This window comes from Giraffa tippelskirchi, chromosome 6 (genome assembly GCF_054371585.1).
Source record: "Giraffa tippelskirchi isolate mGirTip1 chromosome 6, T2T-mGirTip1v1.2.pri, whole genome shotgun sequence".
NCBI classification, from domain to species: domain Eukaryota; kingdom Metazoa; phylum Chordata; class Mammalia; order Artiodactyla; family Giraffidae; genus Giraffa; species Giraffa tippelskirchi.
Window position 1 is genome coordinate 88157940 of NC_137280.1, and position 69598 is coordinate 88227537.

Genomic DNA, 69598 nt, shown 5'->3' on the forward strand with positions numbered 1-69598 from the left:
GGCACACGAGCCGGTCACAACCTCGACCACGTGACGGTACGGTCGCAGACGCCCGCCTCGGTCAGCCCACTCCGGCGCCTACTTTTAGATTGACCAATGAATCGGAGGTATGAGGCACGCCCTTTCCCCCTCTCCACCAATAGCCTCCAGACGCCTCCGCGGAATCCAATCATCGCTTCCGCTTCTCTTGAATGAAAAGCGAGCGGCCCAGTGAGCTGAGCCGCAGTCGGACGCAGGAGACAGGAAGCGCAACAGCTCGTGTCAGGGCGCGAGAACGGTAACCGGAGTCGGGTAACTCTCTTCGCAGCACGCGGAGGCGAACGAGGAATCAGGTGAGCGGCTGGCCCGGGCGCGGGGCCGAGGTGCGGAGACGTCGGATCTGCGGGCGAGCGGGAGATAGGAGACGCCAGGGGTTGGGGGAAAGAGACCGGGCGCGAGACAAGGGGAGGCGGGGCGGTTGGGGTGGCCGGAGCGCGAGTTGGCGGCCGTTGGGCGTTAGGGCGCATGCGCGAGGGGCGGACCGGCCGTTGGCGCGCGGGTACGGGCCTGCTTCCGGGAGGGGCTGTCATGGCGGCCTGCAGGCTGAACCCCCACCTTGGGGTAGAGTCTGCCTGTTCTTGGAAGCTTGAGGCGATTTGGGGAGGGGTCAGGAGGCGACGCGGGGGTCTGGGGCCGCGGTGCATGAAGCCGGAGCTTGTAGACGTGATGATCTTCAAGATCGAAAGACTTCCTCCGTTCTTGCTTTGCGTTTCGGGGGAGTGGATTCGTAGTTCCAGAGATTTAGGGCAAAAAATAATGTTCCAGTAAGGAACAAAGTCTTAGATGAAAATTCTCTTTGGGGGCACTTCAGGGTGAGAAGGGTACGCGAAAGGATCTGAGTTGTTACTTAGTCGTCTATCAGCTTTCAAGTTGATCAGCTCTTGGTGCCTCCCTCTGCCACTTTCTCTGGGTGGAGCAAGCAGCTGCCAAATCCTTTCCTGATCTAATTTGTTTTGATTTTTAGGTTCTGTCTAGCCAGTCCCTAGAAATTTTTATGTCTCAAGCTTTGTCTAAATGTGTCTCCGCATTAAAACAAAAAGAGTTTCTTCGAACTCTTCTCTTATTTTTTGGAATGCACATCTCTTTCCGGATTTGAAGCCCAGAGTAGACGATGCTGGCTCTTTTATGTCCAAGGCTCCCCCAGGGGTTGGTCCCTCCCTGTAAAGTGATCCACCCTCTCTTCCCTCTTTAACAATGCTCCACCGTGGTTAACCCTCTTTCATTTGGTGTCTAGTTTTCCCTGCTGCTGGTCCCTTACCTTACACCATCTTCTCTGGAGTAACTTCGTCTTGAGCAAATCCTGATTGAGTCACAACTAAAAACCTAATCAGCGATTTCTTATTGTTCAGCGAATTAAGTATGAATGCTCTGGGCCTAACCAGCTTGGTTTTCTGCCTCTTGCTTCAAGCAGCCAGTTCTTTCCAACCCCTGAAAGGGTCTAGTGGTTTCTGGACTGCCCTTTGCTGGCGCCTTTTCTTCTCTTTGATGCTTGAAGTGAGCCTTCCTGTTTTCACCAGTAGAAATCCTCAGTACTTGCATCGGATTGCCTCTTTCAAGAATCCAATAAGGATACTTGCTTAGCCCCTAAACTCTGCCTTGAGGCCCCGATTCTAATTCCATTCATTCAGCCATTTGCTCTTGAGTGCTTACCTGTTATGTACCAGGTCCTGTTCTGGGTGCTAGGCTGGCATGACTGGAGGGGGTGTTTTTTTAGTTGGACTCAATTTTGGAATATGCCTTTTTGGAACAACAGAACAGCTTCCCTGATGTTCAGTGGGTAAAGAATCTGCCTGCAATGCAAGAGACACAGAGATGGGGGTTTGATCCATGGGTCAGGAACATCCCCTGGAGGAGAAAATGACAACCCACACTAGTATTTTTGCCTGAAAAATCCCATGGACAGAGGAGCCTGGTGGGCTACACTCCATGGTGTCAATAAGAGTTGGAAACGACAGAGTGACTAAACACAATGGAAAATGCCTTTTTTTTTTTTTTTTTGAAAATGCCTTTTTGAAACAACAGAGATCTGAAAAAAATGGGAAAAGCAAGTTGAAAGGTGCTGAGGCATGTTTGAGGCTCAGCAGCAAGGCCTGTGTGTGAGGGTGAAAGGGGTGACAAACTCTGAGTATAGAGGGAGTCAGGTTGTACCGGGCTTGATAGGCTGTGGTGAGGCCTCTGTTTTATTCTGAACACAGTGGGATCCTGTTGAGGGTGTTGAGTAGAGGAGTGGCTTTCTCTGACTTAGCTTTTTTAGGCTCCCTCCAGCAACTATGGGGCATTGAGGGGGGAGTGGGAGATGGAAAGCAAGGAGCCCAACAAGGCGGCTTTTGGCATAATCCAGGCAAGAGATGATGGTGCCCAAATGCCTATCAGCTGACAATGGATAAAACGAACTGTAGTATTCCAGTGAAAAGGAATATTCATCAGCCATGAAAAGGAATGGTGTACTGATACGTGGCCACAATGTAGAGGAACCTTGAAAAATTATGTGAGTGAAAGAAGTCAGACTGTCACATGTTGTATGATCCCATTATATGAAATGTTCTAAATAGGCAGATTCATAAAAAGAAAGTAGATTAGTGGTTGCCAAAGGGAGTTGGGGGGCACAGGATGGTAGCCTAAGGATGCAGTCTTTTTGACATGAGGAAATGTGTACTAAAGATGATTGTGGCAGCAGTTGAAAGTATTTGTGACTGCACAAGAAACGAATAAATTGTGCCTTTTAAACAGTGCCTTGTGTGGCATGTGACTGTCTCCATAAAGCTGCTCTAATCTAAAAAGAAAGGTGATGACAGCCTGAGAACAGTGACATAGCAGGGGCAAGAAGTGGCCTGATTGACCTGCTTGGATTTGTTGGCTGGTGGGACAGGAAAAGAGAAAAGACAGAACAGTTTAAAGAATGAAGTTGCCTTTTCTGAGATGCAGGTTGAGGGGAGAGGTTGTCCATAGAGAGGCCGCACGGAGGTGGTTAAGGCCCTGGGGCTGCATAGTCACAGAGGATGAGTGGCAAAAGGGACACATGTTGGGCCTGGGAAAATCCATCTCAGGAAAAGGGACTATTTTAGCACTTCCACCCCCTACACTGGGCTTCCCTGGTGGCTGAATGGTAAAGAACCCGCCTCCCAATGTGGGAGACATGGGTTCAATCCCTGGGTCGGGAAGATCCCCTGGAGGAGGGCATGGCAACCCTAGTATTCTTGCCTGGGAAATCCCATGGACAGAGGAACCTGGCCAGCTACAGTTCTGCTGCTGCTGCTAAGTCGCTTCAGTCGTGTCCGACTCTGTGTGACCCCATAGAGGGCAGCCCACCAGGCTCCGCCATCCCTGGGATTCCCTAGGCAAGAACACTGGAGTGGGTTGCCATTTCCTTCTCCAGTGCATGAATGGGAAAAGTGAAAGTGAAGTCGCTCAGTCGTGTCCGACTCTTAGTGACCCCATGGACTGCAGCCTACCAGGCTCCTCTGTCCATGGGATTTTCCAGGCAAGAGTACTGGAGTCGGGTGCCGTTGCCTTCTACAGTTCATGTGGTTACAAAGAGACACGACTTAGCAACTAAATGACAGCAACAACCACCCCTTGCTGGAGGCTGGGGTGCAACAGGGAGGACAAAAGACAGTATTCTCATGTTTGGGTCCCTTGTAGCTTGCACCCACTAGGTGCTCCATGTGTCTGAATTAAATGAAGCCAGGAAGTGATTGCACTTTGTATTAATTCTTTTTACCATCTTGGCTGTATTCTTACTGGCTCCAGGCCCAATGGGAGGTCTTTTCATAAGAGCACTTAATTATTCCCTTGTGCAAACCACAAATAGTAGGAGCAGCTGGGGCTGGATAGACACTGGTGAGCTCACAAGCTCCCATCTCTCCAGCATCCTGGCAGTTGCATCTCCAGGCTCAGGGTGGGGTCCTTGGGGAGTGAAGGGGGAGGGGAGTCCTTGAGACTAGGTGGTCTGAGGCTATTCAGTAGAGCTGAGACCTTGATGCTGAGGAGGCATTTATTTGTTCAGAGACCAGAAGCAATGCAGCAGAGTCATGCCCGTGGGGCTGGGCGACCTGAGCTGAGGTAGAGGCTCAATGAGTATCAGCAGCCAAATGAGGCTGGGTGTGGCATGGAATGGGGTGGGCAGGGGCCAGTGAGGGAGGTTGCAAGTGGAAAGGAATTGGGGTTTCACTTGGTGCACCTGTGGTTGTGGCCTGATGGTCCCGGGAGAGTGAGGCAGCTCGGTGGAGGGTGGTGGAGATGTGGGCACAACAGGCAGAAGCTGGGAAGTGCTACACAGGTGGAGTAGTGGGACCTGCTGTGGGAGTCAGTGTCGGAGGTGAGTTAGAGAGATCAGAGAATGACGTCCAGTTTTGGCTTCAGTGGCTGGGTGGCCAGACCTGACCCCAGGACCTCACCCACCTCTGACTTGTGTCAGCAGCTTGCAGCTTCTGTGCAGCTGGCTCCCTCTTCCCCCTTGCTCTGGGAATTTTCCTGCCTGTGTCAGTCACCGTCATTGCTTCTCTGAGCCCTGTCCTCCCTCCTCTGTTCTCAGCAGCATGGCGGAACAGGATGTGGAAAACGAGCTTCTGGATTATGAGGAAGATGAAGAGCCCCAGGCACCTCCAGAGAGCGCTCCACCTCCCCCCAAGAAAGACGTTAAGGGTTCCTATGTTTCCATCCACAGCTCTGGCTTCCGGGACTTTCTGCTGAAGCCGGAGCTCCTGAGGGCCATAGTGGACTGTGGCTTTGAGCATCCATCAGAGGGTACGCATCCCTGGGTCCTCCCTTCTTCGTCTCTCTTTTGACTGCCTCAGCGCAGTCCCCTCAGTCACCTGGTGAGGGGCCTCCACAGAGGGAACGTCCATCCGGTTTCTGATAGCTCATGTGCTCTCTTCCCTCAGTCCAGCACGAGTGTATTCCACAAGCCATCCTGGGCATGGACGTCCTGTGCCAGGCCAAGTCAGGGATGGGCAAGACAGCGGTTTTTGTCTTGGCCACTCTGCAGCAGATTGAGCCCGTCAACGGACAGGTGGGTGGACACCCTCCCTGTTGGCCCCAGCTTCCTGATGCAGCAGGAATCATGGGTCCTTTTGTTAAAAATCCTTTTCCCGCATCCTCTTTGTGGACTTTTAAAATTAAGTATGGTACTTAGTTCTATTGGAGTAGGAGATGGCAACCCACTTCAGTATCCTTGCTTGGAAAATCTCACGGACAGAGGAGCCTTACAGGCTATAGTCCATGGCGTCACAAAGAGTCGGACACAAGTGAGCAATTTAGCATGCACACACTTAGTTGTTAACAATATCGCCTCCAAAATGATAAGCCAAGAGGAAAAACTGAAAAGTGCCCAGTCTGACCACCCAGCAAGATGACTGTTATTTCCACATGTGCTTTTCTAGATCATGCACATATATGAAGGTGGTCTTACACTGAACATGGTTTTGTTACTGCTTTTATTGCCAACAGGACACAATTGTCTTCTCATGTCTTGAATGTTGTAGTTCACTATTTTAAGGGGATAATTGAGGCGCGTGCAGGTGTTTTGTTCTTGACATGCTGGGGCACACCTCCCTGGGTGGGGTGTGGCTGCATGAGCCCTTGTTGCTGACCTTAGGGTGGGTGGTCTAGGAGGGAAGGGTTTTGTGGGAGGTCGTGGTGTGGTCTCAGTCCTTGGCACTGTGGGCCAGGAAGGTGGGGCAGCCTTCCCCCGGTGGCCATAGGCCAGCCAGAGTGCAGGCTCGGGAAGCTGTTGGCATGGAGTGTGTCCCCAGCTAGGGTCTCCTTGGCCTAGGGGGACACACCTGAGTAGCTATAGGAGACGTAGGGAGGGCTTTCCCGGTGGCTCAGCGGTAAAGAATCCACCTGCCAGCACAGGAGATGCAGGTTCAGTCCCTGGGTTAGGAAGATCCCTTAGAGGAGGAAATGGCAACCATGGACAGAGGAGCCTGATGGGCTACAGTCCATTGGGTTGAAGAGTCAGACATGACTGAGGGACTAAACAAAAACAACAAACAGTTTTATCACCTGCTAGGGAAAAAAATAAGATATAGGGAGCAAGCAGCAGCTGATAGACTGGGAGAAGATGGGGCCATGTGGACTGGACCTTCCAGTGGCCCAAACGGGTGGGGGCTGCCAGGGGACCTGCACCAATGTGGGCTCTGGCCAGGGGAGGACTTCAGACATTGCCTTTGAGGGTCTCTCCCCCACTTGCCCCACAGGTGACGGTCCTAGTGATGTGCCACACTCGAGAGCTGGCCTTCCAGATCAGTAAGGAGTACGAGCGGTTCTCCAAGTACATGCCCAGCGTCAAGGTGAGTCCCCCAGGCTGGGTGGGGTGTCATGTGGTCCTCTGTAGCCTTGCTGGCCTCGGCTCTGGCCCAGCCAGCATTAATCAAGCTTGGCTGCAGCGGCTGCCTTTGAGGTTTGTGGTGGTTTATGCTCCTTAAAAGCCTGATGAATTATGAATGGCCCCAGAGGCCTGTGCCAGTCTCAGTCCTGGGGCTGCTTTTCAGTGGAGCTGGGGCCAGGCTCTGAGGCCTCTTCTGTCCCCAGGCACCAGGTCAGGGGTGTCAGTGGGGGCTCTGCAGGGTCGTGAACTGAGTGGCCATAGTCACAAGAGTTGGGTGTGATCTTTTGGCCACCAGATGGTTGACAGCAGCTTTTCACCCGCATAGGTGTCTGTGTTCTTTGGGGGCCTCTCCATCAAGAAGGATGAGGAGGTGTTGAAGAGGAACTGTCCCCACGTGGTGGTGGGGACGCCGGGCCGGATCCTGGCACTCGTGCGCAATAGGAGCCTCAACCTGAAGAATGTGAAGCACTTCGTGTTGGATGAGTGCGACAAGATGCTGGAGCAGCTGGGTGAGTGTCTGCCGGGTCTGTGGGCTGTGGAGGCCCCTCGCAGCATCCCCCAGACTTCAAGCCAGGCCCTGACAGGGCAGGCCAGAGGTTTCCCCAGAGTGGGGTCGTGTGGGTGGCCGGCACTTAGGTCTCCTGGAAACAGATTTGCAGACAAGTCCTGGCATTTGGCAGAGTGAACTGCGGCTTCTGAGCTAGATCTTAGAGTAGGACCACATGGCCCAAGATGAGCCGTGTCTGGGCACATGTCCATGTTAGCTGAGGACCGTGGCCTTGCTGCCCACTGGTTTATCTCTAGGCCCCTGCCTGTGCTCAGGGAGCCCTGACAGGGCTGGTGGGAGCTGGGGCTTGTGCCTGGGAGGCGGCTGCAGCTCTCACTCCAGCGGCTGTCTCTGCCTCAGGCTCCCCACCCTGAAGCGTGGCTGGAGGCGCGCTGGCACGGCTGCTCCGCTCTGGCAGCGTGTAAGTGGATTGCCGCTCCTCCCGCGCCTGTGCTTATTACCCTAAGTCTGGGCCCTCAGGCACCTGGGACTCCCCTCTTCCAGCCAGTCTGTGCTCACACCGCCCTTGTCACGGGGCCAGTGGCTCCCTGGCACAGGTTGGGAGGGACTGAATCTGGTCTTGGGTGAGGGTCGTGGTCTGGCAGGTGCTCACGCCCCATTTCTTGCCCTCCCTTCCCTGCCAGATATGCGGCGGGATGTGCAGGAAATCTTCCGCCTGACCCCCCATGAGAAGCAGTGCATGATGTTCAGCGCCACCTTGAGCAAGGAGATCCGGCCCGTGTGCAGGAAGTTCATGCAAGATGTGAGTAATGGCGGAGAGCACAGTGTGGTAGCTTCGGCCTCCGAGGGTGCAGGCTCTTGCCGCTCCCCATCATCCACGCTACCCTCATGGCACAAGCATGCTGGAAGGCCGGCGGAGCCTCTTCCTCTCTTGTCAAACTGGGAGCTGAGAGCTTGGTCTACACCTGAACTGGGCTGGACCTTAGATTCAGCTGTTGGGAGACAAGTATTTACGGGGGTACAGAGGCCTCTTGGAAGTATTGCAGCCACGGAGAAGCTTTTGGAAGGTTCTGGGCAGGCAGAAGGCCCAGAAGTAAACCCCGCCTGGCTCTTCCTGCTCTCCTCCCCGCACAGCCCATGGAGGTGTTCGTGGATGACGAGACCAAGCTCACGCTGCACGGGCTACAGCAGTACTACGTGAAACTCAAGGACAGTGAGAAGAACCGCAAGCTGTTCGACCTCCTGGATGTGTTGGAGTTTAACCAGGTGATGGCTTCTGCACTCCGTGGCCTGTGCTGGGGTTCCCGGCCTTGGGGAGGGATTCTGGCCCTGACCACAGGTCTGTCCCTCCCTCCCTCACAGGTGGTGATCTTCGTGAAGTCAGTGCAGCGCTGCATGGCCTTGGCCCAGCTCCTGGTGGAACAGAATTTCCCAGCCATTGCCATCCACAGGGGCATGGCCCAGGAGGAGCGGTGAGTGTGTGTGGGCTGCCCTCAAAGCCCCTGGCAGGCCCCATGGAGGGGATGCCACCCAGGGTCCCCATATCTGATGGCCACCCTTTGTTCCTCTCGCACCTAGCCTCTCACGCTATCAGCAGTTCAAGGACTTCCAGCGGCGGATCCTGGTGGCCACCAATCTGTTCGGCCGAGGGATGGACATTGAGCGCGTCAACATTGTCTTCAATTACGACATGCCTGAGGACTCGGACACCTACCTCCACCGTGTGAGTGGCCCACAGGGGTGTCCCTTCCCTCCTGCCCCTTTCTCGGGGTTGGTGTTGGATGGGGACCTCTGTCTGTTCTCAGCCTGACCCTTGCTCCTGTCTCCCTGCAGGTGGCGCGTGCGGGTCGCTTCGGTACCAAAGGCCTGGCCATTACTTTCGTGTCTGACGAGAACGATGCCAAAATCCTCAATGATGTCCAGGACCGGTTTGAAGTGAATGTGGCAGAGCTTCCAGAAGAAATTGACATCTCCACATACAGTAAGTGGCTCAGACAGGGCTAGGGTGCCCAGGGAGGTGGGGGACAGTGGTGGGGCCTTCCCTGCCCACTGCCCCCTCCTCACTGGCCCTCCCCTGTGTGTGTCTTACAGTTGAGCAGAGCCGGTAACCACATGCCCTGATGACCCAGAGCCATTCTACTTCCCACGTGCTGCTTCAAGTCCTCTTCCTAGGCAACACTGGGCCTTTCATTTTACTGTTTAAAAGCTGTAGATTTGTGCAAGAATAAGTTTTTATTATGGAAGTCTGGCTCCCACAGTGTCTGTTTCTGTCAGCTCACTGCGTTTCGTGGACACCAGGGGCCCATGACCTGGTCAGTCAGCCTCTGGCCAGCAAGACATGCCACCTTCTGTGTCAACATGAGATTTAATTTTTAAAGTGTCAACACTGAAAGGTTTATACAGATTAAAAAAAAAACATACAACATCCACAGCCTTCACATCAGTTTGAACCCTCTGCCCTGGGGGCAGATGGGCCTTAGTACCATGAGCCTTCTTTGGCAAGGGGCTGAGAAGGGCCCTGCCCCTCTCCTACCCAACCTCAGTCTTAGCTTAACCTAGAAGCAAAGTCTTAGCACCTTGGCCTCTTGTTCTGTAGCAAAGACAGATGACGGGAAAGGGCCAGGCTGGGCATGAGTCCTCATTCTGTCTGGGCCTGGTGTACTTGAAGGGGCTGCCCCTACCCTGGGTCCTGACCAGGGTGGAGCTGAGAGGCAGCAGGAAGTAGGTGCGACCCTACACCCTTGCTGGGTGTTCAGGGGTTCGGTACCAAACAGTGGCTGTCACCCTCCCCTCCATGGTGCGTGTGGGGCCCGAGGCAGGAGGGAGCAGAGCAGCAAGGGAGGAGAGGAGGTCATCTGTGCAAAAGCTGCTGAGGCCACAGGAGCTGCTGGTTTGGCCAGAACTGCGCCTTCACATGCCAGACTCTGAGGGCCTGAGAGCCTGGAAAGAAAGGAGTGCCACGTAAGAACTGAGCCCAGAGACCCGGGGGCCTTCTGTCCTGCACCCCCCACCCCAGGCTCAGCCCTTACCTGAGTCTGATTGTGGCTAGGGCCAGACCCAGAGGTGGTTGTGGCGAACTCGGAGTACTTGTTCCCAGCAACCATGCAGGCCCACTTGCGGTACTCCTCTCTCACCTGTGGGGCACGGGCCAGGTCAGGGGAGGACGGGCCCCAGGACAGGAGGAGGGGCCCAGCCCTGCCCACAGCCTGGCCTGCGGCCCACCTTCTTGTTAAGCAGGCAGTACAGCACGAAGAGGAAGAAGCCCTGCAGGCAGTTGAGGATGCTGAAGATGTAGGACAGCACCCAGCTCTCCGGGTCGAAGAGGAGCAGGCCGAAGACCCAGGTGCAGCCCAGCACGAAGAGCTGGGCGATGGCCGTGATAGTCAGCACCCTGCGGGGAGGCGGCCAGTTGCAGCAGGGGGGCCCCGCCTCACACACCCACCCCTTCTGTCAGCCCCCCTCCCTGCCTTTGTCTTCTCACCTGGCTTTCTTTAATTTCTTTATGTCAGGGTTGATTTCAGAAAACTTCTGAGTGAGTTTCCAAACAGTAATCACAAAGATGATAGCATTGCCCTGGGCAGGGAGCACAGAATTCAGATTAGGGGGTATCCTTGGAACTTGCAGGGAGAAAGCTGGTACAGGGGCTCAGTGTGGAGCCGAGTGTTTCAGATTTTCACAGGTGTGGGGTGGGGGGAGGTGAGACAGTTACCAAAACGATGAAGGTCACAGGTCCCACAAAGCTCCAGAGGAAGCCACCATCCAAATTCAACCAGCAGCTGGGCAAGAAGGGAGGGTCTGGTCAGCATCCAGTAAGCCCAGAGGGGAGCAAGGGCTCCGTGCAATCCCCAAGCCCTGGCCCTCCCACCACCTCGCGCTCACAATTTCTCGCGGCCATAGCCCTTGCTGTAGGCGCCTGCCGAGACGCCCACGATGATCAGGGGCACGCCGTAACCGATCAGGCAGAGCCAGAGCTTTCTCGGGCCTTGGCCCTGGAACACGCGCACCACGAGGAAGTAGAGCTCCACGCCCTCGAGGCTCATCCAGCAGAAGGCGGCCAGGAAGCAGTAATGCAGCAGCACGGCCACCAGGCGGCAGCGCGTCCCTACCTGCGGGGGCGAGGGCGGAGGGACGGGGCGGTGACGTCAGCGGTGGGCGGGTCCGGGAGTGGATGGCGGAAGCAGTGAATGGGCGGGACCATATGCTTCCGCTGGGGGGAGGCCGAGCACCCTACCCAGCTGGGAGTAGGCGGAGCTATTCCACTCCAGCCCCTCGCAGGATAGTGCCCAGGTGAGAGTGGGGCCACCCACGGGGCGGGGCCTCACCTCGCCGCCTTCGTTCTCGATGCCCGCCAGGAAGATGGCGGAGCCCACGAAGAGGCAGATGCAGAGGTGCAGGTGCACCGTGGTGCGCGAGCCCTGGATGGGCCGCACCAGCAGGAAGGTGAGGATGCACAGCAGCAGGCAGACCAGAGACAGCGCCAGTCCCACCTTGGTGATCAGGGCCAGCTTCGGGTCCTAGATGCAGGATGGGGCGGGCGGGACTCCATCAGCACCCTGAGGCCTTCCTGCCCTCCTTGTGGGCCCCACCACCTACACCCACCTGGGACCTAGCCCGCAGGACTCTGATCAGGTCTCTCTCCACCTCCTCTACCATCAACATCGGAATAAACCTACTATGTCTCTCTCACCTTAAGTACCACCACCCCTACACCCATGGGTGCAGCAGGTATCCCCAGTTCCTCTGGATGAGTTCCCCACTACACACCCAGACTGTTCCCCTTAGAAGGTCCCTCGTGTATCCTCAATGGCTGCAACCCTCTTTCCCTATACTGATGAGCCCACCTCTCTGACCCTCATTTCCATTTCATCTCTTGCCCCTCCAACACCTCGCCACAACTATAAGCTCATCAAAACCCATATTTGTGTCCTTCCTGGGCCTTAGGCCTGGACCACCAGCCTCCCCTACTCTGCCTGACCCATTCCAGGTATTCACATGCCCCAGTGTATCTGTGGATCCCTCAGGAGCTTTTAGCAATATTTAACAACTTGATGGGGCTTCCCCAGTGGCTCAGTGGTAAAGAATCCACCTGCCAGTCCACCAGAAGATGCTGATTTGATCTCTGGGTCAGGAAGACCCCCTAGAAGAGGAAATGGCAACCCACTCTAGTATTCTTGCCTGGAGAATCTCATGGATAGAGGAGCCTGGTGGTCTACAGTCTGTGGGGTCATGAAAGAGTTGGACACGACTTAACGACTAAACAACAACTTTTTGGGGGTGGGCCGTCAGAGGGGCACTGGCTGAAGTAAGGCCTGCAGTGCCAGGCCACTCTGTTTAGTTGCTGAGTCATGTGGAGGTTTAGGGGTCCCAAGCAAGGGGCTGCGAGGGGCGGTGTAGGGTCATCATGAGGAACCTCTTGGACCATTCCACTGAGAACCAGCTGCCTGTCTCACCTGAGCCAACCATGCCACCAGTGGATTTTTGAGGATGGCCCCCAGTCTGCTCACCTCCACGTCGTAGTGGGCCATGAGGATGGCAAAGCTGCTTAGGTGACTACACTGGCAGGTGATGCTTTCGTTCCTGCTGCCCATCTTCCAGCAGCCCGAGGTGGCCCAGGACCCGTTCCCATTGCTGTCCTTCTTCCAGAAGGCACAGATCAGCTCCTGCCGTCGCTTGAGCTTAGGCTGTTTCTAGGGACAGGCGGTCATAGAAGTTAGCCTGGAACCCTCTCGTGGGTACTGGGCTTGGGTGGACCCAAAGAGGGCTGCTTCTCCTTTGACAGTTGTCTACTGAGCACCGACTGTGTGTGCCAGGCCAGGGGACCCGGGAGTGAATTGGGGAGGCACAAGTCCCTGTCCTTCTGGGGCTGACATTCTAGTGGGGGAGACAGACAGAAAATAATACACCTAATAAATAAGTAAACTAGATAGTGAGTGTGTTAGCAGGTGCTGAATGCGAAAGAAAAGAGCAAAGGGGAAAGGTGGGGTGTGATTACAGATTGTAATTTAGATAAGCAGGTCCAGGAAGGCCTAGAAGAGTAGGCGACATGTGAACAAGTTGACAGATAAAGGACTGAATTGTGGAGGAAAGGTGTCCCAGGCAGAGGGCGCAATAAGTGTAAAGGCCCTGAGGCACGTGTAAGGAAGGAGCAGAGTGGGTGGGGGTGGGGGAACAAAGGCTGCTAAGGGCCCATGGGGACCTTGGCTATGGGGTGAGCAGTGTGGCTGATTCCCCTCCCCAACCCAGGACTCACATAGAGGGTGAAGGCAAAGGAGACATTGGAGTCGAGTTTCTCAGTGTTCGTGTCGCTCAGAAAGACAGAGCTGACCGCTGAGAGAAGCGTGACCTTGGCACCTCGGACAGGACTCTTGTAGGTCTCTTTCAGCTTCTCCAAGTCCAGTTGCAAAGAGGCATTGGCCAGCAATTTTTCCATGTTCCGACTGGAGAGGATCCCCACCACAGAGGGACCTGGGGGACAGACATGCTGGCTACCTCCTGCTCTGCTTGCTTCTGTGCTCCATCCTTCCTCTTAAGATGTCTAATTCAAGCTCGCCAGTCTGCCATGATGCCCAGAGTCCCGCTGCAAGGCTCAGTTTCCTATGGCTGCATATTCTGAAGCTGTGTTGTTGTTGTTCAGTCCCTCAGTCCTGTCCGACTCTTTGCGACCCTATGGACTGCAGCATGCCAGGCTTTCCTGTCCTTCACCATCTCCCGGAGCTTGCTCAAACTCACGTCCATTGAGTCAGTGATGCTATCCAACCATCTCATCCTCTGTCACCCCCTTTTCCTCTTTCCTTCAATCTTTCCCATATCCTAGCCATATCCAAGCTTCTTCCTCCCTTCCCCCGGAGTGCCCGCTCTGGGTGCCTGCCATTACCCGACTCTCTGGCTTCAGCTGCCACAGCCCAGTCCAGCAGCATCCGTGTGTGGCTCTGGCCCACGGTGACATTTCCTTTCCCCTCCTCCTGGACCACCAGGGACAGCTCTGAGGAGAGAGAGAGGGCGGTGATCGGGGGCTCCAGGTGTGGGAGGGGGCCCCGGGGGGCTGGGGTGGGGCAAGATGAGGCCGCACCTGTGTCGTCAGGCGAACGGTAGGTGAAGGAGCCTTTAGGTATGGCTTTGGCCAGGGTCCTCAGGATCCGTTCAAGACCTGAGAGCAGGTGGGTGACTGTGACGTGCTTGGAAGACTGATCCAGTGACTCCAGGTCTCCTGAGTTTTTCAACAGGTCATCCACTGACCCGACGAGGTCCTGTGGGTGATGAGTGATAGCTCCTGGGTTATTGCACCATAAGGGCTGCCCGAAGGACCCTGGTATCTCACCTCCCCTCACCCCACCCCCACAACTGGGGTACACACTGGAGAACCACCTGGGTTGCCTGGGAGACAGAACCAGGGGAATCATCAAGACACGGCAGTAGCCGGAAGATGAGTAACGGGATTGAGCATATGCCTGTGTGCACGTATTATAACAGCAACAGTGTTTAACATTTATCAGGCACTGGCTTTATGTCAAGCCCTGTTCTAAAGTCTGTGGCTTTTCTGGTGGCTCAGTGGTAAAGAACCCACCTGCCAATGCAGGAGACTCGGGTTCAATCCCTGGGTCAGGAAGATCCCCCAGAGAAGGCAATGGCTACCCACTCCAGTATTCTTGCCTGGAGAATCCCACAGACAGAGGAGCCTGGCAGGCTACAGTCCATGGGGTCCCAAAGAGTTGGACGTGACTGAGCGATTAAACAATAGCAATCTGTGAATTTTGTATACAGATGTATGCGTTTGACCAGAGGCCTCTGCTTGGGCATCTCCACTCACACTGAAACATCCTCCAGCCACCCCCACTGTCTCGCCCTTACCTTCATGGATTTCTTGGCCATGGCTGGTTTGAATTCTCTGCTCATTTTCTGGACTTTTTCGAAGAAGGCAGAGAGACTCTGGAGAAAGGGGAGAGGTGGGGAAGTCAGAGAGTTTCATCCTGGGTGGGGGAGCTTCGGGGAAAATGAGTGATCAGGGTGAGTTGGCTGGAGGGATTTTTTGCCTCTGGTCCCCACTGGGGCCACTCACCTGGCTCTTGATTTCAGGGGGAGCGGTCCAGGCGGGGAAGGAGATTTCTGCAGGGGACAGGACAGCAGTTCATTAGCTGTGACAGTGTCTGTGTTTGTTGTGGGTGGGGCCTGAGGTCAGGGCAGGACAGGTACCTTCACAGATGGTGGTCTTTTGCTTATCCCGGAATCCGGCTTTAGGCACCCAACCTTCGCGGCAGTGGCACGTGTATGAACCCATAGTGTTGACGCAGACAGTGGAGTTGTGACAGTGATGCTGCCTGGAGCTGCACTCGTCCACATCTGGGGACAAGAAGGAGGAGGTCAGGCTCTGCCTCAGCCCTGTGAGGCCCCTGTCCTCCTTGTGCCCCCTCTTTTTTCCCATATTAGTCTCCCAGGAGGTGACGCCACCCGGTGTCCGCACATCCTCGAGTGGTAGACACTAAGGTTATTTATGGGAAGTGTATAGAGTTCTGACACACAGCAGATGAGCCCCGCACAGACAGGCAAGTTGTGAAAATACTGAAGTACCTTTTCTAGTGATTAGAAAAGACCCTGATACTGGCAAGAGGAGAAGGGGACGACAGAGGATGACATCACCGACTCAATGGACATGAGTTTGAGCAAACTCTGGGTGATAATGAAGGACAGGGAAGCCTCGCGTGCTGCAGTCCATGAGCTGGCAAAGAGTCCGACAGGACTTAGCAACTGAGCAACAACAGTTAGCTGCTGCCTGGAGTCCCTGGGAGCCTTCCCCTTGGTACCCCAGCTCCTTCTCCAAGACCCCCCAGATCTCACATTTAGCCTCAAAAGAATTAATGCCTGGCATAGCAGGACACCTCCAGTATTCATTCTGTTTGGTTTGTGTGGGTGCCACTAATTGTGATCGCATGTTTTTTGTGGGTCTCCAAGAGTGTGGGCTTCCCAAGTGGCTCAGTGGTAAAGGCTCTGTCTGCCAATGCAGGAGCCCCAGGAGATTTCGGTTTAATCCCTGGGTCAGGAAGATCCCCTGGAAGAGCAAATGGTAACCCAACTCCAGTATTCTTGCTGGGATAATACCATGGACTATAGTCCATGGGGTCGCAAAGAGTCGGACAAGACGACTTGATCATGCACGCACACTCCAAGAGTGTAGCATCTGAGCTCCGAACCTTCACAGACAGTGTTGTTTGGGCCGTTGGGGGACCCAGCAATAGGCTTCCAGCCGGGGCGGCAGCGGCACTCATAGCTGCCCACGACGTTGAGGCAGTGGGTGGAGCTGTGGCATGGGTTTTTCCCAGAGGTGCATTCATTCACATCTGAGGACAAAGCCAGAGGGTCAGCGCCACCCCCACTTCCACTTCTCACTGTACCCACTTTTCCCTGCCCAGTACCAAGGACCCCTCTGTGATTGCACGTTCCATCACCTGGTGACCTTCAACTTGACTCTTAAAACACCTGTAAGATGGGAGTGGTAGGGGCCATGGTCCTCAATTTATAGGCAGGAAAACTAGGAGTGAAACTGAGTCACAGGGGCTGGACTTCCAGACCAAGGATTCTTGCCTGCTCCCTCCGGGGCCCTGGACCAAGGTTCCCCTCCTAGGAACCAGAAGTGAGAGGTTCCTCTGCTCGAATGTGGCAGATGAGGAAGGGGTGAGGTCTGGGAGATGTTCACAGAGCCAAGTTTGGGGCCTGAAGTCTCTGCTGTCTCCCTGATTTGTGGTGGGACCATTCGGGGAGGAGATCCTTAGGCAGGGCCCTGGCAGACCCTTGTCATCACAAGAACCTGAGTCTCTTCTCTCTCCTGCTCGGGCTCCGGGAACTGCCTCGGCTCCTTCCCCAGCTCCAGGCCCGCCTCACCCTTTCTTCCTGGGGTCTCTACCTGTGCAATTCCTTGGGTCCTCTGGGTTGAACTTCAAGCCGGGTGGGCACTGGCAGGTGTAGCTGCCCTCGATGTTGATGCAGATGCTGCGGCCTTTACAGACTCTGGGTGTGTGCTGACATTCGTTCACGTCTGCAAGGGGAAGGAGAGCGTGATGGATACCTGCTGCTGTGGACAGCCTTCGGGCCTGGAGTTTGGCCACTTTTCCTGGTATAGAAGCATCCAGAAGGGCCCGCTCTCTCTTCCTCGGTGAGTGGGGGCCTTTCCTCATTCACGTGGAGGCTTCCTATGGTGAGTATGGTGGCCCAGATGTTCTGTTGTCCAGAAGTGGCCAGAAGTGGCCCAAGTCCTCCCCGTCTGCCAGCTCTGGCTCCCTCAGCCTCCCTGGGAAGCTCCCAGCTGGGATGGGGAACATCACAGCTGTCTGTGTCCAGTCTGAGGATTTGGACGAAGGACTGGGTGGGCCTTCACGGAAGCTGAGCGCAGCTGTGTTCCCTGAGCAGGGCCCATCTTGGCTCTCAGTGATGGACTTTGTCCTGACTCCCTCAGGGCAAGCGTTGCCATCTGAGTACTCCTTGGATCCTGCTGACCCCGGGAGGACAGTGCTCTCCTGTCCATGCTAACTCTGAGGCTCCAGCTCCATGAAGATGGACCAAGATCCACCCCTGAGTCAGGCAACTCAAGGACAGTGTTTTTTTGGGCAGCGGCATGGAAAATGAGAATGACAGAAAAAGGTCAGGGCCACTCAGGCAGTGGGCACCAGGCTGTGCTGGACAGTGGGGCTGATGTCTGGCCAGGCAGCCTTGGGGCTATGAAGGTGCCTTTTTCTGATTCCCATGAAGGCTTCCCCTAGACTGGCAGGAAGTGGTGAGAATCCATATCTGAGCAAAGTTCACAATGAGCAAAGGCTGGGTGGCTGGAGCAGGGAGCAGGTGCTCACGGGCGAAAGGTGGCAGGTGTTTCTCCCATCTTGGCACTTGGCCTCCCGCTAGAGACGTAGACCTGTGCACCCTACTGGGTGGGGCTCAGCCTCCACCTTCTGTCCCCACGTGGTCTGGGTCACTGTGGGGCCTGGATTGGTCTCCTTAGTAAAGGGTCAGGCCAGGGGCAGTTGTATTCGACGTCGCGTCATCTGGTCCAGATGGAAGCCTCTTTGTTCAACTGACTCTTGCGGTGGGTTGGGGGTTGATATCACCCTGGGACACCCCTGACACAACATCCTCCCAGGCCTCAGTCATCAGAGCTGCCTCAGGTCTGTGAACTGGAATTACTGGGGAGGGTCAGGGTGGAGCCTTGGGTGGGGTGGCGAAATAGATGGAGGCTGAGAAGCTGAGATGTGGGGTCAGGGTGACAGAAGGCGTCTTCTCCAGGCAGGTTGCTGGACCAGGGGCATGGCCAGCCGGGGACAGTGAACTGTTCCTTGAATCTCCCTCCTCCAGCATTTCTAGACAGGTCCCAAGTCCACCATGACCCAGGGTGTCAGAGGGCCCCAGTGGGGGCAGGTCTCCTCCCAGCAGTCATTAACAATGGCAAAGAGGACAGATATTGTTCTGGGACACACAGCGCTATGACCACACTGAATATCTTGAATGTCACCCCTCCTCTGTTTTATGCAAATAAGATGCCACATGACAGTGGGATGTTCTGAACATTCAAAAGAGATCCTCCGCAGAGGTTAAGCCTTGGGGTTCAGAGAGGGTTGGAAGACTAGGTAGATGCACAGGATGGCCCTCTGATGCATGGAGAAAGTGGGATGAGGAACCCAGGGGGCAGCCTAGGTCTTCTGCCCATAGCAGACCCCACGGCCTGGACGTGGATGGACACGTGCTCAGGTGTAGCAAAGGCTGGAATGCTGAAATGGGGGTGCACAGACAGTCCACCTGAGCCCGTCAGAGAGCTAGGTCTTCAAGCGGCAGGCTTTAGTCCCAATCAGTAGGCTGCTCTCTGCCTGGCACCCTCCATGAGGCCCTTGGAGGTCTCTCTCCCAACTCACTCTTGTTCATGCATGTCTCTAGAGGAACTCACAACAGTGGGTGGGCGGCATACTCAATCCAGGCATACTGAGTGGGATCCATGACCACCATGTACTGTTGTGCAGGTTGATCACTGCATAAGGGTATCCAGCCAAGGAGGCAAGTGAAAACCAGCTCACACTCCATTCCCCAAACACACGGTTCAATGAGATGACAGGGAACTTTTCCCTATTCCACATGAAGGCTCTGGCCAGGCCACATGTTTCAAGCACAACATCCACCCACAGAGGACCCTGTGGACCAGCAGAGACACCACAGATGCAGGTCCCCTCTTCCCTCCCACTAGGGAGGCTCTGCCGCCCTCTATCTGCAGGGCAGGAGGGGAGGGGCTGGGACCAAGGTTGCAGGCTCTTCTCTGTGCAGCAGTATAGGTCAAAGGACCCCCCTCAGAGTCCTCTGGATCCTGGGCTTAGCCCCCTTCTCACATCCCACCTTCCCTCTCCTCCCCTTCCCATCCTCTGTATTCAGGTCTAACCATCTCCATGGAGCCCTCTCTGGAGTCCTGTCTGCCCACTGCTGGTCGCCTCTGCCCCTTCCCCTGCCTATCTTCTCCCACTGGAAAGGGGGCAAAGCCTGGTGATGTGTGGAGGCCAGGCTCCTCCTGGGTCCCTGGTGAGGGAGTGGACAGGACAGCTGCTCCTGAGCACCCAGCCTGGGGCAGAGCCCCCAGGGATGGCCATCCTGGAGAGGGTGCGTTAAATCATGATGACCATAATTTAAAATGCCAATAGCCATCACTGTTTTGTGCTTTGTTACCTCACATACCTTCCCAGTAATTCTATGAGGTAAGCACCATTGTCAGCCCCTTTTTACAGATGGGTAAACTGAGGGACAGAGCAGTGAAGTAACTTGTCCAGGATCACACAGTTAATAAAAGGCAAAGCTACTTTTGTTTTTATCTGTAAAAGACACTCTTTTTTGTTTGTTTGTCTAACGCATAAACTCACAATTATCACAAATCTCACGTTTTATGATTTCCTTTTTTTTTTTTGGCTGAGCTGCGCAGCATGTGGGATCTTAGTTCCCTGGCCAAGGATTGAACCCATGTCCCATGTATTGCAAGGTGGATTCTTAACCACTGGACCACCAGGGAAGTCCCAAACAGTGATTTCTGAATCAGTGTCCTGCCTAGTGTCACACACAGAGCTCTCAGGTGGCAAAGCCTGGACTCGGATCCCTGGTTCATCATGCCACCCTGCCTTTCTGTGCGAGTGGCACAGGCCTAGGGACACCTGTCCCAACTCAGACCTGGGTGCGACCCCTGTAACCAGGATGCTGCAGGAAGGACTCAGCATTTGGGTGGCCCCAAACCTCAAGAATAGAGAGGTGGGAGATGCAGGGTTATTCTTACCTCGACATGTGTTCTCACTCTCATTCCTGAAGGTTGGCGCCCCCGAAATAAGCTCATATCCTGGGCTGCATGTGCAGTGGTAGCTCCCTTCTGTGTTCTGGCAGTCTGCTGACCTTCCACACTCCACTAGTGGGGGTGGTCCACACTCATTGATGTCTGGAACACAACAGGGCAAAGGGTCACCTCCCAAAGGCATGAGATCCCCAACCCCTACCTGACTCCCCAGCTTTGGGCCTGAAGTTTAATCAGTATCTTTTTAGAAAGAATTAGACTTTCAGGCCATACTGCTGAGACTGGGCTGTGGCTGGAGCAAGCCATTCCTGAAGCTTGTACAATCAGCTCTGTTCTTGGCCCTCTTGCTGTCACCTCAGATTTAGACACAGTGGGAAGTGCTGAACTGGGGTGTGGGTAGAAGCCCTGTGTCCCCCTCCTCAGTCCTGAAAGGACAAACTGAGACACAGACTCCAGACTCCTGGAGATGCAGCTGCCCTCTCTCCAGGAAGCCATGTTTATTCATGTCTCATCTCTCCATCTTCATATCTTTTCCTTTCTCTTTTATTCTGTCCTTGATGACGGACCTGAAGACAAAGGCTGAGGCCCCCAACCAACACCCATGTCCCCCAGAAACACTGGACTGTACCCCACAATCTCTGCATGTCACACCATCACCCCCAAGCCGCTGTACCGTCACAATTCTCCAAGGGGTCGGTGAAGATCTCCCCAGAAAAAGAAGTGAATCCTGAAGCGCAGCGGCAGGCGGTGCCATTGACACATGAGGAGTTTGGAGGGCACCACAGAGCACAGGCTGTGGGGATGGAGACCTTGGTCAGAACATGAGGGCTGAGCCAGGGGCTGGGGAGGAGGACAGGATCAAGTCCAGGAGACGGGGTGCTGGGGAGGTGTGACCCTGGCCTTCCCCCTGTAACCGGTTTGTCTCCTGCTTGGGCTGAGGGGTGCGGGCGGAAGTCCAGGGCCCCTTCCCCAGGCTCCAGCTGTGGACCAAGTTGCTCCCAGCAGACTCACCCTTGCTGTTCTGGGATCCAACTTCCGACAGAGTCAGCAAGTAGCACAACACTGGAACAGAGAGGGCGGGGCGTCAGAGGGGTCACCGAGCAGGGAAGGGCAGATGCGGTCCTCAGAGTAATGCAAACGAGGAAGAGGGGGCTCCTGGCCCCTCCAAGGCTTGGGCTCTGCCTCTTTCTGTTGCTCAAGGAGAAAGTGGGTACGTGGCATCCGCCTGCAAATGAACACCCACAGCCGGGGGATCTGCCACCTGTCACCTGGAGGTGGGTTTCAGAAACTGAGGGATGGCAGGCTTCCCTGGTGGCTCAGTGATAAAGAATCCACCTGCCAATGCCAGAGACATGGGTTCAATCCCTGGTCTGGGAAGAACCCATATGCCACGGAGCAACTGAGCCCATGTGCCACAACTACGGAAGCCCGAGAACCCTAGAGCCTGTGCTCCGCAACAAAAGAAGCCACTGCAATGAGAACGCCACAAACCACAGCTAGAGAGGAGTTCCCGTGAGCCACCACTAGAGAAAGGCTGTGCACAGCAACACAGACTAAGCACAGCCAAAAAGAAAGAAAGAAACTGCGGGATGAGGAAGCGTTCCAATCACTGAGGGGGTCCTAGCTCCCATGGACCTGTGTGGGCAGCAGCTCAGTAAACAGACTGGAGCCAGGCGGCCCCAGGTCTAATCCTGGACTGTGGTCAGGCGACCTCATCTCTCAGAGCCTCAGCTTCCCCTTCTGTGGAGTGGGGATGATGACAGGACCCATTTCCTAGAGTACTGTGAGAATTAAGCCTGCAAATATCGCCTGGGGCATCAAAGTGTACTGTCATCAACGTTCCTTTTCTTTTTTTTTAAGTTATATTGGAGTATAGTTGATTTATAGTGTTGTGTTAATTTCAGGTGAACAGCAAAGTGATTCAGTTATATGTACACATATATTCATTCTTTTTCAAATTTTTTTCCCATAGAGGTTTTCACAGAATTTTGAGTAGAGTTCCCTGTGTAATGTTTCTTTATGTAAGGAGGAGGTTGGATCAGGTAGTTTTCTCAGATTCCACCCCCAACCCTGAATCTAAGGTCCTCCAGCTCCCATACCCTTCCTCAGGGACACAGGTTCACGCACCCACACCCATAACTGTCAGTCCTGACAGCTGTCTTGGGACCCAGTGGTGACATTTCACCTTGGGCTCCCCCTGCCCCCACCCCAGTGCACAGGAAGATGCTGTGGGTTCACATTGGGGGTGTTGCTGGACGGGGGTCCTCTCTGGCTGTACTTATCACCCAGGGCACCCCACTTGCAGAGCCTCTTCAAGTCATCAGGGCCTTTAGAGATGGGGATCTCCTTATGATTCACCAAAGAGCGACAGACCAGACGACAGAGATGGAGAGAAAATAGAGATGAGAGAGAGGGAGAAAGAGAGAGATGGAGATAGAGAGACGAGGAGAGACAGATGGAGAGAAACAGAAAGGCAGAAGTTAAGGCAGTGATAGAGAGAGATGGTCAATCCTAAAGGAAGTCAACCTTGCATACTCATTGGAAGGACTGAAGTTGAAGCTCCAGTACTTTGGCCACTTGAGGGGAAGAGCCGACTCATCGGAAAAGACCCTGATGCTGGGAAAGACTGAGTGCAGGAGAAGGGGGTGACAGGGGATACGATGGTTAGATAGCATCACCAACTCAATGAACATAAATTTGAGCAAATTCTGGGAGATTGTGGAGGACAGAGGAGCCTGGCGTGCTACAGTCCATGGGGTCGCAAAGCATGGGACACGACTTAGTGACTGTGCAAGAGAGAGATGGACAGAGAAATAGGCAACTCAGCAAGAGAGAAACAGATGTGGCAGAGATTGGACAAAGAAACACAGAGATGTGGAGATTGAGAGGGAGACAGGAAAACAATTAGGAGGCGGGGGATGGAAACAAAAGGAAAAGGAGGGAGGGAGGAGGACAGTTCAGCCGCAGGGGGAAGCATGGGGAGGGCTTGGGGGAGGCACCCAGTCCCTCCCCACCTGGGAATGCTGTGGAGGCAGCACAGACCCCAACAATCCAAGGAGACCCAAAAGGGGGCAGTGGGTGGAGGGATGGGGGCAGGAGGAACGGCAGGCGTGAGTCACTTCCCGGGCCAAGGGAAAGGATGACTCACAGCTCGTTGCCCCTGGAGAGAGCTTCCAGGGGAATTCTGGGGTCTGTGATTGTGAGCACGGCTTGAAGGGCTGTGAGGGGTCAGCAGACGGGAGGGTCCCCTGGCCAGTCAGTCCCTAGGTCCAAATTTGATACCCCTCAGGTTGGCAGTGGGCATAGAGTCCCTCCCAGAAGCCCTCTAAGCAAGGGTAACCTGAGGTTGGAATGCCCTTCCCCTTTCTCGTTTGAGGATTTCTCCCGTCCTCTGTGGTCACAGGGCTTGGCTAGCTCCCCCCTCGGCTGGGACTCAGTTCCTCTTTGCAGGACAAACCCAAAATTACTGCCGCACTCCCACACCCCACCGCAGCAGGATGCAGCCTGGGCTGATTTGTCCCCATTTCCCAGCGTCCCCCAATAGCAACTTCCTGCTCACAACTGCCCTGTTTGTGTCCATTCTGCAGATGGACAGATTGAGGCCTGGAGCCCAGAAAAGGCTCAGGAAGAATCTGGTGAACAGAGGAGCTTGGGAAAGGTGGAATTGGGGCTTCCCTGGTGGTTCAGTGATAAAGAATACACCTGCCAGTGCAGGAGACATGGTTTTGATCCCCGATCTGGGAAGACCTCACATGACGAGGAGCAACTAAGTGCGCCACAACTACTGAGCTTGTGCTCTAGAGCCTGGGAGGTACAATTACTGAGCCCGCGTGCCTCTAAGAGCAGCCACTGCAATGAGAAGCCCGTGCACCGCAACGAGAGACTAGCCCCGGCTAATAGCAACTAGAGAAAAGTCCTCGCAGCAATGAGGACCCAGCAGAGCAGAAAAAAAATAAAAAACAAAAAGTGACAACTCTTAAAAAAAAAGAAAAGGTGGAATGGGGTCAAGTTTCCCAGACCCTGTGGGGGTTGGGACGGCTCTTCGGAGCCCCATGCCCTCCGCCTGGGTGGGGTTGGGCTCTGCTCCCCCACCACAGAGGCTCCCAGGCCAGGATTTCTCCATCTGGGTCCTTGGAAGTCACCCAAACAGGAGCTGGGAGAGGAGGTGCTGGTCGTCTGCACCCAGTCTCATCTGGTTTGCGTTCCCCCTGCCGAGCCCAGAGCAGTTAGATTCCTGGGATGGGGGCAGGGCAGGCATCCTCTCTTTGCTACTCCTCCTCAGACCCTCCAGTCTCCCCCCAGACCCGTCAGTGAAATAATAATAACGTGTGTGTGCTCATTCGCTTCAGTTTTGTCTGACTCTTTTCAACCCCATGGACTGTAGCCCACCGGGCTCCTCTGTCCATGGAATTCTCCAGGCAAGAGTACTGGAGTGGGTTGCCATGCCCTCCTGCAGGGAATCTTCCTGACCCAGGGATGCAACCCACGTCTCCTCATCGCAGGTGAATTCTTTACCGCTGAGCCAATAAAAGTATTGTTTACTTAATTCCTCCTGTGAACCAGGAATAGTTTGCTTTGGAACTCACTTAACACAGCCCAATAAGGTGAAGACGGGTCTTACCCCATTTTACACATGTGCAAAGTGAGGCTCAGAGGCAGTGAGATTCAGCTCCGGTGACACACCGCTCCCCCCTCCATCAGGTGTGTCCCACACAGACTCCTCTTTCTAGCTTCCCCGCCCGGGAGCCACTGAGCTCACGCCTGCCAACCTGGGCCAGCACGGGGAATCCCGTCCCAGGGCGACCTGGGAAAGCCCTGGTTGGTACCCCAAGCGCCATTTCTTCATTCTCTTTGTTGCTTGGTTGCTTAGGCAACCAGCTGCCCAGATAACCGTTAGAAGCCACCCTGGGTGGGGCGGGAAGGGAGGTCCTGGGGAAGTCACAGCAAAAGTTCAAACCTGCCACCAGCGCCGGTAAAATCTTTTCCACCCACCCGCAGCTGAATCCCAGTTGGGTCCGGGGGAGAAAGAATGAGAGTCTCTGGGGCTGATTTTGCCACTGAGACAGTGCGGGACATGTTGGGGGTACCCCCACCTGGCAGTGAAGAGGTCCCGCCCCCCCTGTCCTCCAGCCCCCCAGCATCTCCCTACAACCTGTGTTAAGAGCCGCCACCTGTGTGTGTGTGTGTGTGAGAGAGACAGAGAGGGTCTCAGCATTCCCTTTTTGCCCCTCCTCCCTCCCAAACCTGTCTTCCACTTTGGGAGCAGTTCAGAAAGCTCAGAGATTTCTCTGGGAGACAGGGGACAGGCTCTAGAAAATGCCGGGGGATCCTGCCACGGCGTAGGGCGGGGAGTGCCTGGCCCCAGGCCCCCTGCACCCGCCCCCACTCCTGGGCATGTGGCTCCCTTCAAGGCTGGCCCCAGAGCTGCCAGCTGCACCTCGCATTTCTCCAGGGAAAAGAGGGCGCCAGGGCACCACATGGTGCTGCCGGGGGCTCCCTGGCCGCTTGCCCCCACCCCTCAGGGCCCCAGAGTTCTCACCGTGAAGGAGAAGAAAGGGGCCACCGTGGGGGCCTCCCATGGTCCGAGCTGCCGCAGGGGAAGCAGAAGATGGGGCAGGGCTGCTTCTGTCGCCGAGCTGGGCAGCTGTGCAAGCTTTCCCAAAGCCCGCCTGGCCTTTATAAAGGGGGGCGGGGGGGAGCAGCCGCGGGCCCAGGGCCCTCCCCGGAACTGGCGGGGCAGCTGGAAGCCAACAGGAAAGTGGAGCGAAAACACAGACCCAGGGGCGCCGCACGCGCGCGCGCGCACACACACCTTAAGGGACAACCTGCCCTTTGAGTGTCTGCACTCTCTGGCCCCTGTGTAAAACGGCTGGCGGATCCCAGGGGCTGGGGAGGGCGGGGGGGAGGAGTCTTGTCAGGACCTGCTTGCCTTGTCTGGCCGGAGGCATGTAGGCTGGGGAGGGGCCGCGTTCAGAAATAACTCGGGGCTCCCTCGTTGCGGGGACCACCCTGTGTTGGCTGCCTTGTCTTGCTGAATCTCCAACCCCAGTTTCCGCCCTAACAGGAACTTCCTCCTTTGTTTTCCAGATGAGGAAACTGAGGCCCAGAGAGGCCAGAGTCCACATGAGAGCTGTGCGTGGGGTGGGGCCCAAAGGGGCCCTTCTTGGAAGCCAGGCTGGCGCCAAGAAAGCGGAACTGCGGGGCCCCGCGGCTGTCGAGGTCCGAGGTCCGGGAGCTGGCCTTTTCTGGGCCAGCGTTTCACCTGGTGGGAAACTTATATTTCAGGGATTCATGGACACTGCGTTAATCAACAGAGAAATCACATCATAGGAGAGTTCTTTCCTTTTCTAATTAATCATGTGACTGACTTGTCTCTGAAATCATCTCATCATTTAAAACAAACAAAAAAACACACTATTATTTGTAAAGCACTTAATCTAAGCCAGGCCAGATTCACCTAGAGAAAGTGAAAGAAAGTGTTAGTCACTCAGTTGTGTAGCTATAGCCCGCCAGGCTTCTCTGTCCATGGAATTCTCCAGCCAAGAATACTGGAGTGTCCATTCCCTTCTTCAGGGGATCTTCCTGACCCAGGGATTGAACCCAGGTCTCCTGAATTGCAGGAAGATTCTTTACTGTCTGAGCCATCATGGAAGCCCTCTAGTAGATTCAACTAGAGTTACCTATTTTAATTCACTGACTCCTCAAAATACCTTTGAGGCAGGTGTTGCTACGATTCCCATTTTGCAGAAGGGGAAAGTTGAGGCACAGCTCACAAGTGGCTAAAAGGAGATCCACAGGCAGGCAGCAGGGTCCCCAAGTCTCTGCAAGGAGCCTAAGCTCCAGCAGAAAGTCTCAGGTGGGTGCTAATGTGTCTTTAACATCCTGGTAGCCCTGAAGTTTTTCCAGCTAGAATCCATAGCTTTATGTTTCTTGTGTCATTATGTATTTGTTAAGCTTACAGACTATCTAAGGCAATGAGAAGGGTTTTTCAATTAGGACATCAAAATAAAGATTCTTTTAAAGGAATAGATTCAAGACTGCAACAGCATAGACAGTTAAGTAAAACATTAAGTACATAATAGTCTAAAAGGGGGGAGGATTGTGGTCATGGAAAAAAAAGGTCATTCTGGGCCAAAGACAGACAAACATTATCCCAGGGGTGGTGGAGCACCCCCAGTTGTAAAATTAACCCCTTCCTGCCCTTGCTGTCCTTTTGATCTGGACAGGGCATGGGAAGGGGGCCCCATCAGGGAAACTGGGGCTTCTCTGGGCCTCAGTTTCCTCAGGGGGTGGGGAGTGGGTATGGAAGAAGACTGGGAGGGGAGGGGGCCAGACCAGGGCCAAAGTGGATTTTTGGCTTTTTTCCCTTGAAGCTGGAAACGCCAGGGGTGGACATCCTCCCCTCCCCACAGGTTTGACAGCTGGTGCTTACAAAAGCTGGGGGTGGGTGGGGGTGGGGGTTCCAGCCTAGGGAGCCGCTGCCCGCCCCCACCCCGCCAGGGATTTGTCTTGGGCCCTTGGAGCAGGTGTAACCAGCTTGGGACTCAATTTTCCTTTCTGGTGAATGGGACTATAATGCCTGTCTACTGGCTTCACAGAGCAGGTTGAGGAAGGAACCAGTGATATGAGAGAGAAGGCTTGGGAAAGGCATGAAGGGGGACATTGCCCTCTCCCACCCCCACCTTGGCTCCTCCCCCCCCCCTCCATAATCTGGCATAATCAGCAAGTCCTACAGCTCTGCCTTCAGATAGACCCAGAATCTTTCTACTTCTCCTTCTTATTGGACCCCACCCTGGTCCAGCCATGTTATCTCCTGGGTCTATGTTCCAGCTCCCCCGCCCCCACTCCTTTCCCCTCCAAAAGGCCCAAGGGTGCCTGAGTCAGGTCTCATCTCTCCTCTGCTCAAGAGCACTCCATGGCTCCCACTTCCCTCAGAGTAAAACCATGTGTCCTCTTTCAGCCCATAAGACCCTGCCTGCTCTGCTGGGTCACCTCCCTACCCTCACCTCCTCCCACTCTCCCACTCTCACTTGGCTACAGTTTTTCTTTTGGAAAACACTAGGAGTGATGTGACCGCAGGGCCTTTGCACAGACTGTTGTCTCTGCCTGGAGCACTCTTACCCAGAGAACCAGATAATCTCAGCATTCTCTCTGTCTCCTTTCCTTCATTGCCCAAACATTCCCTGACCTAACCTCCACCCAGGCCTCCATGTCATAAATCTAATTCTTTGGATACTCCCTGCTTTATGAGTCTCTGTCACTGTTTACCATCCCCCCACCGTAAAATCTACCAACTTAATTTGTTTACTGTCAGCCCTCCACCCCCACCCCCACTAGGCTGTCAGCCTGGAGGGCAGAGCTTTGGTCCGTTTGCCTTTCTGCAGAAGCAGAGCTTCTCTAGTGGCTCAGGGGTAAAGAATCCACCTGCCAATGCAGGAGATGCAGGTTTGATCCCTGGGTGGGGAAGATCCCCTCGAGAAAGAAATATTCTTGCCTGGGAAATCCTATGGATAGAGGAGCCTGGTGGGTTACAGTCCATGGGGTCGACTTAGCAACTAAACAAGATACAGAGCAGAGCCTGCACCCAGTAGTGCTCCATAATAAGTAATCCTACACTCCATTGAAGGAAGCCCCCAGTAGCCTTCCTAATGTGGTCCCTGCTGAGGTGTCACGGTGTTTCTCCCCTACCCTCTGCCCTGAAGTCCCAGCCCCAATGCCCCTGGGCAATCTCATGACCTCTGGTCCACAGCTGTGTGGGGCAAGGAAGGAATATGGGTCCCTGTTGGTCAGATGGAAAATCAGCACCTGGGGGGGGGGGGAGGTGTGATTGGGCCACTGGCCTGAGATTCCTCAGCTAGGAAGTAACTAATCCAGGACTAGTCAACCAATCAGAATGATAGCTATATATATTATATATTTAGTATTATAGCTGCCATGTAACACGTCATTGGGCTTCCCAGGTGGGGCTCAGTGGTAAAGAACCCGCCTGCCAATGCAGGAGATGCGAGTTCTATCTCTGGGGCAGGAAGATTCCCTGGAGTTGGAAATGGCAACCTACTCTAGTATTCTTGCCTGGGAAACCCCACAGACAGAGGAGGAAAATGACGCGCACAGTCACAGGGCACCCCAATCTTCTATCAGAGGTCTGGCAAACCCAGTCTCTTCCGCTTTTCGACTGTGTGCTCTCAGGCGGGTGATGTGGCCATTCTGGGCCTCAGTTTCCCCATCTATGAAATGGTCAGAATCTCGCAGTGGGGCTGATGGGAATCATAAGGGAGTGAGTGAATTGTAGGGATGTAGCTGACAGTAGGGTCTTCCCAGGTAGCTCAGTGGTAAAGAACCTGTCTATCAATGCAGGAGATAAGGGTTCCATTCCTGGGTTGGGAAGATCCTCTGGGGGAGGGTATGGAAACCCACTCCAGTATTCTTGCCGGGAGAATCCCATGGACAAAGGAGCCTGGCCTGCTACAGTCCATGGGGGTCCCAAAGAGTCGGACACGACTTAGTGGCTAAACAGCAGCAGCAGCAGCAGCAGCAGCTGAGGTTATACAGTTAGTGAGTACATCAGGGGCTGTTAGGATGATTCCCTTCTCTTTGGTACTGTCTGGAGTGGGCAGGGAGGGGGGACCCTAATATCCTGCCCCCTGGCTTCTGGCGCCACTAGCCCATGCCCAGCCACACTTGCAAGCCTGGGCTGAGGCAGGGGGTCAGATGGGGTCTTTGGGTGGAGAGGGGCATAACAGGAAGCCCCCTGGTAGGGAGACAATGGCAGAGGAAGGGGCGGGCCAGCCCCCACGCAGATGAGCCCAGCTGCCGGCTCCAGGAGGGCGGCACAGCTATTGTGAGGCCAGACAGCTGTCCCTGCGCCAGGAAACCCCAGGGAGCAAGGCAAGGGGGTGGGAGGCTGAAGGCCGGCCCTGACCCTCGACCCGGGGGAAAGAAAGGCCCACTGATGGTCCATTGTCTCCTCCTGCCAGCTGGACACCTGGGTTGAGGCCAGCCCTCCAGAATCCACCTGACTAGGGACTCCTGGCACAGACCCCACCCAGCCCCAGCTGGCATCCTCCTAACCCCTGGCCCCCACCCGGCCCGGCCTGTGGCGTTGGGAGCTAGCAGCTGAGCTGGGGTGTATTTATAGTTCCCTGGCACTGCTGGGGAAACCCCTAAATATAGAAGCTGAGCTATTTGGGGCCACGGCCCTGGGGCAAAGTTGGGCGGGGGGGGCCACGGCACGTGTGCCTTTTTAGCCTGGACCCCCAGGACTGCCCAGGCCTCTCAGTCTCCCTGGACTGGGGTATGGGGGAGGGGTCTCAGGGGCACTCTGTTGTACCCCATTTGAGTGGGGGACAGAGAGAGATATGGTGGAGGAGCCCCAAGCCAAAGAGGGGTGAAACGAGAGGCTGTGATGCCTCAGAGAGGCCCGTCAGGGGCTCAGGAGTGGGTATGGGATTCCCAGCGCCCTGTTCCACCTCCTCTGTCACCCCAAACCAAAAAGTGGGTTGAGCTGTTGCTTCAGTGTTCTCAGCTTCTAGGAAATAAAGGCCTACAGGAAACTGCAGGGGCACCTTCAAACCCCAAACAAACCCCAGAGCTTAGCAACCCTCTTCCCCTTCCCCATCAGCAGTGAGCTCACTGGTGGCCCCAGGGTAGCAGAGGCTGGTGACGTGGGCTTGGGGGTGGGTGGGGCTATAAATAGCTGATTTATAAGCAGCTGCAGGGACAACAGGGCAGGGGTTGGCCATGGATCCAGGAGGGCTCTTCAGGGTAGCTAGACCCCAAAGTGTCTCCAATGTCACCCCCCCACCCCCGGCCAGCAGTCCCCAAGATTTGGGGAAGAAGAGGGAACAGAGGGGTGAGTTGCTTAAAAGGAACAACACCAGTGGTTCATTTAAAGGCAGCCCATTATCACAATGGCTTTTAAGTGCTTCCATAGGAGGAGGCACAGTTTCGATCCCCAATCAGGGAACTAAAATCCCATATGCCTCGTAGAGTGACCAAAGGATTTTAAAAAAAGAAAGAAAAGACTGTAATGGAGCATTCATTAATGCTTACTCAGCAGCAACTGGAAAAACAGTGGAATATTACACAGCTGTGACAAAGAACCCCAGAGGGTTCGTTGCCATATGGCTGGGTCCTGGCAACACATTCTTTCCTTTTTAAAAATTGAGTGCAGTGTGCCATGCTGTGTGTGCTGTGCTTAGTTGCTCAGTCGTGTCTGACTCTTTGCAACACCCTGGACTGTATCCCACCACGCTCCTCTGTCCATGGGGATTCTCCAGGCAAGGGTACTGGAGTGGGTTGCCATGCCCTCCTCCAGGGATCTGAGTGCAGTGTAGATCTTAACTTGCAGCTGGACAGATTTCATAGTAGAATCTTTAATCCCCGCCACCAATCCCCTCCCCGCCACCAGCTTTATTGAGGTATGACTGACAAAACTGTAATAAATTTAAAGCCTATGACCGGATGATTTGATCCTAGTCGAATCTTCAGCTTGGGAGAAAAGCTGTCACCAACCTAGAAAGCATATTAAAAAGCAGAGACATTACTTTGCCAACAAAGGTCCATCTAGTTAGGGCTATGGTTTTTCCAGTGGTCATGTATGGATGTGAGAGTTGGACTATAAAGAAAGCTGAGTGCGGAAGAATTGATGCTTTTGAACTGTGGTGTTGGAGAAGACTCTTGAGAGTCCCTTGGACTGCAAGGAGATCCAACCAGTCTATCCTAAAGGAAATCAGTCCAGAATATTCACTGGAAGGACTGAAACTGAAGCTGAAACTCTGATACTTTGGCCATCTGATGTGAAGAACTGACTCATTTGAAAAGACCCTGATGCTGGGAAAGACTGAAGGTAGGGGGAGAAGGAGACGACATAGGGTTGGATGGCATCACCACCTCGATGAACATGAGTTTGAATAAGCTCCGGGAGTTGGTGATGGACAGGGAAGCCTGGCGTTCTGCAGGCCATGGGGTCGCAAAGAGTCGGACACGACTGAGCGACTGAACTGAACTGAACTGAATCTTGAGCAAAAAAGAAGTCCCCAAAGCCAATACAAAAACCACTCGAGTCATAAAGCTCAGACAGAAAATGAAACAAGTTTTCAGATGTGTAAGAAAACAAAAAAATAAAGGAGGAGCGAGAGAATAAGCAACAGGATTCAGAGTGGTGGAGGGAGGCAACAGAGCCATCTCCTACTTCTTGTTGGGGGTTTGTGGGTATACCTTGCAAAAAAATTTTTCTTAAATTAATGAATAAAGTAAAGTAAAATGGGTCATGGATAGACCCCTGGTCATGAGAATGATATTTCAGCACTTCTGTGAACTAGGGCATGGGGACAGTTTTTTGAAATTGAAAAATATTTAAAGGATTTCACGAGAAGCCGAAGCAAAGACAAGATGACCACAGGTGGCCAGAGGTGGGGAGGCACAATGCAACAGGGGAGCAGCTGGGGGGGCCGGTGGTCGGGGAGGGGGAACTGGCAGCCACCAACCGGAAGCTCTGCAGTCCAGGGCTGGGAACACCGCTCACCTCTTGCTGGTGTTTCCGCCTCTTGCTCTCAGCTCTCGGCTTCTTCCCCATTCTGCGAGGACTCTGGGAGCCCCAAGCTGGGGGCTGACAATGCCCAATGAGAGTGGACACCAGCCTTTCAGGGGCTCTGCAAGGGGGTCCCAGAATGTGGGGTGGGGAGGGGAAGGAAAGGGGTTTAGGCTGAGGGACCTTGTCCATCTCTCCCCTAGCCTCAGTTTCCCTATCTGGGCGCCCGCATCACAGGTTTCCAGGGTCGTGGGTAGTCAGGCCATGGATGCTGCTGATGGCCATGACCAGTGCTAGAAAGAAGTGCTGTATTCTGGGCCAGGGGCTTTGGGAGAAACAAACCCATCTCCAGGACTCTATCAGACTGTTGTTTAGTTGCTAAGTCATCTCTCACTCTTTGGGACCCCATGAACTGTAGCCCGCCAGGCTCCTCTGTCCATGGGATTTCCCAGGCAAGAGTACTGGACTGGGTTGCCATTCCCTTCTCCAGGGGATCTTCCCAACTCAGGGATCGAGCCCACGTCTCCAGGATTGGCAGAGTTCTTTACCACTGAACCACCAGGGAAGCCCATTCTATCAGCTATGGGTTTGCTTTCAACAGCTGTGGAAAATAGTCTGGCAGTTCCTCAAAAAGTTAGATATAGAGTTGTGTTATGAACAAACAATTCTTCTTTTAGGTCCATACACAAAAAAAATTGAAAGCAGAAACTCCAACACACACTTGGACACCCACATTCATAGCAGTGTGATTAGAAACTGCCAAGAGGTGGAAACCACCCAAGTGTCCATGGACAGATGAATGGATAAACAAAATGTCCATCCACATGCTGGAATATTATTCAGCCATAAAGAAGAATGTATTTCTGAGATGTGTACAACATGGTTGGAGGTGGTAATCGAACAACATTGTTGAATGTAGTAAATGACACTGGGTTATTCATCTGCAAATTGTTGTTGTTCAGTCTCTAAGTCCTGTCGGACTCTTTGCAACCCCATGGACTGCAGCACGCCAGGCTTCCCTGTCCTTCACTATCTCCCAGAGTTTGCTCAAACTCATGTCCATTGAATCTGTGATGCCATCCAACCATCTCATCCTCTCTTGCCTTCTTGTTCTCCTGTCTTCAATTTTCCTCAGCATCAGGGTCTTTTCCATTGAGTTGGCTCTTCGCATCATGTGGCCAAAGTGTTGGAGCTTCAGCTTCAGCATCATGTACAAATAATTAACTTTATATCATGTGACTCTCACTCCAATTTTAAAAAATTCTAAGTGGGTCACAGCAGTGTCCCCGAACCCAACTGTGGGCATCTCTCCTTTCACTCTCCTTTGGGGCTCATAGGTCTCCCCTCGTTTCATCTTTCCACCACCCTGAGATGAGTTAGGCATTGTCTTATTCCTTTCACGGATTTGACAGTCATACAGTCACTCAACAAACATAGCATGCCAGGAATTCCCCAGTGGTCCAGTGGTTAAGACTCCATGCTTTCAGTGCCAAGGGCCTGGGTTCAATCCCTGGTTAGGGAACTAAGATTCCATAAGCTGAGTGGTGGGACATAATTAATTAATTAAAAAGAAAACACAGCATGCCAATCACTGTTCTAAACACTGGGGAGCCAGGTGGGGTGGTGCAGATGTGAACAAGCCGGACGCATGTCTGTCTTATGAGGCTGATATTTCATGGCAGGTGAAGCCTGTGAATATGATAAATAAGAACATTGCAGAGAATGTTAAGAATGTGAATATTAAGCAAGTTAATGAAAGAGGTCCCAACACTTCATGGCAAATAGATGGGGCTGGGGAATGGAAACAGCGACAGATTTTATTTTCTTGGGCTCCAAAATCACTGCAGATAGTGACCACAGCCATGAAATTAAAAGGTGCTTGCTCCTTGGAAGAAAGGCTATGACCAACCTAGATAGCATGTTAAAAAGCACAGACATTAGTTTCCCAACAAAGGTCCATATAGTCAAAGCTACAGTTTTTCCAAGAGTCATGTACAAGTGTGAGAGTTGGACCATAAGGAAGGCTGAGCACCAAAGAGTTGATGCTTTTGAACTGTGGGTGCTGGAGAAGACTCTTAAGAATCCCTTGGACAGCAAGGAGATCAAACCAGTCAATCCTAAAGGATATCAACCCTGAATATTCATTGGAAGGACTGATGCTGAACCCGAAACTCCAATACTTTGGCCAAATGATGCGGAGAGCCGACTCATTGAAGACCCTGATGCTGGGAAAGATTGAGGGCAGGAGGAGAAGAGGGTGACAGAGGATGAGATGGTTGGATGGCATCACTGACTCAATGAGTATGAGTTTGAGCAACTCCGGGAGATGGTGAAGGACAGGGAAGCCTGGTGGGCTGCAGTTCATAGGGTCACAAAGAGTCCAACATGACTTAGCGACTGAACAACAACAATGAAAGAGAGGGAGGTGGGTGGTGGGGAGGTTGCTGAACTGATCGGGGCAGTCAGGGAAGGCCCTTCAGAGACGTTATTTGAGAAAAGACTTGAAGGAGGTGAGGAGGGGAGAACTATGGGGAGATCTGGGGAAGAACCTTCCAGGCAGAGGGAACCACCTGTGCAAAGGCCCTGAGGCTGGTGTGGAAGAGCAAGGAGGCCTGTGTGGCTGAAGCCGAGTGAAACGAGGGAAAAGAAGCAGGAGAGAAGGCCAGAGAGAAAGCATGGGGTGAGATTGCAGCCGCTAGAAAGTCAGAGGTGACATTTAAAATATTTTTTAACACCTAGCAAGGTGTGGAGACCAGCCAGTGAGAACAGAATTAGCCCCATGTGGGTGCTCTCCTGTTCCCCTTATCTCTGAGGGCCTGGGAGCACCGGGATCCTCCATGGGTTGTATCCATCATGCACTGTCCGTGTCCCTCCAGCACACCTCCTGCGGTCAAGGCCATGTCCCTGTATCTAACAGAGCGCATGCTCCACGGCTGTACTCAGTAATGGTTGCCTGGATGAAGGTGCACGTCTGAATTTATTGTGGTTGTATCTTGACACTTTTCCCCCTTTCTTTTTTAAAAATTGAAGTGTAGTTGATTTACAATGTTGTGTTAGTTTCAGGTATACAGCAAAGTGAGTCAGTTATACATACATACGTATGTATGTATTCTTTTTCAGATTTTTTTCCGTTATAGGTTCTTATAAAACACTGAGTATAGTTCTCTGTGCTGTACAGTAGGTGCTTGTTGTTTACCAGTTTTATATGTAGTAGTGTGTATATGTTAATCCCAAACTTCTAATTTATCCCTCTGCCTTCCCCTTTCCCCTCAGGTAACTATAATTTTGTTTTCCTATGTCTGTGGGTCTGTTTTTGTTTTGTGAAAAAGCTCATTTGTATAAATTTTTATTAAGTGATACCAGGTGATATTTGTTTCTCTCTGTCTGGCTTATCTCTCTTAATATGATCATCTCTAGGTCCATCCATGTTGCTGCAAATGGCATTCTTTCTTTTTTATGGCCGAGTAATAGTCCATTGTCCATATTTATACACCACATCTCCTTTGCTCATTCATCTGTCAATGGATACTTGAGTTGTTCCATGTCTTGGCTGTTGTAAATAATGCTGCAATAAACATTGGGTTGCAGGTATCCTTTTGAATTATGGTTTTCTCCAGGTATATGCCCAGGAGTGGGATAGCTGTATCATATGATAACTCTATTTTTAGCTTTTTGAGGAACCTCCGTTCTATTCTCTGTAGTGGTTGCACCACTCTACATTCCCACCAACAGGGTAGGAAGGTTCCATTTTCTCCACACCCTCTCCAGAATGTATTGTTTGTATGCTTTTGATGACAATGACCATTCTGACTGTTATGAGGTGGTACCTCACTGCTGTTTTGATTTGCATTTCTCTAATAATTAGTGATGTTGAGCATCTTTTCATGTGTCTGTGGGCCATCTGTATGTCTTCTTTGGAGAAATGTCTATTTAGATCTTCTACTCATTTTTTGATTGAGTTGTTTGGTTCTTTGACTTTGAGATGTATGAGCTGTTTTTGACATCTTTCAACACCTCAGTATCTCTTTCCATTTTCCTTTATTTTCTTTTTTGTCTTTTTTTTTTTTTTAAAGAAAGGAAACTGTCTTTGATTCATGACTGAACTGTAGGATGAGGTCAAGGCTCTCAGGCCTCTGGGAGTGAGGCCCAGCCCTGAGAGCCAGCGACCTCTTAAATTTTGCTCCTGAGTGCCACACTCTCCTCACCCTATTCACAGCTCTGAGTCTTAAGAAGGCAGTGGCATTAGCTGATTTAATATGGCCTCTCCACTGCCCCCGCCAATGTTGTTCTTTTTTTGCTGCCCTCCACTATGAAAATGGCCTTATTTTCCTTTAGTCAGTCAGTTCAGTTTAGTCGCTCAGTCGTGTCCGACTCTTTGTGACCCCATGAACTGCACGCAGCACACCAGGCTTCCCTGTCCATCACCAACTCCTGGAGTTTACTCAAACCCATGTCCATCAAGTCGATGATACCATCCAACCATCTCATCCTCTGTCATCCCCTTCTCCTCCTGCCTTCAATCTTTCCCAGCATCAGGGTCTTTTCAAATGAGTCAGCTCTTCGCATCAGGTGCCCAAAGTATTGAAGTTTTGTCTTCAACATCAGTCCTTCCAATGAACACCCAGGACTGATCTCCTTTAGGATGGACTGGTTGGATCTCCTTGCAGTCCAAGGGACTCTCAAGAGTCTTCTCCAACACCACAGTTCAAAAGCATCAATTCTTCAGCACTCAGCTTTCTTTATAGTCCAACTCTCACATCCATACATGACCACTGGAAAAACCATAGCCTTGATTAGACGGACCTTTGTTGACAAAGTAATGTCTCTGCTTTGTAATATGCTATCTAGGTTGGTCATAACTTTCCTTCCAAGGAGTAAGCGTCTTTTAATTTCATGGCTGCAATCACCATCAGCAGTGATTTTGGAGCCCAGAAAAATAAAGTCAGCCACAGTTTCCACTGTTTGCCCATCTATCTGCCATGAAGTGATGGGACCAGATGCCATGATCTTAGTTTTCTGAACGTTGAGCTTTAAGCCAACTTTTTCACTCTTCTCTTTCACTTTCATCAAGAGGCTCTTTAGTTCTTCTTCACTTTCTGCCATAAGGGTGGTGTCATCTGCATATCTGAGGTTATTGATATTTCTCCTGGCAATCTTGATTCCAGCTTGTGCTTCCTCCAGCCCAGCGTTTCTCATGATGTACTCTGCATATGAGTTAAATAAGCAGCGTGACAATATACAGCCTTGACATACTCCTTTTCCTATTTGGAACCAGTCTGTTGTTCCATGTCCAGTTCTAACTGTTGCTTCCTGACCTGCATACAGGTTTCTGAAGAGGCAGGTCAGGTGGTCTGGTATTCCCATCTTTTTCAGAATTTTCCACAGTTTATTGTGATCCACACAGTCAAGGCTTTGGCATAGTCAATAAAGCAGAAATAGAAGTTTTTCTGGAACTCTCTTGCTTTTTTGATGATCCAGCAGATGTTGGCAATTTGATGTCTGTTTCCTCTGCCTTTTCAAAAACCAGCTTAAACATCTGAAAGTTCATGGTTCACGTATTGCTGAAGCCTGGCTTGGAGAATTTTAAGCATTATTTTACTAGCCTGTGAGAAGAGTGCAATTGTGTGGTAGTTTGAGCATTCTTTGGCATTGCCTTTCTTTGGGATTGGAATGAAAACTGACCTTTTCCAGTCCCATGGCCACTGCTGAGTTTTCCAGATTTGCTGGCATATTGAGTGCAGCACTTTCACAGCATCATCTTTTAGCATTTGAAATAGCTCAACTGGAATTCCATCACCTCCACTAGCTTTGTTCGTAGTGATGCTTTCTAAAGCCCACTTGACTTCACATTCCAGGATGTCTGGCTCTAGGTGAGTGATCACACCATTGTGATTATCTGGGTCGTGAAGATCTTTTTTGTACAGTTTTTCTGTGTATTCTTGCCACCTCTTCTTAATATCTTCTGCTTCTGTTAGGTCCATACTATTTCTGTCCTTTATTGAGCCCATCTTTGCCTGAAATTTTCCCTTGGTATCTCTAATTTTCTTGAAAAGATCTCTAGTCTTTCCCATTCTATTGTTTTCCTCTATTTCCTTTAGTGGCAGTGGCATAAAGTTTCTTTTTCTTTAAAATTAATTTTTATTGGAGTATAGTTAACTTACAAGGTTGTGTTAGTTTCTGCTGTACAGCAAAAGTTTCCTTTCAAGATAAATTCATTCAAGAATTAAAAAAGGTGGTGGTTCAGTGGCTAAGACTCTGAGCTCCCAATGCAGGGGACCTGGGTTTGATCCCTGTTCAGGAAACTAGATCCCACACGCCACAACTAAGACCTGACACTGCCAAATAAACAAAAAAAAATTTAATTTGAAAAATATCTTTTAAAAAGGATTAAAAAAAGGAAAAGTTGAAGGAAGAACCTGTGGGCAATAGAGAGGAATGAATGATGTTTGGGAGCTGTCAATCAACTACATGCTGCAGGAGGCGAGGGTGGGGCAGCAGACCTGGATCCCACGTGCAAGAGTGATGTTGCCTCGGCCAAAAGTGTCTTGTAGGTGATGCTACTCAGAGACAGGGTGAGGGAGGGGCAGAGGGCCCCCTCTGGGCAGACAGCATTGTTTTCTGAGTGTTCGGAGAAATGACTTTTCTGAGATCATTTCCTGTTGGCATCCCCATGTTTGGAGCCGAGGGTGTCCCTGGGATTTCCAGGGTGCCAAGTGACAAAGTTCAGCAGGACTTCCTTTGTGGATATGCCACCACAATGTCTGCCTCTTGCCCCTAGTTTCTGTCTGGCTCAGGGAGCCAGCCCTGGGCATCCCACAGGCTGCCTGATGCCCATGAGACCAGGAAGCTCTGGCATTGACAAGGAGACTGGCACCCATGCCCTGAGCTTTCTTTGAAACTGACTCATTAAAATCCCTGGTGGGAGATTTCCCTGGTGGCACAGCGGATAAGAATCCACCTGCCAATGCAGGGCACAACGGTTCCACCCCTGGTCCAGGAGGATCACGCCTCAGAGCAATTAAGTCGTGTGCTACAACTACTGGGCCCACTTGCTGCAGCTACTTAAGCCTCCACGCCTAGAGCCTGTGCTTCAAAACAAGAGATGCCACCACAATGAGAGACCGGCGCACCACAATTAGAGAGCAGCCCCCGCTCTCCACTAGAGAAAGTCCAAGCGCAGCAATGAAGACCCAGTGCAATAAAAAAATTAAAAAAAAAATTCTCTGGTAGGATAAATGGCCAACAGGCACATGAAAAGATGCTCAGCATCACTAACCATCAAGGAAATGTGAATCAAAACCGCAGTGAGATACCACCTCCCACCCATTAGGATGACTATCAAAACAGAAAATAACAAGTGTTGGCAAGGATGTGGGGAAATTGGAACCCTCATGTACCATTAGTGGGAACGTAAAATAGCACAAACGCTATGGAAAACAGTATGGCAGTTCCTTAAAAAATTAAACAGAATTAGCATACCACTTCTGGGTGTATAACTTCCGCAAACTGAAAGCAAGGTCTCGAAAAGATATCTGTACATCCATTTTCATAACAGCATTATTCATAATAGTCCAAAAGTGGAAGCAACCCAGTTTGTATAAGTGGACGAATGAATAAACAAAATATGGTACATCCACGCAATGGAATATTATCCAGCTTTTAAGAGGAAGGAAATTATAACACATGGGTGAAGACATAACACTAAGTGAAATAAGCTAGTCACAAAAGGAGAAAAATCCCATGATTCTACTCACGTGAAGTGGTCAGATTTGTGGAAGAATGTCACTCCTTGCTAAGGGCTGAGGGGAGGAGGAGGGGAGTTGTTTAGTGGGTACAGAGTGTCACTTTTGCAAGATGTAAAAGTTCTAGTGGCTGACTGTACCACAGTGAATGTACTTAACACTGCTGAACTGTACAGAAAATGCTTACGATGGTAAACTTTATGTGTTTTTACCACTTAAAAATTTTTTAAAAAACAAAGATATTTAAACACATAGTACAATTTGGATGAAACTTGAGGACATTGAGCTGCCCCACCCACTTATGTGGCCATATGACTTGCTTTGCCCAATGAGTGAAATACGCCTAGCACAAAAAGACAAACGCTATATGATTCCATGGGTTCGCTCCCTGGTCCAAGAGGATTCCACACTCCCTGGAGCAACTAGAAGCACATAGCAACATAGAAGAGTCAAAATCATAGGGGCAGAAAGAAGAAGGATGAGTGCCAGGGGCTCGGGGAATGAAGAATAGGGAGTTATTTTTTAATGGGGACCAAATCAGTTTGGGATGATGCAAAGGTTTCTGGAGATGGATAGTGGTGATGGTTGTACAACACTGTGAATGTACGTAATGCCACTGAACTGGTCACCAAAGATGGTTAAAATGGTAAATTTTGTTATGTGTATTTTATCACATTAATTAAAAACTCAGGGTGGGAGGTTAAGATGGGACAGAGGCTGGACCTGCTATCCCATGAGTCTGTTGGACAGATGATGGACCCCCTATGGAGTCAATACCAATTATATCCTGAAGGCTCATGTGTTTCTGTCCCCATATGGACCTTTCAACCTAGATTCAAATACCCAGCTCCTCCTCAATCTTGCCTGGGGCTGCTACAGTGGCCACTGGGGTCTGTCACTACCATTCCAGCTTCTCTACTTCCAGGCAGAAGGGAAGAAGAAGCTGCCCCGCCCACTTATGTGGCCATATGACTTGCTTTGCCCAATGAAAAGTGAGCAGTTATGACACGTGTCATTTCATGGTGGAAGCTTTAAGAGTTGGAGCTGGCCCTGCTGTATTTCCTTTTCCTTCTGCAACGAGAAGCCTGCAATGTGCTAGAGGGTGGCCAAGTGAGAAGTAAGAGCTGTGATGTTTTAAATCCCTGAAATGTGGGACTTACATGTTACTGCAGCAGAACTGGGGTTGCCCTGACTCTGATACAGTGACTGGCATTTGAGTCATCTCCTCTGTGTGCTGATGGCCTTGGACCATAAACCCTAGGGCTGAAACTAGGGTGAGAAGTGAGGCTTTCACCACAGATAGCAAAACGTAAGGGGATGACAAAGAACTCTATTGTCAAGATGAATATTCTTTATAACTTTATTTTTATTATCATTATTTTTTCTTTTGGCTGTGCCGTGCAGCATGCATTAACCAGGGATCAAACCCAGGCCCTCTCCATGGAGTCTTAACCACTGGACCACCAGGGAAGTCCCAAGGTGAATATTACTTCAATGCAATGTTCTGAATAATTGAAATGAATGCAAAACATTTATGATGAATAAAAAGGTAAAATTTGAAATGAAGATGGGATCTGTCCAAGTGATATGCCAAGACATATTGAAGCCTGTTGTTGTTGGTTAGTTGTTAAGTCATGTCTAAATCTTCTGCAACCCCATGGACTGTAGCACACCAGGCTCCTCTGTCCATGGGATTTCCTAGGCAAGAATATTGGAGTGGGTTGCCATTTCCTTCTCCATGGGATCTTCCCGACCCAGGGATCAAACCCGAGTCCCCTGCAGTGGCAGGCGGATTCTTTGTCACTGAGCCACCAAGGAAGCCACCAGAGAAGAGGCAGAGGGAAAAATCAACCTGTGCACCTCACTCACCGTACTCTAGTCCCAGCCCTGATAAACACCCAGGTTGCTCTGCCTGGGAGCTTTCTCCACGGACCACAGGTCTGGATTGATAGGACGTTAACATGCCTGGAAATACTCCTTCATCACTTTTGGTGGATTGGCACACCAGCTCCCTCACCCCTCATATGGGATAACTAAGATGTGTGTCCTACACACTCTGTCAGAGGTGCCCCACAGGGACTGAATCCCAGGTGTTCACAGCAAAAATGTGCTCATTCAGACTTTCAGCATTTCCTGTTTGCCCCTCCCTATCTCACTTCCCTTTTTCTCCACTCATGCTGTCCAGGATCCCCTTCTAATGAAACACCTGGTCTCAAATCCTTGTCTCAGGCTCTGCAACTGGGAGAGGCCAGTGATGATTTTTTTTCAACATGGCAAGCACTATAATTCCTGGTTCCCCTCCTAACTTCTGGCCAAACCTGCTGCTTGTTTTTCAGTTGCTCAGTTGTGTCCGACTCTTTGCAACCCCATGGACTGCAGCACGCCAGGCTTCCCTGTCCATCACCAACTCGCGGAGGTTGCTCAAACTCATGTCCATTGAGTCAGTGATGCCATCCAACCATCTCATCCTCTGTCACCCTCTTCTCCTCCTGCCCTCAGTCTTTCCCAGTACCAGGGTCTTTTCCAATGAGTTGGCTTTTCACAATAGGTGGCCAAAGTATTAGAGCTTCAGCTTCAGAATCAGTCTTTCCAATGAATATTGGAAAACCTGCTGCATTAGTATCTATTGTTGAGTCACAAGTTATCCCAAATTTAGAGACTTAAAATAATAGCAAACAGTTATATGTTATAGTATTTGTGGGCAAGGAATTAGGTGTGGCTTCACTAGGTTCTCTGTTTCAGGGCCTTTCATGGGCTGCCATCCATGTGTTGGCTGGGGCTGCAGTGTCATCTGAAGGCTTGATAAGGGAGGGATCCACTCCCAAACTCACTCATTGGCAAGATTCAGATCCTCATGGGCTGTTGAAGAGGTAGCTCTTAGGTCTTTGCTATGTGGATCTCTTTACAGGGAAGCTCACAACACAACTTTATCATAGGCAGAAAGAGAGTTGGAAGTGTCAATCTTTCATAACCATGGCTTGGTAATGACAACCCATCACCTTTGTCTTATTCTATTGTTAGAAGTAAGGGACTTCCCTGGTGGTTCAGTGGTTAAGACTCTGAGCTCCCAATACAGAGGACATGGGTTCAATTCCTGGTCAGGGAACTAGATCTCAAATGCCATAACTATGAGTTTGCCTCAGCTAAAGATCCTGTGTGCCACAACTAAGACCCAGTTTAGCCAAATATATATATATAAAGTGAAGTGAAAGTGTTAGTTGCTCAGTCATGTCCAATTTTTTTGACCCCATGGACTACAGCCCACCAGGCTCCTCTGTCCATGAAACTCTCCAGGCAAGAATACTGGAATGGATCACCTTTCCCTTCCCCAGGGGATCTTTCCAACCCAGGGACTGAACCCAGGTTTCCAGCATTGCAGGCAGATTCTATACCATCTGAGCCACCAGGGAAGCCTCAAACACCCTTTATATATATATAAAGAAGTAAGTCACAAGATTCTTCCTGCACTCAAGGAGATGGGATTACACCGTGTGTGGATACCAGGAGATAGAGTAAGGCCGTCTTGGAGTTTGTCCACTGATTTTCCCCTTCTTGGTGTATGGCTCAGTTGTTCAAGCCCCAGGTGGGGATGTCCTCCTGGACTCCCCTCTTTCGGTCATTCTGTCCATGAGGTTCCCTAACCTGCCTCCAGGTGGTTCCTCTCTTCTCATCTCTTTCCCTCACCCAGAGATGGTCGTGTTGACTTTCCCTCTCTTCTTGGAAGCTCAGCCTCACCCGGGGGCCTTTGTGGCTGCTGTTCCCTCTGCCTAGAATTCTCTGCCAGGAGATATTGGCATGGCTCCTCCATCAGGGTTTCTCATAAGGCTGCAGAAGGTAAAAGAAACACAGCGGGGCTGGCACCAGCTCATGAAACTTCTAAGTGGAGGTGACTCATGTCATAACTGCTCATTTTTCATTGGCCAAAAGCAAGTCACATGGCCACATACGTGCAGGGCCCCCAGTGAGAACTTGGGCTGTGGTCTCATCTGAAGGCTCAGTTAGGTAGAGACCTAATTCCTCCTGGCCTTAGGTTTAACAAGAACTCCTCTATTTATTTTAAAAATGTTTATTTATGTTTTATTTTTTTGACTGTGCTGGGTCTTCGTTGCTGCGAGCGGGCTTTCTCTGGTTGCAGAGAGCAGAGCCTGCTCTCTAGTTGTGGTGCGTGGGCTTCTCATTGTGGTGGCTTTTCTTGTTGCAGAGCATGGCATGAGGGCTTCCGCAGTTGTGGCACATGGGCTCAGTTGTTGCGGCTCAAGGGCTCTAGAGCACAGGCTCGACAGTTGTGACGCATGGGCTTTGTTGCCCCAAGGCAGATGGAATCTTCCCAGACCAGGGATCAAACCCATGTCCCCTGCCCTGGCAGGTGGATTCTTAACCGCTGGACCACCAGGGAAGTTCTATTTATTTATTTTTAAAAAATATTTTGTTTATTTGTTTGGCTGAGCTGGATCTTAGTTTGTTGCATCATGTGGAACGTTTCATGGCAGCACATAGACTCTCTAGTTGCAGTGCATGGGCTCAGAGTGTGGCATGCCAGCTCAGTTGCTCTGCCACATATGGAATCTTAGTTCCCTAACCAGGAATCAAAGCTGGACCCCCTGCATTGAGAGTGTGGAGTCTTAACCACTGGAGCACCAGGGAAGTCCCAACATGAACTCCTTAAAGATGTATTTCTGCATCTTTATTATTTTTTCTTTTGGCTGTGCCATGTAGCATGCAGGATCTTAGTTCCATCACAACGTTTAGTCCTTCCCAGTAAAGAGTTAACTCAGTGGGTTTGAAGTTCTCCAATCCTGCACATTTCAAAGAAAAGTCTGTCTGCAGCACTGGCCCTTGCCCTGCTCCTGGAGGTCACCTTTAAGCCCCTGGAGTGTCCTGCAGGATAAGAGTGTCTCTATTCCTAGGATCCAACCCGTACGAGATACATCACATGCTTTATGGTGGGGTTCTTGGGCCACCACGCAGTATCAGCTTGGCCTCTGGAGGGGCTAGTGTCTTAGATCAGCTACTCAGGGGTCAGCCGTGCCTATGTGACTGGCTCCCAGTAAAACCCCGGACACCAAGGCTGGGGTGAGTTTCCCTGGTTGGCAATACTCCATGCATGTTGTCACACATCCTTATTGGCAGAACTGAGAGCTGTCGGCATGACCCAGAGGGGACAACTGGAAACTTGTGTCTGGTCTCTCGAGATGCTGACCCATGCACTGCTGTTTTCTTGCTGATGTTAATCTCGATCTTTTTTTCCTGCGATAAACTGCAACTTTTCTGAGCTCTGTAAGTCCTCCTGACTCACTTACTCCAAGAGAGGTCTGTTTTTTTGTTTTTTTTTAAATATTTATTTATTTATTTGGCTGCATTGGGTTTTAGTTACCGCACACAGTATCTTCATTATGTCATATGGGATCTTTTGTTGAAGTGTGTGAATTCTCTAGTCAAGGCCCAGGGGCTTAGTTGCTCCATGGCATGTGGGATCTTAGTTCCCTGACCAGGGATCAAACTCACATCCCTTGCATTGCAAGGCAGATTCTTTTTGAAAAGAAATTTATTTATTTTTTGGCTGTGCTAGGTCTTCATTGCTGCACGGAATTTCTCTAGTTGTGGCGAACGAAGGCCACTCTCTAGTTATGGCGCACAGACTTCTCACTGCAGTGGCTTCTTTTATTGTGGAGTAGGGGCTCCAGGATGCTTGGGCTCAGTAGTTGAGGCTCCTGGGCTCTAGAGTGTTAGCTCCATCGTTGTGGCACACGGGCTCAGTTGCTCAGCAGCATATGAGATCCTCCTGGATCAGGAATCAATTAACAGTGTCTCCTGAACTGGCAGGCAGATTCTTTACCACTGAGCCACCAGGGAAGCCCAAGAGGTGGATTCTTAACCACTGGACCACCAGGGAAGTTCCCCTGAAGGTGGTCTTGGGGGAATCTCCAACCCAAGCCTCCATTCCCCAACCAGCTGTCCTCTTTGAGATCTTCATCGCCCTTGTCACTGAATGATATTCTTGCTCAGTTGCTATTTCCTGTCTCTCTCGCCTGGATTGAGAGCTCCTGGAAGGTCAAGACCTCATCTGTGGTCAAGAGATCGTCCCAGCTTGGCCGCTTTCTAGCACTGTGACCCAGGCAAGCAACATCTCCCTGTGTGTAAACGGGAACAGGAACCCATCTTTCTCCTTCTTAGAGTCCGGGATATGGATGGGCTGATCTAATAATGGCCAGAAAGGCCTCTCTACAAGTATTAGCTTCTAAGCGTCGGCCAGTCTGTCTCCCCCGTTATGAGAGCTCAGTTTGGCGGGTTAGTGGTCAGCAAAGGGGCAATGAATTAAAGAGACCTCTCCAAAGCCTTTGACGTGGAGAGGGAGGAGGAGGCCAGAGATCCCCAAGTGGTGGGGAGGAGGAGGGTCAGAAGATGGTCAGAAGATGGGGGAGGGTGTGATCCCTGCCTTGTGGCTCTGGCCACATAATGGCCCTGCCACAGCTATTTGGGACCGGCCGGGGAGCCAGGCCCACTGTGGCCACCAGGGAGGTGGCCCAGGGAAGTGGCAGAGCTGAGTACAGACAAAGAGGGTTGGGGAACAAAATCCCATAGTCATGGGCCTTAGGAGGAAATACGTGGGAGGCCTGGGGGGAAGATCAGGGCAACTGGAGCCGGGGCTGTGGGCCAGTCCCCAAAGAAAGCATGTGCTGGGCGGCAGTCGGTCTGGCTCAGCCTGGGAAGATGGCTGCTTTACTGCTGGACGCCCGGGAGATGCCTCTGGGCTGCTGGACACAGCCCTGACCATCCCTCACTCCCTGGGAGGAATGTGCCCCCTCCCCCGCCACTGCCTCTACACTCTTCCACATAAGGCTTTCGGGGGGCGGGAGGTGGGGTGGTGTGCTCACACCATATGAGTTCAGGACAAAGGAATCAGAAGCACATGGACTGGATTCCTCAGGGAGGAGAAATTCTGGAAAGAAGACTAAAATGAAAAGAGCAGAGCCCGAAGGGGTACTAGGATGGGGACATGAGAGGAAGCAGGGAGGAGATGCTTGGCTCTGCCCATGGTGATACTCACACCCCCAGGGCTCTCAAATCAGCCTTTCCTGGGGATGAGATCCGCCCTGGATCCTTGTGCAACCTGCCCCCTCCCCTACCTCTCTGAGCCTCAGTTTTCTTCTTAGTGGCCCAGAGGCTCAGGTCAAAATTTTGGGAGTCATCCGTATCTCTCTGGGCTATTTTCGTCTTCTTCTTCTCTTTTTTCTTCTTCTTGCTCCACCCCCGCCTCCTCTTCATCCTCCTTCCCCCTCCCCTTTCCTCTTCCGTCTCCTTCCCCTATCTCCCCCTTCTTCTCTCTCTGTCTCCTGCATCAGCAAACCCAGTGGTCCAGGGGTTGCTGACCACCAACTCCCAATTATGCATAATTCAACCACCTTTCACCTCCTTCCCAGCTCCAATCATCTCCCACTTGGACCAGTGCAATCACCTCTGCCTGGATCTTCCAACTCAAACTCTCACCTCTCTACAGGCTGCTCCCCCAACAGTGGCCAGAGGACACCCTCCCCTGCTGAAGAACCCTCCTTGGCTCCCACTTCACTCAGAGCAAAAGCCAAAGTCTTCCCCAGGACCACCAGGCTCTGCACACTCTGCCCCATCCCCTCCCTGCCCTCACTTCCTCCCACTCGCCCCCTGGCTATTCTTTCTGCCCCCCACTGGCTTCTTCACTGATCCTGTCATGCTCCTACCACAGGACCTTTGCACCTGCCATTCCCACTGCCTAGTAACTTCCTACCCTAGATTTCTGCATGACTTTCTCTTCACCTCCTTCAGGTCTTTCCTCAAACATCACCTCCTCAGAGAGCCTTCCCTGACCCCCGACTTAAAATTGCATAATTTTTCATAACACATCAGCATCTGACAACTCTGTAGATTTTCGTTTCTGATCTTGCTTCCTGTTTCCTTGTGAGAACATCAGTTTCACACAGGCAGGGGTTTTTTTGTTGTTGTTTCTTTTCTTCCCCGCTGTGCTCCCAGCGTGAAGAGTAGCTACTTGTTGTTCTAACTGACTGAATTCCATCTGAAGATGGTTGGGGCAAGTTTTTTTCTAGCTTTCTTGAAGTGTAATTTATATTTTGTTTAATTCACCTGGTATCTGCAGTCAGGTGATTTTTATTAAACTCAGGGTGTTATGCAACCACCACCGCAATCTGGTGTTTGGGAACACTTTCAACAGTTCAAAAGTTCTCTCCTTCCCTTTTGGGCTTGTTTTGTTTTGTTTTCTTAAATTTTATCTATTTGGCCACACACCTGGTCTTAGTTGCAGCACATGAAATCTTAGTTCCCAGACCAGGGATTGAACCTGAGCCCTGTGCATTGGGAGTGCAAAGTCTTAGCCACTGGACCACCAGGAAAGGCCCCTCTCTCATTCCCCTTTGTAGTCTGTCTCCACTGCCTCCTGGTTTAGGCAACCACTGGTTTGTGTTCAGTCTTTCTAGCTTTGCCTCTTCTAGAAATTTCTCAAAAATGGAATCATACACGATGTATTATTTTGTATCTGGCTTCTTTCACTTGGGGTAATGTTGTTGGGGATCCATTCCATGTTGGTGTGTTTATCAATTCTTTGTTCTTTTTCATTGCTGAGTAGTATTCCATTGTATGGCTCTACCACATTCTTTTTATTCATTATCAGACTGTATATCTGATAAAAGTCTTGTATCCATAATATATAAAAAGCTCTCAAAACTCAATAATGCCTCAATATCCACTCATATTTAAAACTCTAAGCAAGGTAAAAATAGATGGGAACTTCTAAACTCAGATATAAGGTGCCTACCAAAAGCTCATAGACATTTCAGTCATTGCTACCTTTGGGCTATTACAGATAAGACTGCTCTGGAGACTCGTATGCAAGTTTTGTGCAGAGTTTGCTTTCATTTCTGGATCACATGGGACACAAATGTTTAACTTTTTAAGACACTGCCAGATGGTTTTCCAAAGTGATGGTACTATTTTACTTCGACACCAGAAGCAGTTGAGGGTTCCAGTACCTCCATATCCTAATACTAGGCATTATCAGTCTTTTTTATTTTACCTCGTCCAAATGGTGTGTGTGGTGGTATCTCATGGTGGTTTTAATTTGCATTTCTCTAACCACTAATGCGGAGAAGGCAATGGCACCCCACTCCAGTACTCTTGTCTGGAAAATCCCATGGACAAAGGAGCTTTGTGGGCTACAGTCCATGGGGTCACTAAGAGTCGGACACGACTGAGCGACTTCACTTTCACTTTTCACTTTCATGCCTTGGAGAAGGAAATGGCAACCCACCCTGGTGTTCTTGCCTGGAGAACCCCAGGGATGGGGGAGCCTGGTGGGCTGCCCTCTATGGGGTCGCACAGAGTCGAACACTACTGAAGCGACTTAGCAGCAGCAGCAGCAGCGACCACTAATGATCTTGAGTATCTTTTCCTATTTTTATTTGCCATCCAAATATCCTCTTTACTGAATTATCTGTTTAAAACCTTTTAGAATTGTTTTTAAAAACATTTATTTATTTGGCTGCACTAGGTCTTAGTCGCAGCACACAGGATCTTCTATCTTTATTGTGGCATGTAACATATTTTAGTTGCAGCACTCGAGATCTTTGGTTGAAGCATGTGAACTCTTAGTTGCAGGATGTGGGATCTAGTTCCCTGACCAGGGATTGAACCTGGGCTCTCTGCGTTGGGAGCATGGAGTCTTAGCCATTGGAGCACCTGTTGTTGTTCAGTTGCCCAGTCGTGTCTGACTCTTTGTGAGCCCATGACTGCAGCATGCCAGGCTTCCCTGTCCCTCACCATCTCCTGGAGTTTGCCCAAGTTCATGTTCATTGCATCCGTGATGTCACCCAGCCATCTCATCCTCTGTCACCCTCTTCTCCTTTTTACTCTTAGTCACTTTATCCAGCAGTTTCCCAGAGCTGCAACTTTTTTTTTTCTTTTCTGACTGTGCTGCAGGGCATGTAGGATCCCAGTTCCCTGACCAGGAATTGAACCCACGTCTTCTGCATCGGAAGCTTGGAGTCCCAACCACTGAACCGCCAGAGAAGTCCCTTAAATTGAGTTTTTAATTTTCTTTTATTGAGCTTTTTATTTTTTTGTGGAGGGGGTTTTGTTGTGGTTTTGTTTTTTTGGCCATGCTCCACAGTTTGTGGAATCTTAGTTCTCCAACCAAGGATTGAACCCAAGCTGCAGTTGTGAAAGTGCTGAGTTCTAATCACTGGACCACCAGGAAATTCTCTGTTTTTGTTTTGTATTGAAGTATAGTTTCTGTACAATATTATTTGTTAGAGGTATACTATGTAGTGATTTATAATTTTAAGGTTATACTACATTTATAGTTATTATAAAATCTTGCCTCTATTCCCCATGTTGTACAGTATCTTATTATTTAGTTTTTTAAAAAGTTATTTTTCAATACCTTGTTGCTGATATAGAGAAATAGAATTTATTTTAAAGTATTGACCTTTACTCCAATAAAAATTAGTTATTAAAAAAAATTGACCTTGTGTCTAGGGATTTTGTTAAATTCACTCAGTTCTATTAGTTTAGCAGTAGACTTCTTTTTTTTTTAAGCATTTTTATTTTACTTTTTTGGGCTGTCCTGGGTCTTCGTTGCAGCGTGCAGGCTTCTCTAGTCATGGTGCCAGGTGACATGTGGGATCTAGTTCCCTGACCAGGGAGTGAACCTGGACCCCCTGCATTGGGAGTACAGAATCTTAGCAACTGGACCACCAGGGAAGTCCCTAGCAGTAGATTTTATTATATATGCAATGTACATAATAGTGTCATTCACTAACAGTGAAGGTTTTAGTTACTGCATTTCAATCTTTATGGATTTCCCTGGTGGCTCAGATGATAAAGAAGCTGCCTGCTACTAATGCAGGAGACCCAAGTTCGATCCCTGGGTCAGGAAGATCCCCTGGAGAACAGAATGGCTACCCACTCCAGTATTCTTGCCTGGAGAATCCCATGGACAGAGGAGCCTGGCAGGCTACAGTCCATGGGTTTGCAAAGAATCACACACAACTAACACTTTCACTTTTCAATCTTTAAATCTATTTTCTTTCTTTATTACCCTGGCTAGGTCCCCTACTGCAATGTTGAAGACAAGGGGTGATAGTGGCCATTTTTTCTTGTGCTAATCTCAGAGGGAAATCTCTCACTATTTCACAATTAAGTTTGGTATTTGCTGTGAGGTTTTGGTAGGTACCTTATATCAGAGTTTAGAAAATCTTGTCTATTTTTACCTTGTTTAGAGTCTTAAACATGAGTGGATGTTGAGACTTATTATTGAGTTTTGAGAGCTTTTTACATATTACAGATACAAGTCCTTTACCAGATATATGATTTGCACATATTTCCTCCTGGTCTGTGACTTGTCTTTTCATTTTCCGAACATTTCACTTAAATGAAGTCCAAGTTATTCATATTTTCTTTTACAAAACATGCTTTTGGAGACATAGTGCTAAAATTTTTTTGCCTAAGCCAAGGTCACAAAGACTGCCCTTTTTATTTTCTCCCAGAACTTTTATAGTTTAAGGGAACTTTTGTTTTTGTTTTCTTTTGGATTTTTTTTTTAATTTGTTTGTTTGTTCTGGTTGCACCACGCGGCTTGTGGGATCTTAGTCCCCCAATCAGGCCCAACAGTGAAAGCACTGAGATCCTAACCTACTAGATCTCCAAGGAATTCCCTATAGCTTTAGGTTTTATGTTTAGGTCTATGGTTTATTTCCCAGGTGGCTCAGTGGTAAAGAACCTGCCTGCCAATGCAGGAGAAGCAGGAGACTTGGGTTTGATCCCTGGGTGGTAAGATGCCCTAGAGAGGAAATGACAACCCACTCCAGTATTCTTGCCTGAAAAATCCCCTGCATAGAGGAGCCTGGCGGGCTACAGTCCATGGGGTCGCAAAGAGCTGGACATGACGGAGCATACATGCATGCTCCGGTCTATTTAGAATGACTTTGTGTAGAACAGGAAATAGAGGATAAGAGCGTCCCCCCATCCTCTTCTTCTTCTCCTTCCTCTTCCTTTTGCATGTGTATATCCTATTCTTTGAAAAATTCGAACGGGGGTTATTTTGGTTTCTGGTTGAGTGGGTACTTGGCTCCTGCTTGCCTGTCTGTAATTCTCCCACCAGGGTCAGGGCAGGGCTGCAGGAGAGAAAACCATAGACAGAATGCCCAAACAGGATGTTGCCCAACCTCTCAGGGCTGAAATCCAGCCTCAAGGGTCCTTATCGGCCCTCCCATCAACAGCTCTACTCGAGCCAGACCACAGGGCTTGCCACCTTCCTACAGCCCCTGGCTTGAGATCCAAACAGCACAGTGCCAGCAAAGCCTGAAATAACCTCCGGACCCTGTGCCTTCTCCGAGGGTGCAGAACCCTGTGTCCGTAGGACTTCCTGGGCTATGTTGGCTTCTCAGTGACCCAGCTTCCTTCCCTCTTGCCCTGCCCTCAGTCAAGCTAGGTCACGTGCCCTTGTTTCCCTAGCCACTCCTGTTCCCACCAACCTGCAGAAGGCAGAAAGCAAACACTTTCCCAGAAGCCTTGCCCAAGCGTGTCCTGGATCAGGGTGGGGCTGGGGGTTTCTGGTAATGAGAAGCCCGAGGTATTATACTGTCCTCCCAGTCTTTCACCCCACCTGTGCCTCTCCCTGTGGGTCGTGGGAGAAGGTCACAAACCCAACTGAAACCATTCACCTCAGATTGGGACCTGAACCCACATGGCTGGGGCTCGAACCTGGCCAAAATCCACAGTCTTCCAACTGAGATCACAGAGCTGGTTTTGGGACCTAACGGAACTCAGGTTCTTGATGTCTCATTGTAGAAAGAATTCAGTGAGAGACAAAGTGATAGATAAGAAGCTGATTTATTTAGAATGAAACACACTCCACTGAGAAAATGTGGAATGTCACAGAGGGCAAGTGCAGCCTCGAAATGTGGTGTGGTTAGCTTCCATGGGCTGGGTAATTTCACAGGCTAATGAGTGGGAAGACCGTGTGCTCAGCCACTCAGTCGTGACTGACTCTTTGCAACCCCATGAACTGTAGCCCGCCAGGCTCCTCTGTCCATGAGATTTCCCAGGCAAGAATACTGGAGTGGGTTGCCATTTCCTTCTCCAGGGGATTGAACCCAAGTCTCTTGGCAGGCAGATTCTTTACTATCAGCACCTGGCGGGAGCATTATTCATTTATTTTGAGGAAGGGGTGAAGATTTCCAAGAATTGGGCCACCTCCCACTTTTGGGTCTTTGAAGGTCAGCCTTGGAAGTGTCATGGCACCTGTGGGTGTGTCACTTAGCTTGCTAATGTGTTACAATGAGCATATACTGAAGTTTAAGGTCTAGTGGAAGTCCACTTGTCTGCCATCTTGGACCCATTTGGTTCCAATCAGTTTATGTTGAGTTCTTGGGCTACATCAATCATTCTTTTCAACGTTCTGCCCTGCCTTCTTCCCTCCTGTTTCAGAACCTCAGGGAAACATGGGGAGAGGATGGCAGCGGGCATGTGGGATTTTAGTTGCCTGACCAGAGATCAAAGCCACGTCCTCTGCATTGGAAGTGGATTCTTAACCACTGGACCACCAGGGAAGTCCCTCTACACCACACCTTCTACTATCATTATAATTCACGTCTTTACCTGGAGTATCAACTCCATAAGCACAAGGGGTGTTTCTGGTATATTTCCAGCACCTAAAGCAGAACCAGGCATACAATAGGTGCTCAATAAATTCGTTGAGTGAGTTGTCTCTTTCTCGTTCACCCTTTGTCCACTTAGGCCTGGTGGGGCCAGGTCCACCCCCATCACCAAGAGCGATCACAAGATCAGACCTTGTCGGTGGACACACTCCACTTTTTTCCGGCTACCGTGATTGATTCCTAAATGACATGGATCCCAGTCTGTCCAAGGACAGGCAGCCCTAGGACTTTTGCCAGAGCTATTGGCAAAGTAGCTGTCTTTCCTAGAGTTTCAGGGCTGGTAAGATATAAACCAGGGATTGTGAGGCCATTTAAACCCCGTGGGAAATGGCTGTCTGAGTGTGAAGCTCACTAGAAGACAGCTCATTTGAGAGAGGGGCTTCCCCAGTGGCTCAGACAGTTAAGAATCCGCCTGCAATGTGGAAGACCGGTGTTCAGTTCCTGGGTTGGGAAGATCCTCTGGAGAAGGCAATGGCAACCCACTCCAGTATTCTTGCCTGGAGAATTCCATGGACAGGGTCCATGGGGTCGCAAAGAGTTGGACATGACTGAGCGACTAACACACACACACATTTGAGAGGGGAACATTACTTTGTTTAAGCCCCCGGATCCAGCTGTGCCTGAAGCCAACATACCTTAGACTTTTCAGCTATATGAACCATTAAATTATTAACATTTTTTGTCCTTAAGTCAATTTGGGTTTGAATTTTTACTTGCCACTGAAATAGTTCTGACCAGTTCCTTCTCCCCACTTCCTCTTTCCATTCCTTTCCTCTCCACTTTCTTTTTTTTTCTTCCTTCCCTTCTTCATCTTTCTCTCTCCCCCTCCATCTCTTTCTTTCTTTCTCCCTCCTTCCCTTTCTCCCTTCTTCCCTCCTATCCCTAATTTAATCCTTACCCCATCCTGGTCTAAACCATCATTCTTGCCACCCCTCCCCCAACACAGCCAACACAACTGAGTCAAACTGCATTTTTTACCTTCCCTCCAGACAACCCTCCTCCCATCACTGCCTCCCCAGCCTCACCCCTCCCTAATTCAGTGCCTGTGTGTTAGTTGCTCAGTCATGTCCAGTTCTTTGCAACCCCATGGACTATCTATAGTCCACCAGACTCCTCGGTTCATGGAATTCTCCAGGCAAGAATACTGCAGTGGGTAGCCATTCCCTTCTCCAGGGGATCTTCCTGATCCAGGCAGGATCGCATTACAGGCAGATTCTTTACCATCTGAACCACCAGGGGAGCCCCTGTGGGACTCTGCCAAATGTGGGTCTGAAATCCAGTTCTCCCACTAGAGGGCTTTGTGCCCTGGGTGAGTAACTTCACCTCCCTGGGCCCCAGTTTCCCCACCTGTAAAACAGGTGAAAAACAGCCTGATCATTATTCTCAGGTCTGCCTCCTTTCTAACTTCTAACTGCTCACCCGAACTTCACTTTGCCTGCCCTCAACTCACTACCCTTGAGCTTTGCTCAGAATCTTCAAGTTCATCTCCTGGGACCCTGCAGAAGGATGTCTCAAATCACCCTGAGCCCTGGAGGTCACCACAGTTATGGTCCAAGACTCTGATGGAACTGCTGACATCACCCCTACTTTACAGATGAGGAAACGGAACCCCGGGTCACCCAGCCTGCATATAAACAAGGCAATTTCTCAGAGGAGTAAAGCATGCTAGCTCGGAGAACTTTCGGGAAAGGAGCGGTGTCTGGGGAGACAGTGATCAGGGAGGCTTCCTGGAAGTGATGACATTTTGGGGTCAGAACTTCCCAGACACAGCATCATGGTGGGGGGTGGGGGAAAGGAGGCCAGGGAGAGGGACCTGCCAAGGTGTGTCTAGGGCCCTGGGAGGGCATCAGGAGAAAAGCAGGGAGGTGGGCAGTTCTTGATCTCCTGAGCCCAGGGATAGGGCTCTGGGAGGAACAGAGAGGCCCCAGGTGCTGGGTGAGCCCCTACTGATGGAGCCACCTCTGGGCCTGCTGGGTCTCTTTTTTGTCCAGAAAGTGGATTCTCTGCCAGCAGACTGGTGGTTTCAGACCCTCCCTGTCCCACCGCTCCGATCCACCCAGACCACCCCACACCTCCATGCAAAGAAATTGCGAAGATTCAAAGTAGAGGGGGGGCTTCTGGGAGAGGAAATATTTTGACTCTCCGAAGGCATGAGAATTGCCTGATTCCCAACCGATTAGGGGTAATTAACCCTTCGCAAGGCAGTAATTAAGTCTGTGCCTCTGAAACCGTAATTAGGAGCTCCAAGAGGCTCCACCCCCCTCCCCAAGAGGCAGATAGTCCCCAACGCTGAGGCCAGCTGGGACTGGGGGCAGGGTTCTCTTTCCCTGGCATGGTTGAGGGGTACCCGCAGCCTTCCAGCCTCCCTTAGCACCATCCCATCCCATCCCAAAGCAGGGATGCAGAGACCAGCCCCCCTGGAACCCAGGCATTTTCCTTTTGGGGTTGTCAGTCTACACAAGGAGACTTTGCTTTTGAGGGGCATGAAGTCAGGGAGATGGGGCTGGGCAAGGGGCCTGGGGTGTGGGGCTGGCAACAACCCTTAAGGGTTTTTCTCTCTGGCCAAGGGGAGCAAAGCAGAGATCCCAACCTCAAAGGGGGTGAGGACCCCAGGGACACAGGCTGGCCACAGGGAGGATGGGGGCACTCTTAGGGGGTTCAGTGAGGACAGGAGATGCCTGCTCACCATGGCCAAGAGGCACTGGCTTCAGGAGTCAGACTGGTTGTGTGGTCTCTGGGTCTCCCAGGGAGGTGGTCAGGAGACGAGGAGCAGAGATGACCCCATGGCCCAGTGCAGAGTTCCTGGTGTGGGGCAACTGGTGCACAATGATCCCTGGGACACACAGGTCCACAGAGACCCCCTGCTTTGCCCCTGCCCCATCTATCTAGCCCCCGGCATCCTCCAAGGAGACTTCTTTTAAAAAATAATTATGAATTTAAGCTGCTTGGGTCTTAGCTATGGCATACAGGAACTTTGATCTCCATTGCAGCTTGCAGGATCTTGGTTCCCTGACCAGGGATTGAACTCACGCCCCCTGCATTGGAAGCACGGAGTCTCAGCCACTGGACCACCAGAGAAGTCCCCCTCAGCAAGCTTTCTGAGGCCAACTCTAGGTCCCCATGTAGAGTCCCATTCCTCTCCACTACACATGCCCTTTGGTGTTATAACTGGAGTCAGTATCCTCAGAGGCAAACGCCTGGGAGAAGGAGGCAGGTCACATGGTCTGGGGTTTTTTCTCTGGTGTGTGTGTGGGGGGGGGCACTTGCTCGCAGGTGTTCATGGTAGGTTGGGAGGATGGTATCTATGTGGAGCTGAGTGGTGATAGGGGGCTTTTGGCTCAGTCTGAGGTTTATTCTTTTCCTCTCCAGCTCTTAGGAGATGACACCTCAAGGAGGGGCATGGAAGCAGGGGGACCTGTGGGATGGGGAGTGTAGGGTCGGATTTGTCTCCAAAAGAGTATCTGACATCCCACCTGACCTCTCCCTCCACCGCTCAGCTCTGGCCACCCTGATCCTTTCTTGTCCAACACCCCAAGCTCCTTTCTGTCTGCCCCAGGACCTTTGCACTGGCTATGTCCTCCACAGGATGCCTTGTCCCAGTCTTGGGGTGGCTGGGGCTTTATCCCTCTCGGTGCGTGCTTAGTTGCTTTAGTCGTGAACGACCCTTTGCGACCCTATGAGCTGTAGCCTGCCAGGCTCCTCTGTCCATGAGAATACTCAACTGGGTTGTCATGCCCTCCTCCAGGGGATCTTCCCAACCCAGGGATTGAACCCAGGTCTCTTATGTCTCCTGCATTGGCAGGCGGGTTCTAGTGCCACCTGAGAAGCCCATATCCCTCTCAGGCCTCAGTGCAAACGTTGCCGCCTCAGAGAGCCCCCTCTACTCTGCTTATTCAGAGCAAGCTTCCTGTCCTCTTACATCCCTCTGTTCACTTTCACCTTCAGAACACTCATCTCAACCAGGAATGGGCTCCTGGGTTGCTCTCCCCTTCCTCGTCTGTGTTCCCCCAGACTGAATGTTTCAGAATAGCATGGAATTTTACCTATTATGTTCCTTCTGTGTCCTCTGAACCCAGGACAGAGTCTGGTACAGGTAAGTGCTGATAACTGTTGGTGATGGGAAGTAAACGGGAGACAAGATTACAATGTGGAAACAGCGGGTGAGAAAAGCGGAACGTGGAGGAGAATTTTGCAGACCGGCGGCAGGGGCTGCATCCAAAATTGGTGAGCGGCCTCCCACCCCACAGGTCCTGGGTGGGGAGAGATGGGAGGGGCGACCCACTTTTCAGGGAGTCGCACGCACCTCCCTCCGGTGGCCCACAGGTGGCGCTCGCTCCGCGCGCTTTTAGCTGCGGGAAGCACAGGTGGGAAAACCTGAGCTTTGGTGGTTGAAGAGGCACCTGCTGATTCAATCCCCGCCCCTATCTTCCTGGGATCAGACCCTGGGGGCAGTTTGGACGCCACCAGGGGTCTCAACTTCTGGGGGTGTCGGAGGCACGGGGAGGGTGGGACTGAGGGGAGCTGAGGGCTCTGCCCCACGTTTGCTCTCGCTCACGCATAACTAGCTAAGCAGTCTCTTGTCTGAGGAGGGGTACCTTGAGGGTAGGGGAAGCGCTTGCTCTGCGCATGTCCTGTCTTAACCCTTTATAAACTGGAGCTGGGTTCCGTGCTTGGCCTTGGTGGGCCCTCAGAGCCTACTTGTGAAATACTGAATGGAGGAATCCCCATTTTACAGAAGGGGAAACTGAGGCTCCAGGAGGCCCAGGTTCACAGAGTTGGAAAATGGTGAGGCTGGGGTTAGAGCCCTAGGTGTGTCCAAACTCCAGCATCAGTCGATTAAAAAAAATTAAAGAATGGATTTGTTAGTTACCCACAGGGATACAGGAATCCGTTTAGAAAGTCGAAATCTTCCCTGAACCTCATCTTAGGCCCCAGATGGTGATGGGGAAGGTTCCCTTCCACCTTGCTTTCTCTGTCTTCACAGGTGCCTACACATACCACTGGGGGCCCCTAGATTTCTAGCTGGGGCCCCGGGCATAAACTCCTCTCTCAGGGCCTCAGTTTCCTCATCTGTAAAATGAGCTTAATTGTCAGGGTTTTTTTGGGGGGGTTGTTTTACTTTTTTTTTTGCTGAGCTGTGTCTTCATCGCAGTGCATCAGCTTAGTTGCCCCTTGGCACATGAGATCTTCATTCACTGACCAGGGATTGAACCTGAGTCTCCTGCACTGGAAGATGGATTCTTAAACACTGAACATCAGCAAAGTCCCAGCTTAAATGGTCACTAACCTATCTCTCCAGATGGCTGTGAGTGTCCAGTGGATTATTCCCATGAAAAGCTCTCAGAGCATTGCATGACACATGGGCTGCATCCAGACTGTGCAGGTCCCCTTTGGTGGTCTACACATCCTGGTGCCTAACACACCATTCTTGGATGTTCCTGCTATTTGACTAGTATGAGGACCTGGTGCCTAGTGCATCTCTGTGGTCTGAGGCTGCCTGTGAACCCCAGTGCTGCCTGCATTGGATATGTGTGCATTCAGCTGTTTCTACGTGGAGGTCAGTTCTACGTGGGTGCCAAGGTATGCGAGGCAGTTGGGTTCCCATAGACTAGAATTTCTCAATCTCCGCACTCTTGACATAGGGAGCCGGATCCTGCTTTGCTGGGGGGGAGGGGCTGTCCCGTGCACTGTAGGGTGTTTAGTGGGCTCACTTGCCTTGACCCACTAGATGCCAGTAGCACCTCCTCAGCTGTGACAACCGAAAATGTCTGCAGACTCAGCTGAACATCCCCTGAGGGGCACAATCACCCCCATTGAGACCTACAGCTGAATACCCTTCTGGTAGGTACCCACCAGTCAGTGTACAGATGTGCATCTCTGCTTCTCTGTGAGTGCCTTGGGCTGGCTTCCCTCAGAAGCAGACCGTGATACAAGGGGGGAAGGCACAGGGCTTGTCTGGGAGATAAAATGGACGCTTGTATTTCTGCCAAATTCCTGTGTTGAAATCCTAACACTCAATGTGATGGTATTAGGAGGTGTGGCCTTTGGGAGGGATTAAATCATGAGGGTGGAGCCATCATATAAAAGGGACTCAGAATGGACATGAGCACACTGCTGTATTTAAAATGGATAACCAACCAGGACCTACCTGTAGCCCAGGGAACTCTGGTCAGTGTTATATGGCAGTCTGGATGGGTGGGAAGTTTGGGGGAGAATGGAGACATGTATATTTATGACAGTCCTTTTGCTGTTCACCTGAAATTATCACAACACTGTTAATCAGCTATACCCCAATACAAAATATTTTTGGTGTTGAAAAAATAAAAATAAATTAAATGGATAACCAACAAAGACCTATCGTATAGCACATGGAACTCTGCTCAATGTTATGGGGCAGCCTGGATGGGAGGGGAGTTTGGGGGAGAATGCAGACATGTATATGCATGACTGAGTCCCTTTGCTGTCCACCTGAAACTATCAAAACATTGTTCACCGGCTAGACACCAATACAAAATAAAAAGTTTTTAAAAAGGCACCCAGAGAGGTCCCTCTTCCTCTTTCTGCCACGAGAGGACAGAGCATGAAGTTGGCCTTGTATCAACATAAAAGGGAGCTCTCACCAGAACTCCACCATAATCTCGGTCATCCAGTTTCCAAAACTGTGAGAAGGAAATTTCTGCTGTTACAAGCCACCCAGTCTAGGTATTTTTGTTAGAGCAGCCAGAACAGATGAAGACAGGAGACGATGGGGGAAACTTGAGGGGGTGGATAGAGGGAGGAAGGGTGGAGAGACAGGGCTTGCAGATGCTCCGGGGGCTCTGGGAGACCCATGGACCATGCAGCTGCGAGGAGAGGGAGCAGAGGTATTTATCCGCCAAGTCTCTTCCCGATTGGACTAAGGCCTGATTGCTGTGGGCGTGAGTTGGCGCACGTCTGGCTCCTGGCCACAAGCACTGCACTGGTCAGGGGCCTGGAAGTGGTCCAGGCTTGGCAGCATCTGTGTGGGGGTGGGGATGGGGTTTCTTTACCTTCCCGTGTGGCCGTTCCCGGGGGAGGGTGTGTTCTGTGGGCTGACTGGAGCCAGGCTGTGCCAGCCCACCCCGAGTTCGGCAGCCGGCTGTGTGTATATTTGGTGTGCCAGTGTGTGTTTATCTGCCGTGCATGTGTTTGCGTCTGTATTTATCTGGCGGCGAGTGTGCGACGTCTTTGTTTTCCCTTCTGCTCGGTCTCCGCGAACATGGGGGAGACTTCTGTTTTTAATCAGGGGCCAGGGAACCGTCTCATCGGCACGTTTGTGATGGCGATATTAATTTAAGGCCGATCGGAAGCGATCTTTCTGAGTCTTTGGTGAAGTGGAGCCCTACCCTGGGAGCCTTCTAAAGGGAGGGGCAGCAGAGGGGAATTTTCCCTGCTCTTTGTGTGCGTGAGAGGGGAAACTGAGGCACATGGCTACAGAAATCCTCTACTTAGGCAGCCAAGGAAAGGAAGTTTGCAAGCAAAGCATTTTGCAGGCATAAAATCTTTTTTTTTTAATTTTTTTAATTTTTGGCTGCATTGAGTCTTCCTTGCTGCGGCACAGGCTTTCTCTGGTTGCAGCAAGTGGAGGCTACTCTTCCTTGCCCTTGGTTAGCCTCATTACTGTGGCTTCTCTTAGTCTAAATCACAGGCTCTAGGCGGTTGGGCTTCAGTAATTGTGGCTCGCAGGAGCTTAGTTGCTCCGGAGCATGTGGAGTAGTCCTGGACCAGGGATCAAACCTGTGTCCTCTGCATTGGCAGGCAAATTATCATTCACTGTGCCACCAGGGAAGTCCAACATGCATACACTCTTGATGGTTCTCCTTGCATGTAGAAGAAAAAAAGATTATTGGCCCCATTTACAGATGAGAAATGGAGAAGGAAATGGCAACCCAATCCAGTATTCTTGCTGGGAGAATCCCATGGATGGAGAAGCCTGGTGGGCTATAGTTCATGGGGTCACAAACAGTCAGACATGACTGAAGTGACTTAGCACGCACGCACAGATGAGAAAACTGAAGCTCAAGAGATGGGACCCAGAGCTCATGTGAAGCCAGAGGCTCTTGGCCCCTTGCCAAGGCTGGACCTGTTGTTTCAAATGAAGGGACTTCCCCAGTGGTCCAACGGTTAAGACTCTGCCTTCCAAAGCAGGGGTGTGCGGGTTTGATTCCTGATGGGGGAACTAAGATCCCACGTACATGGGGTGCAGACAAAAAGTAAAAGAGAAAACAAAACAAATGTCAAATCCCTTCTGAAGCTGTCCAGGGCTGCTTGCTCCTCACCTACACCTGTTTCCCTGCTGGTCACCATGAGCCCTTCCCTGCTAGCCAGCCCTAGCAGTCTGAATAATCCCATTGCTTGGAAAGGTGCCAGCTTTCTCATCCATCTCTTCCTTGGATGCTCCAGGCCCAGGGGCCTGGCTGGCTCTGTGAACACAGATATTAATTAGCATTAATTAATTACCCTTTGCGGGGTGAGGGTGGTGCCTGTGGATTCCCAAGCTCTGAGATACCTAGAGGTTGACTTGTGTCCCTGGTGTGGGTGCTCTAAGCCTGGGGTGGGAAAGGGCTACCCGTCCCAAGATGCTCCAAGTTGTTGTTGAGTCGCTAAGTCATGTTTGACTCTTTTGCAACCCCATGGACTGTAGCCCACCAGGCTCCTCTGTCCATGGGGATTTTTCCAGGCAAGAATACTGGAGTGGGTTGTCATTTCCTCCTCCAGAGAATCTTCCCGACCCAAGGATTGAACCTGCATCTCCTGCATTGGCAGGTGGATTCTCTACCACTGTGCCACCAGGGAAGCCCACACCAAAAAAAAAAAAAAAACTAAACTAAGAAAACCACCTAGTGATGCCACATTCTAGTGGAAACAGAGCTTCTGTATCAGGGAGAGCTGCCGAAGCTTTCTTCACCCATCCCCTGGGTGCTGAGGACTGAAGTGATTCTCTCAGAGATCTGGTTTCCCTGGATCCCAAGGAGGCTGGGAGATCCAGGTTGTGGTTGATCTGGAAGGTGACCCCAGGAAGCAAGGTTAGGGGAGAGGCTGAATAAGGGAGGGAAGGCATTGGATGAAAGTGTCTTCGGGACCAAATCTCCACTGCGGGCAACTGAGGCTCAGTCCTGCCAGGGAAATGCTGAGACAGCAAGTAGAACACACCCCTCAGAGTTTCCCCACTGGGGGCCGTGGGAGCTGGGGTATTGACCCCCAACTCTTCCCCCATCACTGGGCAAGGACCGGTCCAGCAGCGTTTGTCCTCCATCACCTTCTGCCCAGCCTGGCAATAATGCAGCAGCCAGGGGTGGGTTGTCGGAAGCTGTGGGGTCAATGTGCCCAGAAGTGGAGTCCCTTGGGGATACAAATGGGTGCTGATGTTCCAAGGGAGCAGAGACAGACAATAAACAGAACAAGTAAACCACAGGGCATGTTTGGAGGGGTACGAGTTGGAGAGAAGAGGGGCAATGAGGACTTCCTTGATGGTCCAGTAGTTAAGAACTCACCTGCCAATGCACGGGACACAGGTTTGATCACTGGTCCGGGAAGATTCCACATGCCATGGAGCAACTAAGCCCATGTGCCACAGCTATCGAGCCTGCGCCCTAGAGCCCATGCTCTGCAACAAGAGAAGCCACTGCAATGAGAAGCCTGCACCACAACTAGAGAGTAGCCCCCACTCGACACAACCAGAGAAAGCCCAGGCGCAGCAATGAAGACCCAGAACAGCCAAAAATAAATAAATAAAATTTAAAAGGGGGGAGGGTGCAATGAGGTAGAGCAAAGCTAAGTCGGGGATGCTGTGGGTGTAAGTTACTGACGCCGAGCTCGGCATCCCATCAGTCCAGTTCAGTCGCTCAGTCGTGTCTGAATCTTGCGACCCCAATCATGCTTGCAAGGACTGCAGCATGTCAGGCTTCCTTGTCCATCACCAACTCCCGGCATGCCATAGGCGACTAATAAATGTTCTGTGATTCTGTCTATCCGTGGAGATGGAGAGAGAGGGGAAAGGGTGAGGGGGAGAAGCCGGTGTGGAATAGGCACCTGGGCAGGGTGGGAAGGGAGGGAGGGAGAGGCTGGTAATGATGTGAAAAGTAATCGGCCCTTCTCTCTGGGAGGCGGTGAAAGTCTAATTAGAATGAAAATGTGGTTTAATGAGGATGAAAACAGTAATTGTGCTGGGCAGCACTGTAGTCCCCGCCGGTGCCACTTTCCCAGGGGGCCCTTTCTGGGCCTCTGAGGACAGAGATGTGGATGAGGGGGACTCGGAGCTGAGGAGGGGTGTAGTTGGGACCTCATTCCCCACTCCCAGAGGGCCCCCCCAGGTGACACCAGGTAAAGACACTGAGCAGAGCCCTACCTGCCCCTAGGGGTGGTGCCAGGTGCCCTGGGGCCCTGCTTTTCCATCTAGCCCCTTATCCTCAGTGGTGGGCTTCCCTGGTGGCCAGACAGTAAAGAATCTCCCTGCAACGCGAGAGACCAGGGTTCCATCCCTGGGTTGGGAATATCCCCTGGAGAAGGAAATGGCAACACACTCCAGTATTCTTGCCTGGAATATTCCATGGACAGAGGAGCCTAGAGGGCTATAGTCCATGGAGTCGCAAAGAGTCACACATAACTGAGCGACTAACACTTGAACACTATCCTCGGTGGTAACACAGTGGAACTGAGAAACAGTGATATTGTTTATTGAAGACCTACTACGTGCCAGGCACCATTCCAATCCCTTTACAGATGCTGACTCATGGAATCCTTAAAATTCTCTCCATTTTACAGATGGCAATACTGAGGCACAGAAAGGGACTTCCCTGGTGGTCTAGTGTTTAAGAACCTGTCTTGCAAGGCAGGGAAGGTGGGTTCCATCCCTGGTCAGGTAACTAGGATCCCACATGCCGCAGGGTATGCCACAGTGACAGACCCACATGATGCAGCTAAGACCTGGTGCAGCCAAGTAAATATTAAAAAACAAAACAAAAGAGGCACAGAGAAACCATAGGCCCTGATAAGAATATATTGAAGAGTGGTCAGTTCAAGCAGCCAAGGCCCTTCTTTTTTCCTTAACCAGATGTTTGCTGGGGGCACCAAGGGATTGACTGCCATCAAGGTCAAGGGACCCTACCTGCCTGCCTCCCCCCTTGTACAGTTTTTCTATAACTATGTTTGAAGGACAGCCATTTCTATTTGGGGGCTTCCCAGGTGGTGCTAGTGGTAAAGAACCTGACTCCCAATACAGGAGCCTTAAGAGACGTGGGTTCAATCCCTGGGTGGAGAAGATCCCCTGGAGGAGGGCATGGTAACCCACTCCAGTATTCTTGCCTGGAGAATCCCATGAACAGAGGAGCCTGGTAGGCTATAGTTCACGGGGTTGCAGACCTAGCACGCATTTCTGTTCATTTGCTGCTTGACTCTACCAGAGGAGATGGGTGTGGCTGAAGAGGGAGACTCTGTGTTCAATGGACGTGGCTTGGTGGGGAGGTGCTGGATTTCCCAATCATTCGGAACCCAGAGGGTAAAGCATCTGCCTGCAATGCAGGAGACATGGATTTGATCTCTGAGTTGGGAAGATCCACTGGAGAAGGAAATGGCAACCCACTCCAGTATATTTGCCTGGAGAATTCCATCAACAGTGGAGCCTGGTGGGCTACAGTCCATGGGGTTGCAAAGAGTCAGACATGACCCAGGGACTAACACTTTCATTTTCACACTTTCCAAACTCAGAAGAAGCAGGCGCTGAAAATTACACTGTAGAATCTGGACAAAAAGCTGGGGGTCCTGACTCCTAGGCCTGAACTTTTTTGCCATGAAAAAAGCCAAGAGGTTTTTCAAATGTTGGTCTGAATAAAGACTGAGGCTTGTAAGATCTCACTGGTCCCCACTTTTGCTTCTGAAGACATCACCAATAAAGTGCTGTCTGTTATGAGGTCTTGTCGGAAAAGAAACATTGGAGCTTCACTGGTGGCTCAGTAGTGAATCCCTGCCAGTGCGGGAGACATGGGTTCGATCCTTGATCCAAGAGGATCATACATGCCACGTAGCAGCTAGGCCTGTCGTGCGCCACAGCTGTTGAGCCTGTGCTCTGGAATCTGGGAGCCGTGAAGCCTGTGCTCTGCAACAAGAGAGGCCACCAAAATGAGAAGCCCCTGCAAGGCAACTAGAGAGTAGTTCCTGCTCACTGCAACTAGAGAGTAGCCCTCACTCACCACAAGTAGAGAAAAGTCCGAGCAGCAACGAAGACCCAGCACAGTCAAAAATAAATAAAGTAAAAACAGAAACATTTATTGATGCCAGAAGTGCAATACAAACAGACTTGTGTGGCTTTTCAAAGTCACCCCAGGTCAAGGAAAATTAGGTTGTTGACCACATGTATGGCAGACAAAGCATTAAGAGCCTTAATATATAAAGAATCCTTATGGTTCAATAAGAAAAAGACAAATGTCCCAGATATGATATTGGCATAGGGCTCACAAAGGAATGATAACAATTCAACAAACCTCTGTAAAGACATTGCCACCTGATCATTTATCAGTTAAAGGATCTCTTTTACTTGTCAAGCTTACCAGCATGTGTGAAATTTTGAGAAGACACACTGGTGCAGTCTCATGGGACTGTAAAGTGATACACTGGAGGCCAGTGCAGATATTTGTATTAAACATTTAAGTCTGTAAAACTCTCTGACCCAGGAAGTCCATGTCTAGGGACATGCTAAGATCTATAAAGATGAATGAAGAGTGGTTAAGTGCCCCAGAGTCAGACAGCCATTGTTCCCATCCTGGTTCCTCCACCTGCAAGCTGTGTGACCTCAGGCAAATGACTTGATGTCACGGAGCATATCATGAAGATTCCATGAGGTAATATGTGCAAAATTCTCCTACCAAGCACATGATAGGTGCTTGCTATTATTATCATCATTGCAAAACCTTTAAGGAAAGCTATTAAACTATGGAAGAGTCTGTGCCTAGAAAGTTGCCCACATATTGGGCTGGCCAAAAAATTTGAGTTTTTCTATGATATTATGGAAAAACCCAAATGAAATTTTTGGTCAACCCTGTACATAGTAGAAAATGAAAATGATCAAACCTATATTTATTGACACCACATGACCACTGCAATATATTCACTGAACAAGAACACAGGTTTCAAATGTTGTGTGTGCTGTGCTAAGTCACTTCAGTCATGTCCAGCTCTGTGTGACCCCATGGACTGTAGGCACCAGACTCTTCTGTCCATGGGATTCTCTAGGCAAGAATACCGGAATGGGTTGTCATTTCCTTCTCCAGGGAATCTCTCCAACCCAGGGATCAAACCTCTCTGATGTCTCCTGCATTGGCAGATGGGTTCTTTACACTAGCACCACCTGGGAAGCCCCACATGTCAGATATAACCATGGATTTCAAGCGTTTTGATCAGGGGTCAAGGAATTAATTTGTCACTTTGCAATTTCATCTACCCAGGTTCAGAACTGGGATAAAAAGTGTATGAAGTAATGTTTGTCCTTTCTCTATGCAGTGGGTTCTTTTTAAAAATTATCTATTTATTTGGCTGCCCCAGCTCTTAGTTGTGCCATGCGGGATCTTTAGTTTGGGGATGCAAACTCTTAGTTCTATGAGAGAACCAACTCCTGTTGTTTAAGTCACCCCAGTTTGTGGCCATTTGTCACAGCAGCCACAGGAAACAAAGTCTATTTTTCTATACTTTAGCTTAAATGTTGTCAAATGTAAAGACAACTTGAAAGACTTGTCCAGTGAATACACACCCACCACCTAGAGTCTACAATGGACATCTGGCTCCATTTGTCATTATCTGTCTTTCTATCCATCTATCCACCCACCTCTTTTTCTCTTTTCCATTTCAGTTTATTACAGAACATTGAATATAGTTCCTTGGGCTATACAGTAGGTATACATATTGTTGTTTATCTGTTTTATACACAGTAGTTTGTATCTGTTAATCCCAAACTCCTAATTTATCTACCCCGACCCCCTTTCCACTTTGGTAACCACAAATTTGTGTTCTATGTCTCTGAGTCTGTTTCTGTTTTTATAAATAATTTCATTTGTGTCATGATTTAGATTCCATATATAAGTGATATCATATGCTATTTGTCTTTCTGACTTCAACCACCTCTATAAATTTTTTTTTCTAATTAGTAATTTAATTTTTAGAGGAATTTTAGGTTCACAGCAACATTGTGGGGAAGGTACAGAGATTTCTCATATACTTCCTGCCCGCCCCCCCTCCCCTCCCAGCCACATGCATAGCCTCCTCTACTTTCAGCATCCTCACCAGCGTGGTACAATTGTTACAGTTGATGAACCTCCATCATTACTGAGTTGACAATAGGGTTCACTCTTGGTGCTGTACATTCTATGGGTTTGGACAAATGTATAATAACATGAATCCACCGTTAGAGTCTCATACAGAATTGTTTCTTTACCCTAAAAATTCTCCATGCTCCACCTACCCATTCCTCCCTCCCCCCTCATCTTTTTACTGTCTCCATAGTTTTGCTTCTTCCCAAAAGTCATATAGTTGGAATTATACCATTTGTAGTCATCGCGTATTGCCTTATTTTACTTAGTAATATGCATTTACGTTTTATCAATGTCTCTTCATGGCTTGATAGCTCATTTCTTTCTAGCATTGAATAATATTCCATATTGTGGATGCACCATGATTTATTTACCCATTCATCTACTGAAGGCTATCTACCTCACTTTTTAATGCATTTTAAGGTGAGACCCTGCTTCCTCCCCATTTATTTTAACACAGCACCCAAAGCGATCTTGTAACAAATCAAGCACCTGTCCTGTTCAAAATCTTCCTGGGGTCCTCGTCTCACTTAAGTGAAACCTGCATGACTCCCTGTGCTCCCAGGGTCCCCTTATCCCTTTCGCCTGTTCCCCACCATCCTCTTGTGCTCCATCAGCCCACATGGTCACCATTAGCCACATATGCTTCCTCAGCCCTTGAAAATGACTGATACAACCTAAGTGTGCATCAATAGACAAATGGATAAAGAAGATGTGGTATACACATATGTTGTTGTTTGGTTGCCAAGTTGTGTCTTACTCTTTGTGACCCCATCCATGGACTGTAGCCTTCCAGGCTCCTCTGTTCGTGGGATTTCCCAGGCAGCAATACTGGAGTGGGTTGCCATTTCCTCCTCCAGGGGATCTTCCTGACCCAGGGATCAAACCCACATCTCCTGCATTGACAGGAGGATTGTTTCACTGAGCCATATACACAGTGGAATACTACTCAGCTATAAAAAGAATGAAATCTTGCTATTTGAAACATGGGTGGACTTGGGGGTATTAGGCTAAGTGAAATACGTCAGAGAAAGACAAGTACTGTATGATATCACTTATATGTGGAATCTAAAAAATACAACAAACTAGTGAATATAACTTAAAAAAAAAGATTCACAGATATAGAGAACAAGCTAG

At 50.7% G+C, this 69598-nt stretch overlaps 2 protein-coding genes across 15 annotated transcripts; one reads left to right on the forward strand and one right to left on the reverse strand.

Moving 5' to 3' along the window:
• The first annotated feature begins 222 nt into the window (after positions 1–222).
• On the forward strand, positions 223–9121 carry DDX39A (DExD-box helicase 39A). Of its 10 annotated transcripts, none has more exons than XM_081501355.1 (12): positions 223–412; positions 2381–2527; positions 4577–4785; positions 4923–5050; positions 6240–6332; positions 6696–6879; positions 7562–7680; positions 8013–8144; positions 8241–8350; positions 8457–8601; positions 8712–8859; positions 8970–9121. In XM_081501355.1, the coding sequence occupies exons 3-12, from the start codon at positions 4578–4580 to the stop codon at positions 8984–8986; spliced, it is 1284 nt and encodes a 427-aa protein (XP_081357481.1). In that variant the 5' UTR covers positions 223–412; positions 2381–2527; position 4577; the 3' UTR covers positions 8987–9121. The 10 variants fall into 10 exon arrangements, with proteins under 10 accessions (XP_081357481.1, XP_081357485.1, XP_081357478.1 ...); XM_081501359.1 differs by having other exon boundaries at positions 223–362; positions 4574–4785; XM_081501352.1 differs by having other exon boundaries at positions 223–362.
• A 106-nt stretch (positions 9122–9227) lies between these two features.
• On the reverse strand, positions 9228–25819 carry ADGRE5 (adhesion G protein-coupled receptor E5). Of its 5 annotated transcripts, XM_081501344.1 has the most exons (20): positions 25709–25819; positions 21181–21231; positions 20843–20962; positions 20158–20313; positions 16774–16905; positions 16064–16210; positions 15069–15215; positions 14935–14981; positions 14727–14804; positions 13948–14125; positions 13753–13860; positions 13129–13343; positions 12383–12565; positions 11201–11392; positions 10758–10984; positions 10588–10654; positions 10360–10451; positions 10101–10269; positions 9908–10012; positions 9228–9818 (listed from the first exon to the last, which is right to left on the reverse strand). In XM_081501344.1, exons 1-20 carry the CDS (start codon positions 25746–25748, stop codon positions 9789–9791), a joined length of 2484 nt encoding a protein of 827 aa, XP_081357470.1. In that variant the 5' UTR covers positions 25749–25819; the 3' UTR covers positions 9228–9788. The 5 variants fall into 5 exon arrangements, with proteins under 5 accessions (XP_081357470.1, XP_081357471.1, XP_081357472.1 ...); XM_081501345.1 differs by lacking the exon at positions 16774–16905; XM_081501346.1 differs by lacking the exon at positions 16064–16210.
• Between the last annotated feature and the right edge of the window lie 43779 nt (positions 25820–69598).

What these genes read in the sequence shown, in the direction of transcription:
- ADGRE5 (XM_081501344.1), bottom strand. Translation starts at nt 25,748, where the DNA reads ATGGGAGGCCCCCACGGTGGCCCCTTTCTTCTCCTTCACG. An exon ending in CCCCTTGGAGAATTGTGACG is followed by an intron (nt 20,314 to 20,842) that starts GTACAGCGGCTT and finishes GTTGTGTTCCAG; the next exon opens with ACATCAATGAGTGTGGACCA. An exon ending in CCGTTCGCCTGACGACACAG is followed by an intron (nt 13,861 to 13,947) that starts GTGCGGCCTCAT and finishes CTCTCTCCTCAG; the next exon opens with AGCTGTCCCTGGTGGTCCAG.
- DDX39A (XM_081501355.1), top strand. Translation starts at nt 4,578, where the DNA reads ATGGCGGAACAGGATGTGGAAAACGAGCTTCTGGATTATGAGGAAGAT. An exon ending in TTGAGCCCGTCAACGGACAG is followed by an intron (nt 5,051 to 6,239) that starts GTGGGTGGACAC and finishes CTTGCCCCACAG; the next exon opens with GTGACGGTCCTAGTGATGTG. An exon ending in GGCATGGCCCAGGAGGAGCG is followed by an intron (nt 8,351 to 8,456) that starts GTGAGTGTGTGT and finishes TCTCGCACCTAG; the next exon opens with CCTCTCACGCTATCAGCAGT.